At 38.1% G+C, this 72,089-nt stretch overlaps 3 protein-coding genes across 3 annotated transcripts in view; 2 read left to right on the top strand and 1 right to left on the bottom strand.

Annotated features, from left to right (window-relative positions):
* LOC128223567 (DBH-like monooxygenase protein 1) overlaps positions 1-15,462 on the top strand; it is a 17,687-nt gene extending 2,225 nt beyond the window's left edge. The window contains exons 4-14 of the mRNA XM_052932843.1: positions 459-608; positions 1,254-1,433; positions 2,008-2,088; positions 3,104-3,286; positions 5,839-5,959; positions 9,824-9,972; positions 10,367-10,558; positions 11,574-11,633; positions 13,214-13,333; positions 13,633-13,743; positions 15,334-15,462. Coding sequence (XP_052788803.1) covers positions 459-608; positions 1,254-1,433; positions 2,008-2,088; positions 3,104-3,286; positions 5,839-5,959; positions 9,824-9,972; positions 10,367-10,558; positions 11,574-11,633; positions 13,214-13,333; positions 13,633-13,743; positions 15,334-15,432 — 1,446 coding nt within the window. The 3' untranslated portion in view covers positions 15,433-15,462. The remainder of the gene's footprint in view (positions 1-458; positions 609-1,253; positions 1,434-2,007; positions 2,089-3,103; positions 3,287-5,838; positions 5,960-9,823; positions 9,973-10,366; positions 10,559-11,573; positions 11,634-13,213; positions 13,334-13,632; positions 13,744-15,333) is intronic.
* Positions 15,463-26,786: 11,324 nt separating this feature from the next.
* Positions 26,787-55,053, top strand: LOC128223566 (uncharacterized). The gene is made up of 26 exons (XM_052932842.1): positions 26,787-27,021; positions 28,195-28,289; positions 28,688-28,837; positions 29,264-29,443; positions 30,177-30,257; positions 30,869-31,042; positions 32,504-32,624; positions 33,105-33,253; positions 33,874-34,065; positions 34,849-34,908; positions 35,333-35,452; positions 35,899-36,012; positions 39,023-39,090; positions 43,242-43,438; positions 44,568-44,662; positions 45,146-45,295; positions 45,736-45,915; positions 46,279-46,359; positions 46,958-47,131; positions 47,436-47,556; positions 47,892-48,040; positions 49,332-49,523; positions 50,464-50,523; positions 51,636-51,755; positions 52,380-52,493; positions 54,916-55,053. The coding sequence occupies exons 1-26, from the start codon at positions 26,790-26,792 to the stop codon at positions 54,994-54,996; spliced, it is 3,450 nt and encodes a 1,149-aa protein (XP_052788802.1). The 5' UTR covers positions 26,787-26,789; the 3' UTR covers positions 54,997-55,053.
* A 3,482-nt stretch (positions 55,054-58,535) lies between these two features.
* The window catches only part of LOC128224182 (NPC intracellular cholesterol transporter 1 homolog 1b-like), a 23,592-nt gene continuing 10,038 nt past the window's right edge, over positions 58,536-72,089 (bottom strand). Inside the window, exons 7-22 of the mRNA XM_052933933.1 lie at positions 72,018-72,089; positions 71,430-71,527; positions 70,879-70,999; positions 70,571-70,694; positions 70,261-70,433; positions 69,688-69,939; positions 69,053-69,230; positions 67,907-68,062; positions 67,019-67,140; positions 65,711-65,872; positions 65,365-65,490; positions 64,634-64,778; positions 63,928-64,043; positions 63,456-63,599; positions 61,872-61,922; positions 58,536-60,429 (exon numbers count right to left, since the gene is read on the bottom strand). The exon at positions 72,018-72,089 is cut by the window's right edge and continues 52 nt beyond it. Of these exons, the coding sequence (XP_052789893.1) occupies positions 60,250-60,429; positions 61,872-61,922; positions 63,456-63,599; positions 63,928-64,043; positions 64,634-64,778; positions 65,365-65,490; positions 65,711-65,872; positions 67,019-67,140; positions 67,907-68,062; positions 69,053-69,230; positions 69,688-69,939; positions 70,261-70,433; positions 70,571-70,694; positions 70,879-70,999; positions 71,430-71,527; positions 72,018-72,089 (2,220 nt within the window). The 3' untranslated portion in view covers positions 58,536-60,249. The remainder of the gene's footprint in view (positions 60,430-61,871; positions 61,923-63,455; positions 63,600-63,927; positions 64,044-64,633; positions 64,779-65,364; positions 65,491-65,710; positions 65,873-67,018; positions 67,141-67,906; positions 68,063-69,052; positions 69,231-69,687; positions 69,940-70,260; positions 70,434-70,570; positions 70,695-70,878; positions 71,000-71,429; positions 71,528-72,017) is intronic.

Here is a 72,089-nt window from a genome sequence, read left to right as displayed (position 1 = left end):
CCGAGTTTAGGCCGATTTCATAGGCGGGAAATGTAGGTCATATTCGACTTTTTGCTCATTCCGTCTACCAATCAAGTGTGACGAAATTATTAGTTGTATGTAATCTATGCCGTTCACCATTTTACTAAGTGAATGACAATGAAGTCCAGAGGTCCCGAAAAAATATTAGCAGGGTTGTTTTTTTTTTTATTAAAGACCGCTCGGAAAATATTTAAAACAATATGTAATTCGATTGTAAAGTTAAAAAAAACTCGGAAGAACTTTTCATATATTCTGTTGTAGTAATATCAAATTATTAAAACTAGAATAGTGATCGTTACATGTTTTCGTGACAGAAGTCGGGACTGTTTTAATAGAAGAATGAAGTTCCTTACACACCATTAAAAATGTTCTTTCTTTTATATGATTATCAATATAGTTCATCTATTTGTTCAAACGATGAACGTCCTCTTGTTTAGGATATGCACACGACAGGTCACCGGCCCCCGGTTCTAGACGCCTCTCAGGACTGGTTCCCGGTTCTTGGAATGGAGAACGACTTTGGAACTGTACTTAAGATAGTCCGCAAGATCAAGACGTGTGACAAGGCTGATGATAAGAATATCAATGTATGTAAATGCTATACGTGCTAAATATGTTTTGTTGGATTCACATTTCTGAAATAATTTTAAAACTATTTCAGAAATAAGCAATTTCATTGAATGTTCCGACGGTCTAAACCGTATAAGTATTAAAGTTTGATCTTAAACTCGTATTTGTATAACTTAGGATGAGACTGTTGTAGTGGTTTAGATGTCCGCCACACACCCAGGAGGTTGTGGGTTCAATCAAAACAAAGCGAACTTCTCTATGGCGTCTTAAAACACTCATTAGTACTGGTTCGAACCAAAAAACGGACTGCGATTCTGTATTATATCGGGTTTGATCACAATCAAGCTCAAATATATAGAAATTAAGCATAAGTTACGTATTAGCATGCTAATTAGGCTACCAGAGGTTGTAATATCAGTTAGGATGGGGAAAAGGGATATAATAATGTACATAAGTGGTATAGTTTAACCATCCATGGTACATAATCTCGCTACACGCACGAAACGCGATTTGGAAAGTGTGTTCAGCAATGTGTATCATTATCGAATGCTTTAAACTTAGAGGTGTGTGTAACCTTGCGCCAACGTTAGATGTCTAAGACCGCATTTTGATGGTTCTAACTGTCATCACATTCTTTTCCTTTTCTTTTCACTCGTCCATAGATAGGAACCAACAGAGTGATCTTTGCATACGGTGACTCGGACCCCCTCTCCCCACAAGAGCTGCATTACCATGGCAACCACAGGGGAACAAAGAGCATGTACTTTATCAACCCTGACAAGGGCGAGTCCAACATTTCCCCCACAGAGAAGGTCAAGCATCTGGACTTCCTTAATGACAACGTATGTACAAACACATATGAAAACAAATAGTCTCTTTATCATTTTTCATGAAAACAAAGGAATTAACGATGTCTTATTTTTAGGACATACCACCCCTAATCAGGACATCTCACTTAAAATTATATACATTATATACAATGTATATATATATGTCGTTTTATGAGAGATTGGAGAAATATAAGTTAAAGTCTTTGTGACCAAAACCTACCAGAAACAAGAATAGAGATCTTAAAAATATCCGTACGGGGTATATATGTTTCTTCCGATTACTTATCCGTCGTTACAAAGCTCTGCCTTAAACATTTCGAAACAAAGTATGTAATCGAAAAAATGAATATGCATGACCTTTTACTCAAGAAAATAGTATTAATCGTTAACTGGCCTGCTTTTTGTCAAGAAGAAATTGTCCATATTGTGTACGACTTCCAGTGACGGTCCGATTAATCGATTCAATGTTTATCGATTAATCAATGTTTTTTTTCCCGATGATCGAATAGTAACGAATATCCGATTAATCAGAATTTTAAGGTCACCGGTAACCGTCTTTTAGTTTAATTGAATGCATACCTTATAGTTTAAGCTGCCGAACAAAACAACGACGTACTTGTGCAAGGCGTTCTCTATTCCTCCCATTGGCAAGCATCATATGATCAAGGTAAGAAGCAAAGAGGGGAAAACAGTCCCGGGTGTAGAATGTGGGATCAATATTAATAAAGATTTGTTATGGGAGGGACATTGGAAGAATATCTCTCCTCCTCCATCCACCCCTCCCTCCATCTCCCCCTCTCTATTTCCCTCTCTTTCTTTTGGGGATAACTAGGGGATAGGGAGAAGATACAATGGAAAAAAATGTTGGATTGAGGACGAGGAACTTGCGGCTTAGGTGAAGGAAAATTGGGCGAATAATCGGGGTGGGTTGTAGGAGGGCCAATTTGGGCGGGTTGTAGGAGGGCCAATCGGGGCGGGTTGTAGGAGAGCCAATCGGGGTGGGTTGTAGGAGGGCCAATTGGGGCGGGATGTAGGAGAGCCAATCGGGGTGGGTTGTAGGAGGGCCAATCGGGGCGGGTTGTAGGAGAGCCAATCGGGGTGGGTTGTAGGAGGGCCAATCGGGGCGGGTTGTAGGAGAGCCAATCGGGGTGGGTTGTAGGAGGGCCAATTGGGGTGGGATGTAGGAGGGCCAATGGGGTGAATGATTTGAGGGATTTATAGAAAAAAGTGGGCAATTAATATGAGCGGTCGATTGAGTGAAGGGGAATTTGTAGAATATATTGTTTGTGTATTGGGGGGGGGGGAGTGAGTGAGATTATTTTTTTGTTTATTTATATTTACGAAATACGGACGGGGTCGCATGATGTAGGGGGATTTGGGCGGACTCGACAAAGAAAGAGGAATTGTGTTACTGAGGGAAAACAAGTGAGAGGGAGGTATTCTGACTTCATTGTCATAGGCTTTACATGCGTACTGATTTGGTTTGCTTTACCCGTGAGGTTAAAATGTTGTACATACTATATTAAAGTTGTATTGTTATGTTTTTGATAACGTTAACTGTTGTATTGCCTTATTTGAAATGTACAATTACAAGGCCCCTTTCTTAACATCTCCAGCCCCTTAACACTAATTATGAAATCTACATAATACATGTATATTCTTGTTGTATCGTATTCCCTAAGTACGAACCAGTTATCACCCCTGGCAACGAGAAGCACGTGCACCACATCCAGTTATCCCGGTGTCGGGAGCCCAACCCGGAACAGTACAACGGCTTATCAGAACACTGCGATGATCCCCTTAAGGTCAATAAGACCATTCCGAATTGCAGCAACTACATCATAGCTTGGGCCATCGGAGGACAGGTATGTCATGTAACAATTGTCTGCTATATTGTGAGTACATCTTGGCTTGGCCCATCGTAGAACAGGAATGTCATGTAACAATTGTCTGCTATATTGTGAGTACATCTTGGCTCGGACCGTAGGGGAAAGGTATGTTTTGTAGCACTAGTCCGTCATATAAGAACTACATTGTGGCTTGAGTCATAGGGGTAAAAGTATGAATTGTAGCACTAGTCAGTAAAATAACAACAACATCGTGGCTCGGACCGTAGGGGAAAGGTATGTATTGTAGCACTAGTCCTTCATATAACGACTACATCGTGGCTTTGGACGCAGGGGGAAAGGTATGTATTGTAGCACTAGTCCGTCATATAACGACTACATTGTGGCTTGGACCGTAGGGGGAAAGGTATGTATTGTAGCACTAGTCCGTCATATAACGACTACATTGTGGCTTGGACCGTAGGGGGAAAGGTATGTATTGTAGCACTAGTCCGTCATATAACGACTACATTGTGGCTTGGACCGTAGGGGGAAAGGTATGTATTGTAGCACTAGTCCTTCATATAGCGACTACATTGTGGCTTGGACCGTAGGGGGAAAGGTATGTATTGTAGCACTAGTCCTTCATATAGCGACTACATCGTGGCTTGGACCGTAGGGGGAAAGGTATGTATTGTAGCACTAGTCCGTCATATAACGACTACATTGTGGCTTGGACCGTAGGGGGAAAGGTGTGTATTGTAGCACTAGTCCGTCATATAACGACTACATTGTGGCTTGGACCGTAGGGGGAAAGGTGTGTATTGTAGCACTAGTCCGTCATATAACGACTACATTGTGGCTTGGACCGTAGGGGGAAAGGTATGTATTGTAGCACTAGTCCGTCATATAACGACTACATTGTGGCTTGGACCGTAGGGGGAAAGGTATGTATTGTAGCACTAGTCCGTCATATAACGACTACATTGTGGCTTGGACCATAGGGGGAAAGGTATGTATTGTAGCACTAGTCCGTCATATAACGACTACATTGTGGCTTGGACCGTAGGGGGAAAGGTATGTATTGTAGCACTAGTCCGTCATATAACGACTACATTGTGGCTTGGACCGTAGGGGGAAAGGTATGTATTGTAGCACTAGTCCGTCATATAACGACTACATTGTGGCTTGGACCGTAGGGGGAAAGGTATGTATTGTAGCACTAGTCCGTCATATAACGACTACATCGTGGCTTGGACCGTAGGGGGAAAGGTATGTATTGTAGCACTAGTCCTTCATATAGCGACTACATCGTGGCTTGGACCGTAGGGGGAAAGGTATGCATTGTAGCACTAGTCCGTCATATAACGACTACATCGTGGCTTGGACCGTAGGGGGAAAGGTGTGTATTGTAGCACTAGTCCGTCATATAACGACTACATCGTGGCTTGGACCGTAGGGGGAAAGGTATGTATTGTAGCACTAGTCCTTCATATAACGACTACATTGTGGCTTGGACCGTAGGGGGAAAGGTATGTATTGTAGGACTAGTCCTTCATATAGCGACTACATCGTGGCTTGGACCGTAGGGGGAAAGGTATGTATTGTAGCACTAGTCCGTCATATAACGACTACATTGTGGCTTGGACCATAGGGGGAAAGGTATGTATTGTAGCACTAGTCCGTCATATAACGACTACATTGTGGCTTGGACCATAGGGGGAAAGGTATGTATTGTAGCACTAGTCCGTCATATAACGACTACATTGTGGCTTGGACCGTAGGGGGAAAGGTATGTATTGTAGCACTAGTCCGTCATATAACGACTACATCGTGGCTTGGACACTAGGGGAACGGTGTACAGTGTCGCACTCGTCCAGAGGGCTGGTTTGTGATACTATGATAGTTGCGAAATGGAAAACTGTACATACGTTTTGATACTGTTGAAGAAAACCACATTTCAGTCGTAACAACATTATAGTTGTTCCGAAGGCAGATTGTAATCGAAATCAATCATAATCGGCGAGATAACCTTTCAGTTAAGATAATTATTTTGGATAAAAAAATTGCTATGGGGGAAAAACACTTTTATACTGATACATAATCACGTGTAATGTGTAAGTCTTTTAAGTCTCGTTTACTTGTACTGCAACTCTTAAATATAAGCTGTGACCCGTATTCCCTCTAGTCTCTAGTCAAATCTCAAAATCTAAAATCTTATTGTCATTGTCAAGATCCTTGACGTAAGCATTGATGGTGAAACTCGTTCAGTATGTTGTCAGAATGATCTAACATAAATCAAAGATACATTCTGTCATATCTAAACTATTGATTCTCCGTATCTTTGTAATTCAGACTCAAGTCATGTACAACCTAATACAAACTGCATATATCGCAAATGAAGAGTGACAACTTTCAGTAGACATACAACAGTATGTATGTTTTGTCATTCTATTTCATTAATTTTTTTTTAGATAAATTAGTGAACGAATACTTACATCTTTGACGTATTTTTGAATTAACCGTTTTGTAACAGAAACTACCTGCACAGAAGAGGCAACACACATTGCTTTAACGAAGTTTTGTTTCAGGCGTTCTATTATCCCGATAATGTTGGAATGTCTGTCGGTGCCGCCGACGACGGTAATTACTTCCGAATGCAAATTCACTATGACAACCCCGAAGCTCGGTCGGATATTCTAGATAGTTCAGGTTAGATCACTGATAATATGCATCGTTTATTTTAAAAGTAAATGGCCTTTTAGAGTAAATAGCAGTCTTCTAGTAAAGGACATGTGTTCTGACACCATCGGAGTGAGAGCGAGAGCGGTAAAGGTGTCCGCAACTCACCCGTGAGGTTATGGGTTTGGGAATCACCAGAGTGAGAGTGGTCTAGTGGTAAAGGTGTCCGGCTCTCACCCTAGAGGTTGTGGGTTTGGGAAATACCACGGTGAGAGTGGTCTAGTGATAAAGGTGTCTGCCTCTCACCCTAGAGGTTGTGGGTTTAGGAATAACCTGGGTGAGAGTGGTCTAGTGGTAAAGGTGTCCGCCTCTCACCCTCGGTTGTGGGTTTGGGAATAACCTGGGTGAGAGTGGTCTAGTGATAAAGGTGTCTGCCTCTCACCCTCGGTTGTGGGCTTGGGAATAACCTGGGTGAGAGTGCTCTAGTGATAAAGATGTCTGCCTCTCACCCTCGGTTGTGGGTTTGGGAATAACCTGGGTGAGAGTGGTCTTGTGGTAAAGGTGTCCGCCTCTCACCCTCGGTTGTGGGTTTGGGAATAACCTGGGTGAGAGTGGTCTAGTGATAAAGGTGTCTGCCTCTCACCCGAGAGGTTGTGGGTTTGGGAATAACCTGGGTGAGAGTGGTCTAGTGGTAAAGGTGTCTGCCTCTCACCCTAGAGGTTGCGGGTTTGGGAATAACCAGAGTGAAAGTGGTCTAGTGGTAAAGGTGTCCGCCTCTCACCCTAGAGGTTGTGGGTTTGGGAATCACCAGAGTGAAAGTGGTCTAGTGGTAAAGGTGTCCGCCTCTCACCCTAGAGGTTATGGGTTTGGGAATCACCAGAGTGAAAGTGGTCCAGTGGTAAAGGTGTCCGCCTCTCACCCTAGAGGTTATGGGTTTGGGAATCACCAGAGTGAAAGTGGTCTAGTGGTAAAGGTGTCCGCCTCTCACCCTAGAGGTTGTGGGTTTGGGAATCACCAGAGTGAAAGTGGTCTAGTGGTAAAGGTGTCCGCCTCTCACCCTCGGTTGTGGGTTTGGGAATAACCTGGGTGAGAGTGGTCTAGTGATAAAGGTGTCTGCCTCTCACCCTCGGTTGTGGGTTTGGGAATCACCAGAGTGAGAGTGGTCTAGTGGTAAAGGTGTCTGCCTCTCACCCGAGAGGTTGTGGGTTTGGGAATCACCAGAGTGAGAGTGGTCTAGTGGTAAAGGTGTCCGCCTCTCACCCTAGAGGTTATGGGTTTGGGAGTCACCAGAGTGAAAGTGGTCTAGTGGTAAAGGTGTCCGCCTCTCACCCTAGAGGTTGTGGGTTTGGGAATCACCAGAGTGAAAGTGGTCTAGTGGTAAAGGTGTCCGCCTCTCACCCTAGAGGTTGTGGGTTTGGGAATCATCAGAGTGAAAGTGGTCTAGTGGTAAAGGTGTCCGCCTCTCACCCTAGAGGTTGTGGGTTTGGGAATCACCAGAGTGAAAGTGGTCTAGTGGTAAAGGTGTCCGCCTCTCACCCTAGAGGTTGTGGGTTTGGGAATCACCAGGGTGAGAGTGATCTAGTGATAAAGGTGTCCGGCTCTCACCCTAGAGGTTGTGGGTTTGGGAACCACCAGGGCGAGAGTGATTTAGTGGTAAAGGTGTCCGCCTCTCACCCGAGAGGTTGTGGGTTTGGGAATCACCAGAGTGAGAGTGCTCTAGTGGTAAAGGTGTCCGCCTCTCACCCGAGAGGTTGTGTGTTTGGGAATCACAAGAGTGAGAGTGGTCTAGTGGTAAAGGTGTCCGGCTCTCACCCGAGAGGTTGTTAGTTTGGGAATCACCAGAGTGAGAGTGGTCTAGTGATAAAGATGTCAGCCTTTCACCCTAGAGGTTGTGGGTTTGGGAATCACCAGTGTGAGAGTGGTATAGTGGTAAAGGTGTCCGCCTCTCACCCGAGAGGTTGTGGGTTTGGGAACCACCAGGGTGAGAGTGGTCCAGTGGTAAAGGTGTCCGCCTCTCACCCTAGAGGTTGTGGGTTTGGGAACCACAAGGGTGAGAGAGGTCCAGTGGTAAAGGTGTCCGCCTCTCACCCGAGAGGTTGTGGGTTTGGGAACCACCAGGGTGAGAGTGGTCTAGTGGTAAACGTGTCCGGCTCTCACCCTAGAGGTTGTGGGTTTGGGAATCATCAGAGTGAAAGTGGTCTAGTGGTAAAGGTGTCCGCCTCTCACCCTAGAGGTTGTGGGTTTGGGAATCACCAGAGTGAAAGTGGTCTAGTGGTAAAGGTGTCCGCCTCTCACCCTAGAGGTTGTGGGTTTGGGAATCACCAGGGTGAGAGTGATCTAGTGATAAAGGTGTCCGGCTCTCACCCTAGAGGTTGTGGGTTTGGGAACCACCAGGGTGAGAGTGATTCAGTGGTAAAGGTGTTCGCCTCTCACCCGAGAGGTTGTGGGTTTGGGAATCACCAGAGTGAGAGTGCTCTAGTGGTAAAGGTGTCCGCCTCTCACCCTAGAGGTTGTGTGTTTGGGACTCACCAGAGTGAGAGTGGTCTAGTGGTAAAGGTGTCCGCCTCTCATCCTAGAGGTTGTGGGTTTGGGAACCACCAGGGTGAGAGTGGTCCAGTGGTAAAGGTGTCCGCCTCTCACCCGAGAGGTTGTGGGTTTGGGAACCACCAGGGTGAGAGAGGTATAGTGGTAAAGGTGTCCGCCTCTCACCCGAGAGGTTGTGGGTTTGGGAACCACCAGGGTGAGAGTGGTCCAGTGGTAAAGGTGTCCGCCTCTCACCCGAGAGGGTGTGGGTTTGGGAATCACCAGGGTGAGTGTGGTCTAGTGGTAAAGGTGTCCGGCTCTCACCCGAGAGGTTGTGGGATTGGGAATCACCAGAGTGAGAGTGGTCTAGTGGTAAAGGTGTCCACCTCTCACCCTAGAGGTTGTGGGTTTGGGAATCACCTGGGTGACAGTGGTCTAGTGGTAAAGGTGTCCGGCTCTCACCCTAGAGGTTGTGGGTTTGGGAATCACCTGGGTGAGAGTGGTCTAGTGGTAAAGGTGTCCGGCTCTCACCCTAGAGGTTGTGGGTTTGGGAACCACCAGGGTGAGAGTGGTCTAGTGGTAAAGGTGTCCGGCTCTCACCCTAGAGGTTGTGGGTTTGGGAATCACCACGGTGAGAGTGGTCTAGTGGTAAAGGTGTCCGGCTCTCACCCTAGAGGTTGTGGGTTTGGGAATCACCAGGGTGAGAGTGGTCTAGTGGTAAAGGTGTCCGGCTCTTGCCCGAGAGGTTGTGGGTTTGGGAACCACCAGGGTGAGAGTGGTCTAGTGGTAAAGGTGTCCGCCTCTCACCCGAGAGGTAGTGGGTTTGGGAATCACCAGGGTGAGAGTGGTCTAGTGGTAAAGGTGTCCGGCTCTTGCCCGAGAGGTTGTGGGTTTGGGAATCACCACGGTGAGGGTGAACTAGTGGTAAAGGTGTCCGGCTCTCACCCGAGAGGTTGTGGGTTTGGGAATCACCAGGGTGAGAGTGAACTAGTGGTAAAAGAGTCCGGCTCTCACCCGAGAGGTTGTGGGTTTGGGAATCACCACGGTGAGAGTGAACTAGTGGTAAAGGTTTCCGGCTCTCACCCGAGAGGTTGTGGGTTTGGGAATCACCAGAGTGAGAGTGATCTAGTGGTAAAGGTGTCCTCCTCTCACCCTAGAGGTTGTGGGTTTGGGAATCACCAGGGTGAGAGTGGTCTAGTGGTAAAGGTGTCCGGCTCTCACCCTAAAGGTTGTGGGTTTGGGAATCACCAGCGTGAGAGAGGTCTAGTGGTAAAGATGTCCCCCTCTAATCAGAGAGATTCGAGAATCACCTGGGTGCAAGTGGTCTTTTATCAATACAAATGAGTATAAACAAAATGGTCCTTTCCATAGGGCTACGGATCACGATAACACCCGACCTTCGATCCCAGGAAGCTGGAATGTTGGAGATTGGAATGATTGCGAATATCCGCCAGGTGATACCTCCAGGGGAGAAGGACTTTGTCTCGAGCGGACACTGTCACAGCGGCTGCACTTCCATGGTGAGTTTATAGGTTGTTGAGGCTGGGATTGACGGACTGAGTTCGTTTTACCACGGGAGTGGACGGACTTTGTATTGTATGATAACTGTCAAAACAGCCTTTATATCATGGAATATGTTCAAGAGAGAGGGGCTTGATAAACTAATGTTTTGTACGTCACCCCCGAGGTAGTCATGGCGAGTTTGTGCGTGCCAGTGTTGTTAAAGTTATATCGAAGCGTTGACTTCTTATAGGAGGGGCCGGTCACCGGCATGCACACTTACACAATCACAGTACACTAATCTAAGTTTGAGTTATCATAGGTATGACAGTCACTTTGTCTATATCTGTTATGTACAAAATCGAAAGTGCTGCGCATGTATCATTATTATTCTAAATCATTCTACTATTTAAGGCCATGAACCAGGCAGATGTTCCGGAATTTAAGATCTTCGGCGCCCTTCAACACTCGCACTTGCATGGCGTTGCCATGAAAACACATCACTATCGCAATGGGACGGAACTTCCGCCTCTCATCGACGATCCCAACTACGACTTCAACTTCCAGGACCTGAGAAAGCTCCCTCAGGAAGTTAGCGTTTATCCGGTATGTGCTGTATTAATGTTATCCGATGCTCAAATATGTCTGTTTTTGATGCCAGATGAACGCATACTATTACTTTATGATTTAAAAGGGTAGATTTTCTTTAAAAGATTGCCAGATAGGCCATAGGCATCAGCATCCGCACCAGAAGCAGCATCAGAAGAAGAAAAAGGAAGAATAAAAAGGCAGAAGAAGAAGCATCAGAAAAAGGAAGAAGAAGAAAAAGAAGAAGAAGAAGAAGAAGAAGAAGAAGAAGAAGAAGAAGAAGAAGAAGAAGAAGACTCAATACTAATTTTTGTTTTTGAATTACTTTTCTAAAAATTTCTTTCATATATTTTTATCAACACGGTCTATAAAAGAGTCCACATTCAAAATTAGAAAAAAACCTGGGACAAATGAACCTTCTCCCAGGTAAAACATATTAGAACGTCATCACGGACTTTCAATTCAAAAACTCATTTGACCTCGGATGAAATAACGACTCTTTCACTAAGCAACCGAAGGTGCCCCGAGTACCATCCGGAACTCCTCGGCAATTTCCCATTGCCAGCAAACCCGGATGTATACCGGTACATAAGTAGAAGTAGTTCGTAAAAAGTAAGATCATAGGTTCAAATTAATTGTAATGTTATAACGTGCATGTTGTATATCCTACTTTAAATTAATTGCCAGTGAATGTATTATTGCATAAATATTATGATCATTAATTATAACTGCTGAATTGAAATTACTACGCGATCTACTTGCAGTGTAGTTAAATGTATGGTATGAGAGTTCTGACATTGTAACCATCCATATACATCCGAGGTTGTTTCCGCTGGAAAATGGCCGAGGTGTTCCGAATGCCCGATTGTTGCATAAAAAAAAACACTCGTTGACCTCGGAACTGTGAATCATGTAAGGCGGTTATGAGGTTCAATTATTTGAGATTGCACATTTGATCTTATCAATCTTCCAAGCAACTTTAAATTACTATAATATAATGACTTAAACTATATGATACTGGTTTTGTTTCTAGGGCGACAGTTTTCGGGTCGACTGCCACTACAATACGATGGACAAGACAAAACCAGTGCTGGTGAGTTCCAACCTTGACAAAAACGTACTAACCTCGACAATAATGAACACCAAGGGAGATCACTGTGTAGGGAATATAATTTTATCGAAAAATATAACCGATCGCCTTCATTTGACATGTTATGTCGTTGTGATTTACCTTGTCGCCTCAAAAACCTGTTAAAATTATTTCTTGATAATTTCTTCTTTCCGCGTAAATTTGAAGTAACTTTTAGATGACAGATCGATATGTAATGCTTGTTTTTCCATCAAAATTACAGCAGAAAGATTTTATTTTTTATGTTTTATTATTTTATTTTTCTACCGGATAGGCATTTCCGGTGAATTCAGCAGTGCTGGAAAACTATATTAATTTTGTCCCTCCCCCAGCTACTTGATGCTAGATGAGTCACGCACTGCGACACAATACATTTTATTTCTTTTAATATGCACTTTATGTAAGCATATTTATGATATTTCAATGAATGAGTTCCATAAACATTAAGTTTACAAAAATATAGCTTCAAAACAAAACGAAATAACCCGTTAGATTAAGGGAACCTCTTGACGTAAGCAGTAAATAAAATTTACTGCATGTCATGACTTCAATAAACATCATCGCACGCGCATTTTGATGAAATGAATAAAAGTGCATTTTTCTACTCTTTCTTTCGCAAAAAAAGTGATTTAAGGTATGCTAGATAAAATATATAGTATGTAAGTCGGGCCACATTACAGAAGCATCTTAAGTTAAAATTTTATCTTTTCCTTAAATTCAACAATTTCCTTAACTGATTAATTTCATTTAAAGAAAGTATTATGCTAATTGTACATTCTTCAATAAAAATTTTTGGACACTTAGGTTTTTAAAAATGAAAACTTCATTTAAGAGAACTAGTTTTTTAAAGAAATATATCAAGTCCAAATTTTACACTTAAGTTAAAATATGTTTAAAAATTCTTAAGATGCTTCTGTAATACGGACCCAGGTATAACATAAAAACAAATGCATTCGTATTGGCGGATTTTCAGCTTAAAACGTCACTATTTTTTGTAACATTTGCACTAAATCAATGTAAAAACTAAACGCCTGATTTCTTATTTAAAGGCGTGTGTATCTTCGCCTTACATATTCATGAACTGTCAGGTTTTTTTTTAGCAATAAATGATTATTGAAACTGAAACATGTTTCAGTTTTATCGATTATAGTCTGCAATCAAAAATATATATCTGTCACTATATAATGCAATGAAGATTTCAATGTATTTTTCGTTAATTAGTTAGAATGATTATTTTTTGTACTTAAACAACAGTGCAGATATAAATTGGTATCCTGTCCTGTATAAAACCATGGTATAGGTGGCCCGCCTCTCACCAAAGAGGTTGTGTGTTCGATCTTCACCAGAGATACTTTCTCATTGCCTCCCAAAAGGGTCATCATTACTGGTTTTCACCCAGGAACCGCACTCGAAAATGATTTATATTAGCTTATAAGACGTTGCGCAATCGGGCATTACGACAATGCACTATTGCAAAGGTTGGTACAATCCAGAACTTAGGAATACATTCAGTATTGTTGTATGTATTTCATGTATTTTTTTAGGGCGGTTTGTCCACTCAGGAAGAGATGTGTCTGACCATCGCCTACTACTATCCCAAAATACCCCTCACTGGCTGCATGTCCACCGCATCGTATGGTCCAAAAGGCATTTTTGTGAAATGGGTATGGCTTTACAGATTACGTAAAAACAGTGATCTTTCATTAATTGAATAAAAACTCTCCTAATTACCTTTCGTTGCTAGACTAGCTCTCAAGATATTAAAAAAAACACACCTTGAAACCGATTCTTAATTTCAAACAGACGGATTATTGCGATATAATTTCGTCACTGTGAATGTCTCGGCGCTAATTTACATAAATCAGTCGTTATTTAGCGAATACTGTATAAAGACTATTCATACAAATTTTAAAAACAGTTAGTTTAACAATTTGACCATTGCGGCAAGTGATGTCATTCGCAGGTCCAGCAGCAAATCGAAACGGCAGATTGGTCCAACGAAACTGTCGTAGACTGGTTTAAGACACAGCAGACAACAGCTGAACAGTGGAAGTTTTGTAACGGGAACCTTACGGTAAGACATCCGTGGGGTTGTTTCATTATCTTCTCTTTTTCTGACGCAGGGCTCAGCGCCCCACAACTCTTTGTAAGGGCAAGTGTTAGTGAAACTAAAGTTTTATTAAAAACGTTCATTGAGGGCGGCTCCTCACTAAAGGGACTCGCTCATGTTTTGGCCCCATTTTTTATCCGGTAATGCATCTGAAGACACTTATGTTATGACTATATTACTCTTTTATACCGAAATTGCAGAAAAATGAAGTATAAAGTATAAAACATATTGTGGTTTTAATGGGGTGCGAACTCACACCGGTATAGTCAAGGAAAAAATAAAATTCTGATGACAAAACCAGATGCCCACAAAGACTGATATACAACGAAACGGATAACTAAATATTAATACCTTTTGCTAAACTGCGTTACTAACGGTAATCAAAATTGCGGATTTCAAATAGGGAATATTATGTATGTGGGTTGATTCTTGGTGTTGTATCACTTGGAGTTGCTTGTGGGAGAATCCGTATCGCACTAAAAATAGAGTCGCAATGGCGGATATTACCGATTATGTACGATCGAAAAAAGTAACCCCGGTCTAGTGTGTACTACTGAAACAGAAAGCTCCAGTGTGTAATACGGGATTTTTGTCCGATCATTTGAATTTTTCAGTTAAAAAGTGCAGTATTTGACAGAGTAGGTATATAATAAGGTTATATACTTATCACATCTGTTAAAGGATTCCAGCCGTCAGTATCTTAGTAACTTACACTCCTTGTGGAATGCATCACTTTATTTCGTCATGCATAAAAGTGCATTTTACATGAGCGAGTCCACTTAAGCATTATGTAACTAATAATTTAGTGTGTATTGTAACCACGCCCCCCCCCCCCCCGGTCCGGGGAATAGCGGGGACTTTGACTTTCGATCCAGCCAAGCCCGGGTAAAATCTCCGCCCTGCGGGGACAATCTGCTGGTAAAATCCCCCGCTACCCAGAGACCCTAGGTACCGCCAATTCCCTGCTATTTTGGCGCGTTATACAAAACCACCGCATTCACCCGCTTACAATTGACTGGTACACAATGTGAATATAGCTTTAAGTACGATCTCATGTTAGAAATAGGAATCGATGTTTCGTTCGGTTGATGCAAGAAAAATGTGCCTATGCTAATGTTTTTTAACTATTCTCAAATATTCTCCAATGTTTGTATATACTTTCGATTCGAATGTTAAATAATATTCAACATGTGATTTTTTATTTACCTTTTTACTCTTGTTAGATTACAACCTACACTTACAGACAATGAAATTGCAGATAGGCAATCATTAAGTTCTAGACTTAATCATTGGAATTTCAACTTCGCGGGTGTTTTAAGGTCCGCTTACTACCACTCATCTGATACAAACTCCCTGCGTCAGATTTTGCATTGACAATGTGTCAGCCAATGAAGTTGAATTTAAGTCAGTTAGATGACCTGAATTTAATCTTAATGCTTCAGAAGGGCTCGTTCGCTATGCCCACTCTGCCCATCCTTAATCATTAAGATTTTAATACATGTCATCGATCTATTACAAAGAACACAATCTTATTGATCTAATTTTCAAATCTAGTTTCCAGCTGATTTCGAGTACAGATGGATACCAAACTACCCAAGTCAGAGCTACACTCCTCCCCAGCCGGAATGCTCATTATCCCAAGTCAGCGCATAGGATATGTTCGTCTAATAGTTGTAAATAAACCCCCAGAATCTTGCTCGTGTGTTTTTTTACCATACGCCACATTAAAAACAAAACATAACATATACCACTCTATAACCACCTTTAGAAAACAACAAAATCAATACCTTTCAATGGTATTATTTTTGAAGTCTCACCCAGAGAAGCACTTGGGAAGCCGATACACAACATGAACTAGCAACATGAGAAAGGTATGTCTAGAAAACAACACGACAAAAAATGCAGCTTACAGACATGGTCGACTGGCCGAGGAAAAACTGAGATAAAACCCTCCTTCTGGGGAAAACTCAGAAACCTCTGCCCGTTTGTCATCCAGATTTTGTCTCGTACCACTAGATGTCGGGCCTCACCACCCATAAGCTCCTTAACAAAGATGTATAGAAACATATCATTTCATGATTTATGTATATATGTACGTACTATATAAAGATATGCAAAATTATATTACACTGCTATGTCTTTGGAGAAAAATGAAAACAAATTGATCATCCATATGATGAAATTGCAAAGTAAGAGAAAACTTACGCAATAAAAAGAAAATTCCGTAAAATTTAACACTTAATTGAATCGATGTGAACGTATCGGCTCCCCAAAGTTGAATACCTTTTCATTCATATTCGCACGAATCACTCGTGCTTATAATTTGCGGTTATTTCATTTGAAACAAGGGAAAAAAATCCTTCTTATTCGTTTTACTCAAACGTAGGAAATTATATGTTCCACTATTTTCTGTCGTCATAATTCTGCAACAGTGTTGTACTTATACCACTAATAACGTTTCAACGTTTAATTGTCATAGGCTTTCATTTGAATATGCTCAACATCAATATTTCTGAAGCCAACTGTATAAAACCGGTTAATTCTTTGGTTTGGTTGAAGTTAGTCGAAGTGTTCTTGATTGGTCAATATTTATCAAATAATGACTGTTGACCAATCAAATTGCTTGCATGTGCAAACTAACCAAAAGATAATATTGCAAATGTAACTGATAGTGATAGTGTTTAAAAGTTTTAAACCAAATAATGATATTTGATCCCACATTTTTTTTTTTGTTAATAGAAAAATCAGATCAGATTGTCGCTTTAATGTGACGGCATTTTCTTTGTTCTAACCCTTGATTCTGGACGCCGATACTGATTATATGGCCAATCTTTTAAATAGCTTTAATTGTAAATCAATTTTCTAGTGCATAATATGACTTCAGTACTCAATCTTACTGGTTTTATACTGACGTACTGTGAGAATTGAACATAATATTTGTAATCAAGTACGTAACTGTCTAAGATATACCGACTTGTGAGCAACGATGGGGGGAAATGTTAAACATTAAATCTCCGGAATAGGTTTGGAATTACTTGTAAATTTAACTCCATTCCGATTATCGAATAAGCGTAAGAATGTCTCTGGTACCATTTCAATAATGATCGTAGGGCTCAAGATAGTACATTTCAAGGCGTAACCCTGTTTTGGGCGTAACTGCAATATATCGCAAGATCATTTATCCAATATATTATGCCCATAATTTTATGGGTGTCCCCGACTACTCATTAGCAGCGTAATGTTAACGACGTAAACAATTTATTTTAATGGTGCCTCTCCTCTGATTGGCTGACGGAAAGGTCACAAGAAGTATGACATTCGACTGAACCTCAGATCTGAAAACGGAGTGTATATTTAGAATGTGATTTTAATTAAAATATATAATTACATAGATCTCATTACACCGAACTATTGAATATTTTACAGCATAACACTTCCCCTTCCCTCATTTAACTTCATTCGTATAAAGTAAGATTTATGTATTTTTACGGTAGACAAGGTTGTGTATGAGTTACAGTCTGGAATGTATTTTTGTCTCCCTGGTATATAATGCGTTTTTCTATATTCCATACTTTTTTGACTATTTGAACCACTGTTATTCTAACGTACATTTTTTATTTTGTTTTGATAACGGTAGCATTTTGTCTTTCAACACACCAACTTGCTTTAGAATTATACCTAGCAGTATAGTGGCGAGAAATCTCACAAATTGCATTGTGACTATTGAAGCACTATACCGACAGAAAATCGCATCATGTAACACACCAGCAATTTCTGAAGCAGACTGTGCTCTGATAGGAATCCCCTATTCCCAACGTGTGAAAATACAAACACAAACCAAAATATGCGAATGCCCTTCTGAACTTTTTGTGGTCGGACCTATGAGATCAATATGAAACCTCTAAAAGACACAGGCAATAGGAAGCGGATTCAAGGGGGGAAGTGGGGGCAGAGGGATACCTTTTGGCTCTTTGACACCTATCACATAACCTGATAATCTGAAATCTGCTGATTCATACGGGGTCAAAAGTACTTTGCCTGGGTAGCAGCAATTCTTCCTCATGACCAAGTTGACCATTATTGTAATGATACTGTTAGATAGTTAACCTAAGTTACTGTGGTAAGGCAATTTGATGTATAAAACGTTCATTTGTAGGCTTTTCCTTTGCTCTGTTTTGGTACAAATGAAGCAAAACTCAAAATGTGGTAATATTTGTTTTCAATCTGTACAACTTTCCTAATTTTCTCATCTTCCGGAACTACATTGTCAGCCAAATATTCATAAATATACTTGAAATCAGGACATCGTTTTTGCATTTCAATGCGATCAGTATCATCTTTATTGTGTTTAGGGGGTCCGGCTTCCGAAGAACATATAATTTTATTTACATAATATTCAATGGTTGCCTCAAGTCAATCCTGTTCGTATGTCTTAACAATGCATGATTGTGGAATCAAAAACAGTTGCCTGACTACTTTGTTTGGCTTTGTTTGTTTCTAGATTTGAACATGTATCCTCGTCAATAGAGCGGCAATGGGGTCAAATTGTGACTGAATTGTTTTCACACGGTTCTAAAATGTGCCATTGTTCAATCACCTTATTTTCCGTGTATATGTTTTCTGACTAGTCTGTATCCAGACTGACATGTATAACTGTGAGGGACTTGTTAAAGCAATGTTCTGGCCCATACATTCAACCCGCTCAGTGCTGTTTGGGGCTTCCTTTGTATATCTGTATAGAGAATCCGCATTGTTTATTGCTCCTTTTCTATATACTTCCTCAATATAACAAAACTTGCAGGAAAAATTGTCACCTAGCCAGTCTATCGCTTGGTGATGTAGTAGTTAAATTCAGGCACTTGAGTGTCTTATGATATGAGACAATAATAAACTTTCTGCCATTGGACTAATATGACATGAATGTTTGTACACCCTCGACAATAGCAAGACACTCCAATTTAGACATGGAGTAATTCATCTCTGCAACATGCAAAGCTCTACCATTATACTCAATGACACTTCCTCGACCTTGACGCATCGCATCAATGATGTATCCATTGCGGGAAAGGCAAGCACTTGGGCAGTTGTAAGAGCATATTTCAAAATGTCTAAAGCTTTTTGACAATCTTCGGACCAAACAAAAGGTTTTGCCTGTTTCAAGAGCTAAAAAACGGGGTTCAAACTTTACTACATGTATATCCCGAAATATACTTGTTTGTGATAGTTTGTAAGTCCCAGTTAACTTGACCCCTGTCTGATCTTTTGGCGCTCTCAGATTGCGTACCTTGTTCAACTTTACTCCGATCTGCATCAATGCCTGACTTGCTTATAATATGACCCAAATACGTAAACCTTTTCAGAGCAAAACTACATTTCTAGGGCGAGAGTTTTAGATCTGCTTGTTTCAATCGAGAGAAAACCTCATTTATATGCTCAAAATGTGTCTCAAAAGTGATAGAGAAGATTATCACATCATCTACATGCCAAAGAGCAGATTTACAAGTCAAACCGTTTAGCACTTCAATCATCAACGACTGAAATGTTGCCGGTGCTCAGGGAAAACCAAAAAGCATACATTGAAACTCGTAAATTCCATCATATGTTATGAAAGCAGCCAATTATTTGCTTGATTCACTGTGGGGAACGTGCCAGAAAGCTATGCCTAAGTCAAAACTGGTAAAGTACTGTGCATGAGATTCACTGATTGAATGAAGCAAGTCTGAGAAACATTGGAGAGAAAACGCTTTAGGCTTAATAACCTTATTCAACTTCCGGTAGTTCACAGCAAACCCATATTCACCAGAGTTAGCTTTCTCGACAACGGGCGAATACCATAAATCTTAATTGCTCTCTTTTACAATAACCTCTCTCAACATATCAGTCACATTTTCAAGAGTTTTCCTGCGCATGTCACGACTTTGCTTATGATATCATGTTCGGACTGTCAAAGCACCCTCCGTATCAATGTCATGAGTTTGCAATTATGTCTTACCATAATCATGTAAACCTTCAGAAAATGAATATGAAATTTTATTCAAAGGACTGAGCTATTGTTCTTACTGTTCAACACTAAACTCTGAGTTTTCTAGATTAAACTAGATTTGACTTTTGCTGTGGGTCCTGAAAGACACGAGAACTATTCGAATTTTCACCCGAAATATTTTCAACGTTAGCATCATCTTGAGAACAGACACTGTCAATTCTGACTTGACTTACTATTTCCACAATTGTGTTACCTTGCAAATATATAGCTTTTTCAGTAGGATTTATGATTCAGAGTTCTGCTTTACCCTTTTTGACCTTAACCAGACATTTAGCACTCATGATTTCATGGCTAGCGAGAAAGCCAAAGGCTCCAAAAGGACCTCATTTCTAGACATTATCCGAGCAATCTTAACAAGTATGCCCACTTCTACCATCGCTTCAATAATAGTAGGCTTTACTGTTTTTGCATAACAAGTATCGATCCTTACAACAAACCGTGGCATCCTGAAGACTAATCTGTTTTGCCCTAATATCAAGTTATGAGATAGTAATGTAAATCGTTAACAATTAGAAATGGATAAGAAACTGTAAGTGAGCCAAAGCATATAAAAACATATATCAAATTTTACTTTACCAGCAACAGAATGATGTGTTTCACCAACGCAAATTATTGACTGAACATTATTGAACACATAGCTTGGTTTCTCCTCGAGAAATGATCTTTCAAAGAATGCTTTGCTAATTCAGATACGAAAGCATCTGTGTGACATAAACCATGTGTTTTCTTTTAATTTCCAGAAACTGAGACAGTATTTCTTATCATTGCTGCAGAAAAATTGGCATTAACATACGCTTGTTTTGCGTCAGACAGTGACATGTCAGACGCACCACTTTCAACTGAATATGACTTTTCAGCACCATTCTTCAATCTTGGATTGTGTTTGCCAGTACTATTTGATTTAATATTTGTACAGTCATTGATATGCCTAGAAGCACTATTTTCAACAGAAACCTTAGCACCATTTTTGCCTAAAATCTTTGGTAACCTATCGTTATGCCCATCTACTGGATTGAGTTATTCTCCCCTGCAGACAGGAATAATTTCTTCCTGATTGGCATTTAGAACTTAAATGATCTTTACCGACTCAAGTATCACACATTCGACCCTTTGCTCTCCAATAATTATATGAATGCACCTACCCCAAAAACCTTCAGAATGCGTTGTCACTGGGCCTCCGTCTGTTGTAGAATGAGTGTTGGAATAACTGCTGGACTTGTCGCTGGATTTGTTGTCTTGGTGTTGTAGTGCGGTGGACAACTGTGTAAAGCGGCGGTTAGAACGTTCAGTGTTGTCCCCCGCTGGCTTGGATTGGCAGCGGCGATGGGTACTTCATGGCACTTCATGGCGTCGAACATTGGCAACACGACTTGCTAAAATCAACTAGAGTCTTAGGTGCATGAGTAGAGCTAAACTCACAGATGGATTTATACCATTTAATGCTATCTGAACCTGTAGTGCTTCCGTTTTGTAAGCTTCTGTCTTCCAGTTTCTTCAGGTGTCTGTTTCATCGCAAAGATGTCGAAATTTATGGTATTCTCCCTCTTAAATTTGTCTTTCAGTAGCTGTTTTAGATTATCTACTGAGTCTGGGGTTGGTGACAGATTTTCAAATAGACTCTGGCAATACCATCAAGGTCCCACCCAAAAGTAGCAAGGACTTGGCCTTTGCGCATATTCAGACAAGCTGAAAATTACACATATGTTGGTATTGTTTTAGGTTAAGCCAGGTTAATCCTTGAAGGTAGTATACCACTTGATAAATTTCCTGTATATATATATTATAGTGAACTGACCGATTTGGCGGGCAGAGTAGCACTCAATTCTAGTGTTTCATGGCCCCAAACACTATATTACGGAAGTGAACCAAAGATTACACAGCGTTAAAAGAAATTTTATATTGGGTAAACGTAGCTGCAATGCAATCGATAAAGTAATCCGGTGTATGGTGGCAAATGAAAACAAAGAAAAGGTAGATTAAGTAGATCCAGCATGTTCAGCAAGGTTTTGAAATCACAAACCGTTTAGCTTGACAACTTATTACAATAGAAATTAGGCAAGGATCGGAGATGGAATAACCATGCTTTGTTTCACTGTCATGTGTTGAAAAATAAACACACGTAACACTGGTAAGTCACTGCCGAATTGGCGTTGAAAACTTTCCATAAAAATAACCCTTTATTGTTTTTCTTTATGATGTTTACTTATCAATATGTGTAATAATTTCCAAGTTAAAGAAAGTTTTTTTTATTTTACAAATTAATGATTTAAGAACTGTTTGTAATAACCATCCCCACGATTGATATCGTGTTTTAGCCGAAAAATGCTATTTTCACATATTTTACACTCGAAAACCTTTTTTTAACACAATTTGAAGTTGAGGTTTACCACCAGAAAAGCGCGCTAAAAAAACGTTAAAAAACCCTGACCTGTATACGACATTTTTGCGGTTGAGGTTTCCTGGCAAAAGAGTCCGCAAATAATACGTTCAATCCCATTTAAAATGTATTTTGCAATGTCATTGTGAACTTTGAGTAGCAAACTCACTTATCTGATAAGTTCCTTGATCTAACGCGTGACCTCGATTTAATATAGATTAACAATCTCTTCTGCGGGCTTTTCGTAATGCATTGTTTGATACGATTATAATAATAATGCTTAAGTTTTATCATGTTTTTTTTAATATGCCTTCTGTAATAATGCCAACATATACCTTACTAATAAAAGAGGAAAGCGCGCCAAAAATAATTATGATGAGCAAACATCCATGCCCTAACAAGGGAAACAAGTGTTGTTTCCTGACGCAGAATGCGGAGAGGAGTTTTCAGCCTACATATAACAAACCCTGACTGTTCAATACATATTTTTTCTTAAATATAGCGCAAGATAAACAGCGGCAGATTATCGTCCACTGTATTAAACAACGGTTACCTATCACACCCTGTTATAATCCAACGAGGAGTAAGACAGGACTGTCCTTTGTCCTCATATCTTTTCATAATATGCATACAAATATTTAAAAAATATATTGATAACAATCCAGACATAAAGGGACTTACAATCAACGGCAAAGAGGTAAAGCAAACACTTTTCGCCGATGACACAGCATACATACCGAATGGGCCAAAGGAATTCTTTACATATCTAGTCAACTGTTTAATAAGTTTTTCAGAAATATCAGGTCTAAATCTTAATATTGCTAAATCCATTGTTCTAAGGGTTGGCAGTCTTAAATGCACAACTTGACACATTGCGATAAACTGCGTTTCCAATGGACACCTGCAAATGCAAAAACTTTCGGAACAGTATTTTCTAACTACATTACACAGTGTGTGTATACCACGTGATAAATTACGTCATATATGCTACGTCGGAAGGCAACATTTTGCTTAAAATAAAGACTAAAATCAAAGATCACTTTTCTTTTAGAAATCCATTTTAAATGAAACCAAGGGCAGTCTATGACGCTTAAAAAGCCCCTCGTTTGGTGTATTACCAAAAATTGATAAAGTCATTAGTTTCATCAAACACTTCGACAAACCTGTTTCCTAAATAATGTTTTGACAGTGCTCCGTCAGACGGCCGTATTGTGAAAAGGTTTGTCGAAGTGTTTAAAGAAACTAAACTCTCAATCAAACTCAGGTAAAAGACCGAAGGATGGGCTCCGTAAGCTGCGTAGACTGCGCTTTGTTTAATTTAAAATGGTGAAGAAAAAGTGAAGTTATCTTTGTTTAAAGTATTTTTCAAATCAAAATATTGCCTTCCGACGTAGCATTTATGACGCAATTTATCACGTGGTATACACACACTGTTACAGATATGTTTAACCTCAATTTCCTACCAAAGTTACAATCATTTAATAACTGTATAAAACAATAGGAAAAGTGACTGTAATAAAAACATCTGCACTACCAAAACTCATTATGCCTGTATCTGTTCTGCCAAATCCACCGAACGAAATATAACAAGAAATTAAAAAGAAAATATTTAACTTCATATGGGTTAAAAAAACAGACAAAATCAAAAGAATCAATAAAATCAATAAATACTTCAACCTATAATAAAAGGCGGTATAAAAGTTCCGAACATAGAGAGTTTGTCCTACTCACTAACAGCTTGCTGGATAAGGCGTTATATTGACAAATCAAGCACATGTCAGTGGGTGAAATTCTATAGAAAAGTCCTTATTACAAATGGAGAGGGTTTAATTTTTTAATTTTGCATTTTGGGATAATTGCTTTAATAAAAAGAATTTCAAAAAATAACTTTTTTATACGATATATTAAATGCATGGAAGGAAATTATAAAAACTGATCAGGAGTCTATAGAAGGAAATGTAATGGTCTGGAATAACGAGTCCATTAAATATGATAACGAAAGTCTATTTTATAAAGCTTGGTTTGAGAGAGGGATCAAATTTATACGGCGTCTATTTGATTTTCGGTCAAAAACATGGTATTACTTTGAAACATTTCAATCAATATATCAAGTAAATCAACAAGACTATTTAAAGTCATAAATGGTAAAATGAAGCAGCATGATAATAAATGGTTTTAAATCCGTTCTTATCTAAAAAAATCTTAATCATCACTTGCCCAAATCCTTTTTTTGTGTTCATAATTCTCTTTTTTTTACAATTAAAAAACTATGATAAACTATGTTCTACATTTTTCATTTTTTTAGTTATCCAATGATTATGAAAAAATTGTGAAATGAAAAATGCCTTTTTTTGTTAAATGTATAGCTCAAACTAGTTTCGAATTTCCATCTAATCAATTATCGTTTTCTTCAAGAAATGTACATATTGAAGTTCGTCTGCACGACTTATTTTTGTATTATAAATTTGAATAAAGAATAGAAAGATTATCGTCCACTGACGGCGGACTACACCGAAACCTTCTCAGGAAACCTTAACCTCAAGAACGGCGTCAATTTAAGGAAAAATAGTGGTTACGTTCAACCATAATTTATATCGTTGTTTAATGTTAAGTACACAAGTGGAACTTTTTTCTCGTGTATAGAAATGGGGGGTCATGAAATCAGTGTTGCAAATTGGTCAGCTGACTTTAGAATATATAGGAAATTTCTTAAGTGGTCTTTAACCTACATCAAAATGAAACATTAAAACAAACTGTTATTTATGATTGTATTGTAACGTTTCTTCCCTAGCTAGCTCGGACACGCTACCTTAAATTAAACTATAAACCTATTCTCGGACTGCATTGTCCCAAAAATTAAGTATGAAATTAATATTATATACACGTGATTGACAATGATTGCTTACAAAACCGAATGATTAGAAATAATTGGTATGGTTCAAGAATCAACGTTCAATTATCCCAAAAGCAAGAACGAACAAACAGAAACACTACAACAACTATGCTATAACTTCAAACAGGACCAGCATACAAAACGCTTATAAACCAATCACAATATATCAGCGAAACCCACAGTCCTAAATGTATAGCTTTTACGGGGAATCAAACCATTGACCCTGTTCCGTCTGTATCGCAATGATCCAGGCTTACTAAGAGGCCAAAAAGAAACCCCACGGATGTCCGAACCTGGAAACTAGAAGCTGTAGCGCAATGCTTCACTTTAATTCTCCTAGCCTCCAATAGTTCAGAACCCGCCCTAAACAGTACAAAAAGATACTTCAAAGCTTCACTATATATTATTAACTTGATGTTCTTACATCGGCGTCGAGACACGAACTAAATATTTCTATGATTTTCGCTTCTTATATACCCTAACATCACGTGACCAAAATGGAATGGTCCATTTTAACAAACACGATGGACAAAACCATTATATATAACTAACGTTACAGAGTAGGGGTGTCAAGTTTATCAAACTTACGAAAACGTAGAAAACTATTAAGAATACAACTTATTCGTATTAATTAATCATTTACTAGCTAAATTTAGACATTTAATACTAAAACCATAACATTAGTATTAAATACACGAAATCATCATAAAGAAGTAATAGCGATAATGGCGAAAACCGTTTTTACGGTAAATAGTCAAATTCTTTATAACTTTCACTGAGACAGAAGAAGTTGATTTGTTTCATTCTTGAAATATGAAAAAAAGACGTTTACTTGATTATGCTTTTATTTAAAGCTCAAACGAAGTGTAAAATCTCAACTTACTTTTCAGACGATAATACTATTTACTTTGTACGTATAACATAAAAACCTACGCCCAACTGTACTATCCGGAAATGTTTACTTTCCGGGCTCCGGCCTTTATGACTCCAAGAACATTACAGTATGACTATTATACGAATTATTTACCTAACATTATCGAATGCTTATTCTACTTAACTCAGCGTTTGGTCGAACAGAAACAACCGGTTTCGTTGCCACGTCTACGCTTCGTCTATATTTAAGGTGTATATTTTTTTTTAAAGGCATCTTTATAGCAGTACCTTTTTTGTAAATGAAAAAGGTCGTTTATTAGATGAAGGCTATACCACCAAATAGGTTATCATAAAATTGTGATAATTTCATATTTCAAAAAGCGACAATATACATTTATTTGCTGTTTCCTGCAAAACAGAACGACCATGTACACATTTTTGAATCCAGTTGTAAACTGTATGATCATTTAAAGTTTAATTCATGTACTAAACTTTTTTGGTTGATTCCGTAGTTTAACTTTAAAAACTACCATCTCTTAATCAGCAGAAATATGGATGATAACAGGAGTGAGGTGATGGTGTTACTTTTTAACTCCATGTAAGATATCAATGTTTTATGTACTTCAAGCGAAGAGTATGACTATGAGTGTGTGAGATAAGGCATGTTTCAATGTTCTCTCACGTGAGTATTGAGGCCCTTCAAATCTAACTCAAAAATGAGCGTTAAATACGATATGGTACAATATGGATATATTTCGATTTCTGACCAACCACTTTTCTTTATGAAGGGCCGCCAATAAAGAAATCTCACAAGTATAAATAGCATGAAGACAAACAGAATGAACATACATTTGAGCAAAGTCGAAGCGATGTGGTCTCTAAACATTTGTGTTTTAGTTGGAGTTTTGTCCGCTACCCAGTCAGTGACTGTCCCGGGGGTAACGACGACGGAGAAGTACCAGCAGTCCATCATTATGGACGAAGATGCAAGTTATATCTTGTTCTGGAATTTCAACGACACTCACATCACGTTCGAGGCTCATGTGAAGACGAGAGGTAAATGTTGAAATATTGCTTTAAAGGGACTCTCAAACGTTTGTAGGAGTCATGGGACATGCTCACCAACAGTCTCAACTCTAAGTTCAGACTCAAATCTTCACTTGATTGTAATTTGAGCATTGGTGATGAACTTTGCTGAATGATACGATTTGCAAACTTCACTATTATACACATGCATTTTCTAAAAGGAATGTAAAAGACATTTTGTCAATTTACTAAACTATTGTTCCAGGTCTAGGTCTAGACTGTTCTCGTAATTATGTGCCCACACATCGCTCATGTTAATTTAGTGTGAAAGGTGAACAAAATGAGTGTACCCATTACTTTTCTGTGTATGGAGTCCATACTGATATATACCATTGCTCAGTTTGAAATCATTGTCGCCAGTATGCAATTTGTGAGAAAACACATAACGGACATACAGTCGAACCCCGTTGGCTCGAACTTCAAGGGACCGGCGAAAATATCTCGAGCCTCGGGGAGTTCGAGCCAAACGGAAATTCTTTCATTCATTTTAAAGAAATCGGTCCTTTAGATCAAGTTCGAGCCAAAGAGAAAATCGAGCCAAGCGAGTTCGAGCCAACGGGGTTCGGCTGTAATAGCAAAAATATAGAGTTTATGAACATAAGAATCAAGAAGTATCTTTAAAAAACAGGATGGCTAGTGTCCGAATGGTTTGAATGTTCGATATGTAATAGAGATTGTTTTCGGTCTTACTGCTGGTGGGTTACTCCTGGGTCAGTGCAGCTTATAGAAGTAATGCCATAACCATCCACAGAATTACACTCTATTGCAATGTTTGTCTTAACACCTGCTATATTTATATAGAAATGTTTTCAACCCTAAAGATGTAACGAAGAGCCATGTGCTGTATTATTAGATTTGTTATAGGGCTTCAATACATATGACAAACAGGAACTAAGCTCTTGAGAACATTGCTTAGACTATAATGATTGCCATTGAAGGTAGTAAGCCAGTTTGCTTGTGGCTTGCAACTAAACACTCTTATAAAATATAACAATATCAATTTTAATATATCATTGTAAAACTAATATTTAACAAACTGATAGTACAAAATGAAACACAACATACTTCTTCATTATCCATAAGACGGAATAACGGCCGATAAACGCCAAAACAACTCTTAATCTTTGTGTTTTCGCTTTTCAGGTTGGGTCGGTCTGGGTCTGTCGGAGAACGGCAACATGTTTCCCGCCGACGTGGCTGTTGGCTGGGTTAACGCCGATGGAAGTGTAGAACTACATGTAAGTATGTGTAATTATCATCGCCGGATCAGACGGTGACCATGTGCTGCATTCTATGAGTTTTATGCAGTACTTTGGACTAAAGAGGGTGGCATTTGTCGGTACTCAGGCTCATAGGCGGGCGTTGGAGGTTGGGGGGGGGGGGCATTTTGTTCATTGGCGTTGGTTTTTGTAGCTTTATCCAAGGATCTACATGTAACTAGATCAGAAAAGTATTGAACTACGCTACGACCTCACCCATGCTGCAGGCTAATCTGAAATATAGATTATAGTCTGAATTAAGCTAGCACTACCACCACTTCCTCTTTATGAGTTTAAATACTCTTAACATATATAGTTTTTTTTTCATTCAGGTGCATAAACGAAATTCATTGTATACTGCTTCTCCATTAATCCAGGATATGCACACGACCGGTCACCGGCCCCCGGTCCTAGACGCCTCTCAGGACTGGTTCCCGGTTCTTGGAATGGAGAACGACTTTGGAACCGTACTTAAGATAGTCCGCAAGATCAAGACGTGTGACAGGGCCGATGATAAGGATATCAATGTATGTAACATATGTGATCAGTAAAGATCAGTAAATGTAATATTACGGAAACAACTTTTTGTAACACTACTCAAAACCGAGCACCGGTTTTCTTCAATGGCTACTGAATTTCCAGAAAGAGCAGTCAGTAGCCATGTATAAAGTATTTGAAAAGGACATATTCGTTAAATGCTCGGACTTTACCAAATTTCGTTTTGTTAAACAGGTGTCAAAATACAAAATCATTTGCGAGCGGATGATGCTTTACAACATAAACCGGTTTTTGAAAGTGGATGCAGCAAGTTATAGTTGTATGAATTGAATTTAATACTTGAAAGTATGTGTGTTCATGCGCCGACCATCCTACAACTCTATTTTAATGAGGTTACAGCCTTCCCCAGATTTTTTATTTTAATTATTATTTTTCACTCTTCACTCTTCCAATAGTTTGGAACCAACAGAGTGATCTTCGCATACGGTGACTCGGACCCCCATTCACCACAAGATCTACATTACCATGGCACCCACAGGGGAACAAAGAGCATGTTCTTTCTCAACCCTGACAAGGGCGAGTCCAACATTGCCCCCACAGAGAAGGTCAAGCATCTGGACTTCCTTAATGGCAACGTATGTACATGTGTGTATTGGAACACTTATTGTATATCAGAATGGTAGACAACCAGTTGTATTTACGTGTTTTACAAGATCTACACTTTATAAATGCAGAACTCTCAAATGCATTTTCCACATATGGAAACATGTATGCTGCCTCTAATGAGTGGTCAAAACATGTATCGAGCTCAGGATAAGTCCGGAAACACTTTGTTTAATCGGAAACGACAACCAAGGCCGAATCTTCATTTAATGTGTCACTCAATCTGTCGCGACCTTTATCTGAGTGGGTTCAGGGTTAACACGTTATGTAGAAATTATATACAGAGTATGCATTCTATTAAAGCTGCACTCTCTTAGATATACCATTTTTACAACTTTTTTATTTTTTTGTTTTGGAAAGAGCAACTTTTGGCGAAGATATATGTAAACTAATGATATAAGATTGCTGACAAAAGATCAGATCGTAGATTTTCATATTTTCGTTCGAAAATTAATGTTTTATGGCTAACGGTTTAAGAAAAATGCATAAAACATCATTTTTTTAACTTAGACATAAAAATCTGCGATCTATTTTTTTGTCAGCAGTTTTATATAATTGGTTCCCATGGATTTTCGCAAAAACTGGCTCGTTCCAAGACAAAAAATATAAAAGTTGTCAAAACGTTCAATCTGTGAGAGTGCAGCTTAAAAGAGAATAATAAGAGGTATGCCGTTTTCATAGTTTTTTGTGTTGTTTTTTCTTCAGTTCATGGTCCCTAACAGGACAACCACTTACTGGTGCAAGGCGTTTACACTTCCACCTATTGGTAAACACCACATGATCAAGGTAAGGTAAAAATATGTGCAGGGATGGATAGAACAAGTATTGAGATAGGAATTTGGGGAAGGTTAGGATGAACTGAGTACTTCAGAAGAATAATAAAAAAGGATTTATATAGTGGTGTGGCTGAAAGGAGTTTAACGTAGCTTTAAACATTTGAGGGAGGAGTTGACGCAAATGAGCAAGAGGGTGATTTGGGGAAAATGTGTTGGTAGTTTTAGAGAAGAAATAACGAGAAATTTGTAGTAAATTGGCTTGGGGTAGACGTAACGAGGACATTGGAAACTGAAGTGTCTGGGATTGACGTAAAGAAGAAAATGGAAAAGGCGGATTTGGGGGAAGTAACTTAAAACCTGGTAGTAGAGATAACTTATATTCAAAGGCGCAAGAGCAACCCCAGTGTGATGTTCTTGGTTCGGATTTTGGTATCTTAACTTAAACTGATACAACTACTGGTGACACGAATTATTTTTATTCAATTGGTATTTTGGTTTGCACTGTTCAAAGCGTGTTATATTCAAATTACGTTCATGCATTTATCATACATTCTGGAATGCTATAAAATACGTACCGAAAAAAGCTATATTTTCTTTTACAATTGTTTTTTCACCCCTTAGTACGAGCCAGTAATCTCCCCTGGCAACGAGAAGCACGTGCACCACATTCTGTTATCCCGGTGCCGGAAGCCCAATCCGGAACAGTACCACGGCATGTCCGAGAACTGTTACACCGGCAATATGACTCTTCCACAATGCAATGATTACATTGTGGCTTGGGCCATAGGCGGAACGGTACGTGTTATATATTACTTTGCAAAAAATAGTTCGTTCTTACAAGGGTATGAACTACTTTATAATATTTCACTTATAATCATGGAATTATATGAAAGCACAAAGGAAATATATATCGCTTTGTTGTTGATCTGTTCTGTCTCTTTTAAATCAAACTCAAATCAAAAAATGTATATAGGTATAGACTCGTTCATTGTTGCCCTGATACGCGTTTACGCAGCGGTACTAATGGTGTGAATAAAAATATTGAGAATGTTTATACAGATATATTTACACCTCAATTTCCATTCCTTAAATGAACTGCCTTTCGGCAATTGCGGTTATCATCCGATGAACGCAACATCTTTTCGGATCGCAATTCGAACATCGCATAACAATCAATATACTTGAAAATTGTTCATCTTGTTATTGTTTGTATTGTCTCAGCAAGTCCCATAAAATATAGATCAACATTTTAGAAAGTGTTAATGTATGATATGTTTAATGTATTTTATCACACTTAAGTGTTTCAATTTTACGTTTAAAAGTGATTTCAAGTGGTTCATCTTTTCCCGCGTTATTGTGACGGCATTTGATAAAATGTTTCCGGTTACTGTCGGGTCGTTCTATTTACAGAATGGGTGAGAAAGGATTACTGAAAGGTTTTCTTAAATGATATGAAGTATTGTTTTAACAATTCTTGAACGCAATAATAAACTATTGGTGTAAATATAAGTAATGAATTGCTGGGTTGATGTCATTATCGGGGATATGAACGCAATTGGGCTAGTCAAAGTACGCGTGGAGTCTTTCGGACTCCACACACTTTGACCAGCCCAATTGCGTTCATACCCCGATAATGACATCAACCCCACAATTCATTCCTTAAATGAGTTGGCTCATTGATGTTGTAGGGTAAAGTCAACAATAAAAGCTCGTTACCAATGCGAAAGCGGCTGAGCGTAACGGTACACGTGGAAATAATTATTTTGCAAACGTTTTTAAGGCAAATTGCGAGTTTAAATTAAACGAATAGTATCACGTGAAGTACTTGACCAGATAGTGATTATCTGTTCGTCAATTGCCTCGTCTATTTTCACATTTTTAAGAAGATACACACCTAAATACACGTACGAAAACTGTTCATCAATCTGTCTTTGCTTGGCTACTACTAGTATATAATGTCTATGAAGATACACGCTCAAATAAACGTACATATGTGATTATCAGGCTGTCTTTGCTCGGCTTCTATGGCATTTGAAACAAAAAAGCTCACAAAATAAGCTCAAGTACACGGTAAACGTAGTGTTCATCAGTATGTCTTTAATCGGCTACATGTATGAGAAGATACGCGTACAAGCTACATGTATGAGAAGATACGCGTACAAGCTACATGTGTGAGAAGATACGCGTACAAGCTACATGTATGAGAAGATACGCGTACAAGCTACATGTTACGTAACATACAATAACGATTTTCAGGAATTTTATTTCCCCGACGGCGTCGGATACTCGATGGGTGCCGCCGACGACGGCAACTACTACCGTATGGAGACTCATTACGACAACCCTGATGCCCGGGCTGATATTCTTGATGACTCGGGTACGGTGACTGGAAAGATTTACAGTTGTTGATGATGAAAGAGGCTTTGGTTTTTGTTAGGTTTGATGTTTAGACACTGTCTCAAATTTGTCAATATGAACTCGCACATCTGCTCCACGTCCCCTTTCTTTCATGTATTCTTCATAAATAGTAAAACATGCCATTTCAATATAGTGCGATTGCATAAATTATATGCAAAAAGAAGCAATTTTGCTTGTTTCTCAACTCTTTGGTATTCTTTTCTTTTATCTGAGAGCAATTAACTGTTAAAGTGTTTTAATTTTCATTGACATATTGTATGTGTAGATGTAATTGTAATGATAAAATAAAATAAGTTACCTTTACACAAGGCATCGATTGAGACGAAGTATTAGATGTCAGAAGTGAGGGTATAACAACGTTATACGTCTACAATATCATAATACAACATAAATCGAGTTTAATAAAATTAGGATTAACTAAAAGGATATTTTGCAACAGGTATTCGGATCACCATCACTCCCGACCTGAGGGCCCTGGAGGCTGGGATGTTTGCGATGGGGTTGGGAACGAACATCCGTCAGGTCATCCCCCCGGGAGAGACGGACTTCGTCTCGTACGGTCACTGTCACGGGAACTGTACAACCTTGGTGAGTAGTTTTGTGGCGGATCTGGTGAAAAAGGTCACTCTGTTTTGGAAAATCTCAGATAAAATTAAACGAAATAAATCTTGTAGGATGTTTATGTTGTGGCTTCCTACCGATTAGGTTAATTATGCACACAATGGCAAGTGCAACGCGTACGTCATGATAATTTAACCCGGTTTCACAGGGGGATTTCCAGGTTCTATTTTAGCCCGGTTAGGGCAGTGGATTTCCAAGTTCTATTTCAGCCCGGTTAGGACAGTGGGTTTCCAAGTTCTATTTTAGCCCAGTTAAGACAGTAGTGTTCACGTTCTATTTTAGTCCGGTTATCACATTTGGATTTACTAGTTCTATTTTGGCCCGATTAAGCCAGAGGGGTTCACGTTCTAGTTTGGTCCGGCTAGCTCTTCGGGATATCCAAGTTCTATTTTAGCACGGTTAAGACAGTTGGGTTTCCTGGTTCTATTTGTATCTGGTTATCACAGCGGGGTTTCCAGTGTCTATCGTCAGTCTGTTTGTATGAGTGTATAGTTTATGGTCACCAACCCGGACAAGTGATTTTTCCCCATGTTTTTATAACTAGTGTCACAATCGTTTTGATATCCATAGGTTTATATCCATTTTAGGCCATGAACCAGGTAGGTGTTCCAGAAATCAAGATTTTTGGCGCCCTGCAGCACTCGCACCTGGTAGGTGTTGCCATAACGACCCATCACTATCGCAACGGGATGGAACTTCCGCACTTAATCGATGACCCCAACTACGACTTCAATTTCCAGGATCTACGGAAGCTGCCACAGGAAGTGTCTGTATATCCGGTATGAATCGTGCTTAATGCATTTGAAAGACGTTTCCCACGTGAACATATACATTTTCTTCTGTAAAATAGATTTTTTTGTCAACTTTAACTTTATATTTGATGTCAACTTTCACTAGATATTTATTATCAAATTTCACTGAATATCTGTTGTAAATTTCACTAGATTTTTATCGTCAAAATTCACTAGATTTTTTTGTCATTTATCAATGTGTATTTATTTTCAATGACCTCTAGGTATGTACGTATTATCAAATTTTTATTGTCAATTTTCACCTAATATTTATTGACAATTTTTGCTAGATTCTGATGTCAAATTTCACTGAGTAATTATTGGCTATTTTCAATTGATATATATCCATTTATCTATATATCTATATATATATATTGTAAACTTGCATTGCATATTTTACTTTGTCAAGAAATTAAAATTGATTGAGTCATCCTTACCTTAAGGAATAAGTCTGAGAAATGGGCAACGGTCTCAAAATTGTTATGCAGGGTAGGGACATAGTTTTTTCAAGGGTTGAAACACTTTGTTTAGAGGGGTTTTGCCAGATAGGGTCGGGATGCCCAAAACACAGTTATTTGTTTTGGGCTTTACTTGAAACAACATAATTATGCAACAGCTCTAGTCACAAATGTCCAGCATTTACAGGTGAAAATAAACAATTACTCCGATTGATTTTCAAATACAATGTATGCATATATCATTATCAAACTTTCGAACATCCTGTAAACGATGCAATGACCTTACACCTGTTATTGACGTTGTTGTTTCCAGGGTGATAGTTTCCGGGTGGACTGCCACTATAACACGATGGGCAAGACCCAGCCAGTGCTGGTGAGTTACAACATTGACATTAATGTAAATTATTGAAATACCAACCATTTCATGAAAAATTAAAACATCAACATTATTGTGAATTTAACCTCGACATATATGTTAATCATTGAAATAAAAACCATTTGATGGTAAGGTCCAACCTTGACATTAAATATATCGAGAAGAGTTCGCATTGAAGGAAAAGTCGGTAACACAATTATGTTTGCTGTTAACAAGACTATGGTCCCGATTTCACCTCATATTTGTAATAAAACAGTGTTTGTCGTATTGGGTCTCGTATGTTTGTCGTTCTGTCCCGAATGAAATATACACTCAAACCCCATTGGTACGTAATAAGTCTGGCATGTGAGCGTGCTGGCATATTCCTAAGGCTCAAGTACATAGACTTCATTCATTCAGGTTGTATGCCATGTATTTCTAGGGTGGCCTCACCACTCAGGAAGAGATGTGTCTGACCTTCGCCTACTACTATCCCAAAACACCTCTATCAAACTGTATGTCCATCAGTATCTACCGCCCACAAGGAGTTTCTAAGGATTGGGTAAAAAATTCTTATGTAAAACAGCCGATTAAAAGAAAAGCCGCGGTGTATGACTATTTATTACACCAATAACAATGACATATTTTATTGATATTTTAAAGAGCTTTACTGGACAAGGACTTGGAAGTAATTACAACTTGAAAATAATTCGATATATAACTGTAAATGTCAGTGCCAATATTTATGAATATTTTTCAAGTGCTAGTTAATCAAATATTAAAATACATTTATGTTACTTTCTCATTTACATCATTTGTTTGAAAACATTTTTCACCTTCCGTTTGAAAGAAAGGTACGTAATTATGCGCCCAGATGTTACAAATGATATTTAAAAATATGACAACGATTTGTAACACGAACCAGTCCTTATTTGGAAAATACTGATTAATGGCGTACTGAACCCGTATAAAATATAGGTTATTGCGGCAATTCCGTGTTGATTACAGATCCTGCAGCAAATCGCAACAGCAGACTGGTCCAACAAAACAGTTGTCGACTGGTTTAGGACACAGCAGACATCAGGTCTACAATGGAAGTTCTGTGGCGGGGAATATCTCAATGTAAGAAGTACTCGGTTTTTAATATAATATGCACCATTATTGTAATCCATGATATGGAAAGGTCAGTAATGCCGTTAAATATCAAGTACAGATAAATCAGTGTGCTGTGGCCGACATTTTGCGAAGGCATGGAGTAAGCAACTGTTATGTGGTAGGGAAGTTTGGGGTACTTGTGACGCTCTCTTCATGCAAGGAATTTTTGCCGTATTAAAATTCTAATTCATTTGGACATAGAACAAACCAGCCTCACTGTCAAAAAGTACCGACGTGAAATAAACATTGGCAAGGAAGATGTGACTTCTCATTTACTACATTATATACACATATACAAGGTTTTAAGAAGTAAAACTATATAACTATTTATATATGGCTGATGGAATAATAGTAATTGGTCCGCCCGGATGTACAGTAATTCCGAAAGTTTACAAATTTTATCATTATCTCATCAGTCATTTATTATTTTATTATACTGAAACAAGTTTTAGTAAAAACTTACCTTTTTCCAAAGAAATCTCAATATTGATTTTTTTTTAATCAACGAAAGAATATCGATGAGCGATTTATAACATAAGCCCAGGTGCACGATACATGATAACGGTTTTAAACAAAATGGCAACATAAGCCTCTACTGACAGTACAGATGACCAGCAGCAGTCAATTGTAGAAAACCGGGATACGTTTACAACATATTATCTTTTTGCCAGTGTACTGATATAAATGAGTTAATTGGTTAAAAGCTAGTATTGGAGAACAAGGGACCAATCAATAAACTTTCGGCTAACTTTGACCAATCAAAATAATTAACCAGTTTTAAACAATCAGCTGTTCGTTTTATCCAAAATAGTTATGTTTGCCAGTATTTGACAATAAAATCCTAATAATAATTTGACAATATCCAGTCAGACACTTATGCGTTACCTTTGCTTTTTTAAGTTGCTTTTCTTGTTGAAAATACATTTTCAAATAGGTGATATATAAAAAAATGAACAATATTTGCACTCACAAATTATGAAAATAAGGAAGAAAAATATCTAAATAATAAATGCATGTGAACAAATATGATGAGCGTCAGTGTGTATATTTAATAATCGTTGTCAATTATGAGGAATGTTGCTTTAATGTGAACAATTTTAGTAAGATGCTTTATGAATATTGCCCGAGGACTGCTTACATATATATGTTGCCAGTGTATTGACGAAATAATTTGAAGCCCGGTTTTAACACATACGCTTTGTAATTTTACAAGCTGTTCAGTTTTTCAATCGAGAGAAACTAAATCATAATCAATTTTTCAAAACCGGTTGCTTACAAATGTTGCCATTTTAAGTATGTTTACATCGGAAACAAATAGATGTATGCGCATGCGTCGACACTCTGTAATTTCTGTATATTTCCATAACGGTATGTGCCATTATTAGCTGAACTGATATCAACTGACGACACCGTATGGGATTTGTTGGCATTGGTAATACAATTGATGTGTTATAATGAAACATATGTGACCTACTGTTCAAAGTTTTATAATTTACTTACAGTTGCCGGCTGATTTTGCAAAGTTCTGGACACCAAACTACCCGAGCAAGAGCTACACTCCTCCCCAGCCGGACTGCTCATAATTCAGGATATAAACTGTTAGTGTTGGCGTATCGTTGACACGAGGTGTTATGTATGAAAAGCCAGTTTGGGACTGCATCTGGAATTCCGCGTTTTTAATGAAAATAGTTTTATTAATCGTACCCATTTCTTGTCAAAGTTGAATGATGGATTGTTTTGAAACACAGCAAATACAATGTGAAAAAGTGAAGATTTGTTTGTGTAATTTCTTACCACGTAACACGAAAACACATTGATCAACATGTTTGACATCTTGCCCACTTGTTGTGAAAAGCAAAGCAGACAACAATGAATCCTTTAACGTAAAGTCAGGCAGTTTCTCCATTTTGAAAATTTGTTTTAAAGCTTTAACGTTACAAACATTTGCTATCTGAATTAAATGTTACTTGTTAATTTTAATAGCTGATGCAATTTGTTATATTTCAATACATTCATGTGATCACAATTTCCACAACGTAAAAATCTGGTAAGTGAATCTAGTAGTCTAGATGTGATTCATTTTATAAACGAACCTGAATGTTTCAGTCTGGAAAAGCAATATTTCCAACAGGGGTAGTAATTTCCCTGTCTCTTATCCATTGTATGTGCACGCTGTGTCCGACCTGTGTCCCGGCCGTGTCTCAATATCTATTGTAAATTTTCTGGTCTAACCCGCTTTTTTTAGTAAACTTCTTTCAATACAAATATTTGAAGAATATCGATCGTATCGATTATGCCGTAGCTCTTAAGCAATATATATACTTTACGGGTTTGGCTTGAACATATAACAGTGAACTTACATTTTTCATGAATCTTAACCAAAATTTAGCAGAACGTTCCTTGCAGTAAATGGATAAAGGAAATCTGCCAAGCACACCATATACTGCAGAGTAAAGGGTTTGTTGCTTTACACCTTCAACATATGTCAGAAATCTAATGTGTAGCTTGTCATTAAAGTTATAGTCCCCATACCTCTGTACAGTTAAATACAAGTTTAACAACCATGACGACACACAAAGATAATTTAGTTTCAACATCACTATGCACTTTGTCAAACAAAGACAAGAGACTATGGAGAGCATTCGGGGCCTTATCATTTAGCATTTTTACTTTATGTGCCATATTGCCTGTATAATAAACGATAACATCAAGATAGTTGTCTACTGTAATTCGTTGTTAATATAGAATTGTACAATTCTAGCTTGCTTGCATGTTTAAAAAAACCCAGATGTAAGTCTGATTTACATTAATTTTTAATCCCCATTTAACAGAATAATGGTAAGTATCGTCCATTTCGGCTTGTGAACTCGCTTGACCTGTGGTAAATAATGCAATATCATCAGCGAAATCATATATAAATTGATAAAAGGTTTAAATCCTGTTTGAAAATTATTTATAAACAACATAAATGATAAAGGAGAAAGCGGTTCTCCTTGTTAAAGACCGACAGTTACATCGACAAATTGAGGAAGATCCTATTCCCAAGTAGAGCGTAGTTTAGCAAATGCCTGTATGTCATTATATATGTATTGATAATATTAGTCATTTTACAGCTTATACCTGTTTGAATAAACATAATTCATAACGCATATCTATTTACCGTATCAAAAGCTCGCTTTTAAGTAATCAATAAATACACACCAAAGCTTTCCCTTGTTGTTTAATATACATTTTAGATAATAGTATATAGAAGAAAATGGCATCAGCTGTGGAATGTTTAACACGAAAATTAAACTGGCACCCAATGAACTTATAATTCATTCCACACCAACTATTTATTATTTTTCTCAAAATCTGAGAATTTCCTTTAGAAGTAACATATATCTCCGGGTAGGCGTATTTATATTGCGAGAAAGGTGATATAACTTACTTACCAGGTGAAAATACATCCTCGAAACACCGAAATTCCTTTCAACGCCGCCATTTTATTCGGCTTCACACAATTTCCCTCACTTAAAATTCGGCGAACACATTTCACGTTGGACCCCCTGATTAGGCTCGCTTCACAGAACGAGCCTTTTTTAGTGATTGGTTTATGAGATCGTACTGGAGACGGAAATAATTGATTTTAGCCTTTTGATTATAAGTGTATGCACAGAAAAGTGTTGTTGAATATTTAGAATTAGAGAATAATACTATTTTGATTACTGTTACAGTGATTTGGATTTATCTTTTGTGAAAATGTTTTTCTTTAACCTAATTGGCAAAAAGTGTAACGAAATAATGTTATTTGTCGATTTCGAGGCGTATAAACAAAGGCCCGGAGGTCAATAACTCCTTTCAATTTTTGAGCATGCGCAAAGCATTTCTACGCATGCGTTGCGGGGTGATACAGGAATCCAGTGGATTTCACTCGAAATCCACTAAAAACGTTAAGTCCACTCAAAACACATTCATTTTAATTAATAGATAAAACTTATTATATACATATTGGAATATGCCTCATAAAAGGTTCATATTTAAATTTTTATTGAAATTGGTAAAAAAAAGTGAAGAAATTTTCAAAAAAATACGGAAATCGAAGTGAAAACCAGTTTTCGAGAAGTGAAATCCACTCATAACTCATATATTTTAACAATATTGAACAATTATCTGTCATCACTTTGCATTCACAATTTTTGTCAATCGCTGCATGTACACATTCTTTATATGCAACCTAAAAAAATGTGCACATCTGTCTTTTCTTCATTCCTGTTATTGATTAAAACAATGTCAAATACTTAAAAAAGCATATACATATTCACACAATTATTAACATTTCAGATTGTTCAGCTCATATTTGTTACTTTGGATAAAAAATCACTTGCTATTTATCATTCCTGACAGAACATTAATTATGTGAACTACATCAGTTAAAACAATTTTCTTCCATTATGAAACAACATTAGTATTTGCACTTTTGATTTTAAAAAAAGAAAGATCTTTAACAGTTGCAATTCACTTCTTACGGCTTTTGACATTGCAACTTTTGCAAACCTTAGTATTTGAGCTTTCGCTTTTTGTTTAAATATGCTTCCCACAGGTGCAAATCACTTCTTACGGCTATTGATATTGCAACTTTTGCAAACCTTAGTATTTGAACTTTTGCTTTTTGTTTACAAATGCTTCCCACAGGGCAAATCACTTCTTACGGCTATTGACATTGCAACTTTACCAAAGCTTAGTATTTGAGCTTTCGCTTTTTGTTAACAAATACTTCCCACAGGTACAAATCATTCCTTACGGCTATTGACATTGCAACTTTTGCAAACCTTAGTATTTGAACTTTTGCTTTTTGTTTACAAATGCTTCCCACAGGTGCAAATCACTTCTTATGGCTATTGACATTGCAACTTTACAAAAGCTTAGTATTTGAGCTTTCGCTTTTTGTTTACAAATACTTCCCACAGGTGCAAATCACTTCTTACGGCTATTGACATTGCAACTTTTGCAAAACTTAGTATTTGAGCTTTCGCTTTCTGTTTACAAATGCTTCCCACAGGTGCAAATCACTTCTTACGCCTATTGACATTGCAACTTTTGCAAAGCTTAGTATTTATGCTTTCGCATTCTGTTTACAAATGCTTCCCACAGGTGAAAATCACTTCTTACGCCTATTGACATTGCAACTTCTGCAAACCTTAGTATTTGAGCTTTTGCTTTCTGTTTACAAATGCTTCCCACAGGTGCAAATCACTTCTTGGGGCTATTGACATTGCAACTTTTGCAAAGCTTAGTATTTGAACGTTTGCTTTTTGTTTACAAATACTTCCCACAGGTGCAATTCACTTCTTACGGCTATTGATATTGCAACTTTTGCAAACCTTAGTATTTGAACGTTTGCTTTTTGTTTACAAATACTTCCCACAGGTGAAAATCACTTCTTACGGCTATTGACATTGCAACATTTGCAAAGCTTAGTATTTGAACGTTTGCTTTTTGTTTACAAATGCTTCCCACAGGTGCAAATCACTTCTTGCGGCTATTGACATTGCAACTTTTGCAAAGCTTAGTATTTGAACGTTTGCTTTTTGTTTACAAATACTTCACACAGGTGCAAATCACTTCTTACGGCTATTGACATTGCAACTTTTGCAAAGCATAGTATTTGAACGTTTGCTTTTTGTTTACAAATGCTTCCTACAGGTGCAAATCGCTTCTAACGCCTATTGACATTGCAACTTTTGCAAAGCTTAGTATTTGAACGTTTGCTTTTTGTTTACAAATGCTTCCCACAGGTGCAAATCACTTCTTACGGCTATTGACATTGCAACTTTTGCAAAGCTTAGTATTTGAGCTTTCGCTTTCTGTTTACAAATGCTTCCCACAGGTGCAATTCATTCCTTACGGCTATTGATATTGCAACTTTTGCAAACCCTATTAGTATTTGAAATTTCGCTTTTTGTTTACAAATACTTCCCACAGGTGCAATTCACTCCTTACGGCTATTGATATTGCAACTTTTGCAAACCCTATTAGTATTTGAAATTTCGCCTTTTGTTTACAAATGCTGCCCACAGGTGCAATTCACTCCTTACGGCTATTGATATTGCAACTTTTGCAAACCCTATTAGTATTTGAAATTTCGCTTTTTGTTGACAAATGCTTCCCACAGGTGCAATTCACTCCTTACGGCTATTGATATTGCAACTTTTGCAAACCCTATAAGTATTTAAAATTCCGCTTTTTGTTTACAAATACTTCCAACAGGTGCAATTCACTCCTTACGGCTATTGATATTGCAACTTTTGCAAACCTTATTAGTATTTGAACTTTTGCTTTTTGTTTACAAATACTTCCCACAGGTGAAAATCACTTCTTACGGCTATTGACATTGCAACTTTTGCAAACCTTAGTATTTAAACTTTTTGCTTTTTATTTACAAATGCTTCCCACAGGTGCAAATCACCCCTTTCGGCTATTGATATTGCAACTTTTTCAAACCTTTGTATTTGAACTTTCGACTTTTGTTATCAAATACTTCCCACAGGTGCAATTCACTCTTCCTCACAAAACACTAACTGTACATTGCTATGGATCGATTTAGAGTGAGCCTTTTTTGCTGTCTCCTACAACAATTTTGTACTCGTAGACAGTATACTCATTCTAAAAAGTAATTCATATAAACAGTAAAAACAACAGATATGTCACTTAAGTTGTGTCAGTTTTTGAACTTTTAAAGCTAACATTGGTTAATGAACGGAAATGTCACAAATACTGGTGATAACGGGACTGAAATGATGGCATTTCTTTTGAACCGTTGTAAGATACCAATGTCTCTATGTACTTTAAGCGAAATGTAAGCTATGACTATGACTGTATACATTGAGATTATGAATATTTCAAAATTTACTCACGTGAGTTTCATTATTGAGGCCCGTCAAATCAAACTATAAATTAACTTTTAACTATTTTTTTCTTTGAAACCGCTAGACTGATTTCGTCGAAATTTAGCGGGATTTCATTGCACCTTTTCAACGTCTTGAATTTTTTAATCCAGAAGATCCTATGAATTTTGATGAAAAAAAGATATATTTCACACTATTTTTTTCGATGTCTGGCCAACACCCTTTTTGAGGAAGGGCCTCCAAAATATGAACACTAACCAAGTATAAATAACTTAAAGACAGGCAAAAATAACATACATTTAAACAAAGTGGGAAAGCGATGTGGTCTCTTAACATTTGTGTTTTAGTGGGAATTTTTTCCGCTACCCAGTCAGTGACGGTCCCAGGGGTAACGACGACGGAGGAGTACCAACAGTCCGCCATTTTGGACGAAGATGCGAGTTATATCTTGTTCTGGAATTTCAACGACACTCACATCACGTTCGAGGCTCATGTGAAGACGAGAGGTAATTGCTGAATAGTTGCTTATAGTCGTATAGTACCTTGGTACCATGATAACGGACAGTCTCAAGTCAGTTCAGGCTTTAGGCTCATGAACTTTGCTGAGTTAAATGTCAATTTGAAATTTGTATTATTATACAGATTCATTTTCTAAAATGAATTGTATAAATAAAACATTTCAGAAAAGAGACTTAGATAAAACATTTCTGCTTACTTCTCAATTCTGTAAATGTGTACTTTAATTGCTAGTAGAACTAACTCTTGATATCTCATAGTGAAAAATATTGACTACCATGATACCTTTGTGAGTATCTGTCTTCTTGTTATGATGTGCGGGACATTTAGTAAATCTACTTAACTTCTTTCTGAGTCTGAGTCGAGACTCAGGCTAGGGACTGTTTAATCATAGGCCCAGACTTTAAACATGATTGTTTAAACGGAAATTCTAATAATGACACAAATACAAAGTTTATGAACATAAGAAAACCACGCAGAACAAGTATTGATCTATCAATACCGACATTTGAAGACCGATGAAATGTGCAATTTTAAAGCAACTGACTGTAAGGTTTTTAGCAGATAATGTCTGATACAGCCATTAAAAAATTTAAATCTGAGCACGAAAGTTTTTCGCACAAATAAGTATAATACATATATAGGTGCTTACAGCGCCTGAGAAATATTGGTTGGTATCTGCATGTACATATCCTGGTCGGATCGTAAAACTATTAGTTTCAAAATAGCTATTTTCCTTTGCTCTATATTTTGTGGTTGAGTCAACTACATGTAGGAACATTTTTTGTCAGATAATGTTAATAAACGGACCGAATAGCTAGTTTCGAAATTATATAAGTTGTCTCCACTTCATTCCTTCAAATACGACAATGAAACTGAGACGATGACGACGACGACGATGACGATGACGACGACGACGATGACGATGACGATGACGACGACGACGAAACCGATGATGACGACGATGACGACGACGACGATGATGACGACGACGACGATGACTACGAGGGCGATGACGATGATGATGATGATGGTGATGATGATGATGATGATGATGATGATGATGATGATGATGATGATGATGATGATGATGATTATTATTATTATTTTTCACCGTAGGATGGGTCGGACTGGGTCTGTCGGAGAATGGCAATATGTTTCCCGCCGACGTGGCAGTTGGCTGGGTCAACGCCGACGGAAGTGTAGAACTACATGTAAGTATGTTTTATTATTATCGCCAGATCTGAGAGAGACCATGCTCTGCATTCAATGACACGGTGGTATTTTTTGGTACTTAGACTCACGCAATTGTTTATTATTTGCCACGCAGTATAATGAGAATCGGTACGGAAGGAGGATCTGATTGTTACTAGATCAGAAAAGTATGCGCCCTAACTATTATATTCTAAATTAAGCTTGCTTTCCGTTAACGTTTTCATTAATGTTTTACATAATCTTTACCTAAATGGTGATTTCATTGGAGTATCGGTACGGAAGGAGGCGGGTTTTGAGAGGCGGGGTCGGGGTCGATTGAGCCCTAGGATATGCATGTATTTTACATGTATTCTAAATTAAGCTTGCTTTCCTTTCGCTTTTTCATTACGTTTTTACAAAATAATATAATATTTATATGGTTATTTCATTAAGGTGCATATACGAACCTCATATCATACTAGACTGTATCTCCATTAATCCAGGATATGCACACGACCGGTCACCGGCCCCCGGTTCTAGACGCCTCTCAGGACTGGTTCCCGGTTCTTGGAATGGAGAACGACTTTGGAACCGTACTTAAGATGGTCCGCAAGATCAAGACGTGTGACAAGGCCGATGATAAGGATATCAATGTAAGTTATCGTATATCATAAGTAAAGAAAAAAACACACCATCATATTATGGAAATAACTTTGGCAACATTTTTATAGAACTGACCACCGTTTTTCCTACCATGTTCACTGAATTAAAACAGAACTTTCCGGAAAGGAATTTCATTTACAATGGTTATTCTATTTACAAAAAAAAACATTTTCGTTAAATGCTTGGACTTGACCGAAGGATAAATCGCTAAACAGGCTTCATAGATACAGAGTTATTTGCATGCGAGTGATCCTAAACAACTTAAAAAAAGTATTTAGTAAATTGATGAAGCAAGTTATAGATTTATGGACTGTATGTTTGTGTTTGTATACCCATGCCCTAACTATTCTGCAATCTAATCTTAATTAGTCTACTGCCTTTAACTCATTTTTGTTTTAACTCTTATTTTTCACTTTTCACATATCCATAGTTAGGAACCAACAGAGTGATCTTCGCATACGGTGACTCGGACCCCCATTCACCACAAGATCTGCATTACCATGGCAACCACAGGGGCACAAAGAGCATGTTCTTTCTCAACCCTGACAAGGGCGAGTCCAACATTTCCCCCACAGAGAAGGTCAAGCATCTGGACTTCCTTAATGACAACGTATGTACACATGTATACATGGGTATGATGAAAAAACACTCGACCATATCAGTATATAACAGACAAATGTTTAAATGTTTGAATTTAAAGTTTACCATTAAAGGGCAGAACACTATGGAAATCATCTTTTCTAAATGATTAATTATAGATGTGGACGTTTTGGAGGGAGGGGGATGGGAGGGGGGGGTCAATATTTATTCAGATAGCTCTTGTTTGAAGACATCAGCCAATACCTAACCCAGTCTTCAATCAAGTTATTACGAAATTGTGTCTAAACAGGACCAATTATGATGCAACACATTAAATAGTACCGCAATATGACATTTGCCGTTTTCATAGTTTTTTGTGTTGTTTTTTCTTTAGTACATGGTGCCTAACACGACAACCACTTACTGGTGCAAGGCGTTTACACTTCCACCTATTGGTAAACACCACATGATCAAGGTAAGGTGAACATGTTCGTTCGTTCGTTCGTTAGTCCGTCCGTCCGTCCGTCCGTCCGTCCGTCCATCCATCCATCCATCCATCCATCCATCCATCTATTTATTTATTTATATCGGGGGTGGGGGCTGTATAGAAGAAGTATAATAATTTATTTTATAAGGAATTTGGGGAGTAGGATGAATAGATTTCTTCAGGATAATAATTGAAAAGGATTAAAAAGGTTGGATGGAAGAACGGAGTTTTTAGAAACTTAATCCTTCTTAAGGAGGAGTTGAAGGTAAAAAAGTTTTGGGTTATTTCAGATTAAAAGTATCGAGAAAATTGGGAAAAAAGGGTTATGGTTTAAAGTAGTTTTGGAGGTTTATTACTAATAGTCATTGATGTCTAATGACACAAGAGCAACCCATGCCGTCTAACGTTCCGCGTTCGTGTTTGGTTTACTTAACTTATACTTTTACGACTTCTGGTGGCAACAAGTATACTTATTCAATTGTTTTATTGTTAACTGTTCAAGAAAGTGTTATATTAGAATTACAATCATGCATCTATACTGTCTGTTATGCTATATTTCATTTACAATTGTTCTTTCACCCCTTAGTACGAGCCGGTGATCGCCCCTGGCAACGAGAAGCACGTGCACCACATCCTGTTATCCCGGTGCCGGCAACCCAACCCGGAACAGTACCACGGTATGTCCGAGGACTGTTACAATGGCAATAAGATTATTCCAGAATGCAGTGATTACATTGTGGCTTGGGCCATAGGCGGTAAGGTATGTATTGTATTACATAACTTTGCTATAGTTTGTTCTTACGTTTTCAATAACTTAATGATTTCACTGATGATGTAATGATATGAAAGAAGGTTTGCGAATTTTACCTATACGAGCATTTGGAATAGCTACACCCTTAAGTCCACCTAAAATTAATATTTGTCAGTCTGTCTTTGATAGGCTATAATTACATGTATGAGAAGATACACGCCCAAGTACGTTTACACGTACACGTATTGTTTAGTAGCATCTCATGTTTCTGTACACCTACCTTTACATTAACCCATACAATAACTGTTTTCAGGAATTTTATTTCCCCGACGGCGTTGGATACTCGGTCGGTGCCGCCGACGACGGCAACTACTACCGTATGGAGACTCATTACGACAACCCTGATGCCCGTGCTGATATTCTTGATAATTCTGGTACGATGACTCGAAAGATTTACTGTTGTTAGTTAATTAAGAAATGATGATATTCATTTAGAATCAAATTGCAACTATTTACGTGAACATGTTGCATGTTTAGATGTATTTACATAATTAAATAAAAAAAGTTAATTCAGTTACATAATTAAATAAGTGACAAAATGCGAAAAGTTAGCCGAAATAACTGAATAACTTGAATGTCATAACTGAACTCATAATTGTGCGCGTCTTGACGTTGTTATACAGGGTCACACACGCTATACTCGTATAACACAAATACAACTTAAATTAATCAGTATCAGGAGCATTACTAAAGTGATATTTGTCAACAGGTCTGCGGATCACAATTACGCCCGACCTGCGGGCCCAGGAGGCTGCGATGTTGGAGCTGGGGCTGGGAGTGAACGTCCGTCAGGTCATCCCCCCGGGAGAGACGGACTTTGTCTCGTACGGTCACTGCCACGAGAGCTGTACAACCTTGGTGAGTAACTGTGCAGGGGGTCTGGTGAAAAAGGTGGCTAGTGCAAAACGTCATAATAGAAACTAATCCCCTTTTTCTATTTTTGTCCGGTTGGCACAGTGACGTTTCCATGTTCTATATCAGACCGGTTAGTATAGCGAGGTTTCCATGTTACATATCAGAACAGTTCTGCACAACGAGGTTTCCATGTTCTATATCAGTTCGATTATGCACAGAGGGGTTTCCATGTTACATATCAGAACAGTTCTGCACAACGAGGTTTCCATGTTCTATATCAGTTCGATTATGCACAGAGGGGTTTCCATGTTACATATCAGAACAGTTCTGCACAACGAGGTTTCCATGTTCTATATCAGTTCGATTATGCACAGAGGGGTTTCCATGTTACATATCAGAACAGTTCTGCACAACGAGGTTTCCATGTTCTATATCAGTTCGATTATGCACAGTGGGGTTTTCATGTTCTACATCAGTTCGATTCTGCACAACGGGGTTTCCATGTTCTATATCAGTTCGATTATGCACATTGGGGTTTCCATGTTCTACATCAGTTCGATTCTGCACAACGGGGTTTCCATGTTCTATATCAGTTCGATTATGCACAGTAGGGTTTCCATGTTCTATATCAGTTCGGTTAGCACAGCGGGGTTTCCATGTTCTATATCAGTTCGATTATGCACATCGGGGTTTCCATGTTCTACATCAGTTCGATTCTGCACAACGAGGTTTCCATGTTCTATATCAGTTCGATTATGCACATTGGGGTTTCCATGTTCTACATCAGTTCGATTCTGCACAACGGGGTTTCCATGTTCTATATCAGTTCGATTATGCACAGTAGGGTTTCCATGTTCTATATCAGTTCGGTTAGCACAGCGGGGTTTCCATGTTCTATATCAGTTCGATTATGCACAGTAGGGTTTCCATGTTCTATATCAGTTCGGTTAGCACAGCGGGGTTTCCATGTTATATGTCAGTTCGGTTAGCATAACGACGTTTCCATGTTTTATATCAGTTCGGTTATCACAGCGGGATTTCCATGTTTTATATCAGTTCGGTTAGCATAACCACGTTTCCATGTTTTATATCAGTTCGGTTATTACAGCGGGATTTCCATGTTTTATATCAGTTCGGTTAGCACATCGGGATTTCCATGTTATATGTTTGTCTGGTTAGCGCAGTGGCTTTCGACCTTCGGTCTTTATGGTATGTGTGTACCGTTTGTGCTCACCCAGCCGAGTTGAAATTTAAGTGGTTTCACAACCGTAAAATAGGTTTATATTCATTTTAGGCCATGAACCAGGCAGGTGTCTCTGAAATCAAGATTTTTGGCGCCCTGCAGCACTCGCATCTCCTCGGTGCTGCCATGACAACCCATCACTATCGCAACGGCACGGAACTTCCGCATATAGTCGATGACCCCAACTACGACTTCAATTTCCAGGATCTACGGAAGCTGCCACAGGAAGTGTCTGTTTATCCGGTATGAATTGTGCTTAATGCATTTTAAATACGTTTCCCGCGTGTAGTTATATCTGCAAAATTCTAATGCGTCACAAATATATACAACATGTGCCCAATTAGGGTGATTAGTCTACCATATGTACTCTTCATTGAGTCACATATGTGTCACATTCAACTTAAACTCTTTGAACACATTTGGAGATGTACTGAAATGATATCAGTAAGAATGTCGTGTTCACGTCATCTTCAAGTCACAGCTGTATCGGAGCGTCCATGAGCCTTAACGCAAACATAGTTTGGCTCAAGTTCAAAAACCATGAGCTAAACTATGTTAGCGTTAAGGCTCATGGACTTAACTTTGTCGAGTTTATTGAAACAGGTGCCTTGAGTCAGGCTTGTTTAATTAATTAGGCCAAAAAATAATATGTTTGTTTAGGGTAACCTTTCCAAAAATTTCTAAGTAGGGTAGGTAGGGATTTTTTTTTTTTTTTTTTTTTTTCAAAATCTGTCGTACATTCATACTGCACGACCATTCAAAACACGTATAACAAAAAATACCGATCTTAATTGTCTGAGCGCTTTACAATATCTTGGCAAGCGTCCAATTCGCATTTATCTGCCATGCATAACTCTCTTTTCGCTAACGCATATTTTTTTTCTCAGAAACGGTAAAAAATAGTTAGGGTCGGCGCATTTTTATAGGTAGGGTCGGGTTACCCGAAACGGACATATCGTTTTTTTAGGCCTTACTTGAAATAGCATAATGGACATACACGTTGACACGGTTACATGCAACAGCTTCAGGTACAAATGTACAGCATTTACAGGCGAAAAACACTATTCAAACCGCGAATACAAACTACAATGTATTCGTATACTATGATTTATTATTAAACTTCCAAAAAACCTGTATACAAACCAATGGCCTATAATATGATATTGATGTTTTTTGTTTCTAGGGCGACAGTTTCAGAGTTGACTGCCACTATAACACGATGGGCAAGACCAAGCCAGTGCTGGTAAGTTCCAACATCGACGTTATTGAAATAATGTCTTACAACAGTACTTGTCGTATTGGGGCTCCATAGTTGTACAAGTACAGTAATTATCACTTTTTGCTCTATGTTTGATAGAGTACATTACTACGGTAGTAATGCATTTTGTCTCTATATTTATAATAGTACAGTATTCATCGCATTTGGGCTCCATAACTGTGTGGGAACATTACTACAGAATATATCGCACTGGGACTCGTTATTTGAATAAGTATTTGTCGTATCGGGTCCAATATTTGTTTAAGTACAGTAAATTTCGTATTGGGTCCAATATTTTTATTTGTACAGTATCTGTCGTATTGGGTCCAATATTTTTATTTGTACAGTATCTGTTTATTTGTACAGTATCTGTTTATTTGTACAGTATCTGTCGTATTGGGTCCAATATTTGTATTAGTACAGTTTTTGTCGTATCGGGTCAAATAGTTGTATAAGTACAGTATTTGTCGTCTTCTGTCCAATATTTGATTAAGTAAGGTATTAGTCACATTGGGGCTCTACATTAGTATCAGTACAGTATTTGATGTATTTGGTCTAATATTTGTATAAGTACAGTTCTTCTCGTATTGGATCAGATATTTGATTAAGGAATGTATTTGTCGTATGAGGCCCAATACTTGTTTAATAACAGTGTTCGTCGTATTGGTACTTTACATTCGTTGTTTTGGTGCGAATGAATATATCGTTTAGTTTATTGGTCAGAACCGGTGTTCATAAAACATCTTAAGTCATCAATTCCTATCTTAACTCATTTTCCTATGTTAAGTAGCTCACTGATCATATGATATACTTACTCAATACATATCTGAATTACTTTACTGTCATTTATTTTATTAAATGTACGAACTTTTTATCAAAAACACCTATACTTTTCGTTCAATTGAAAAAAAATAAGAAATCAACTCAGATAAGAAATAACTTAAGAAGCTTAGTGAATACCGACATTGGCGTGTGAGTGTTTTGGCGGACACGACCACACGGCAGAAAAAACAGCATAATTGTTAATGTCGCCAAGATGACAAATGCAGAAAGCTAATGGACGTCATTGATTCAGGTTGTATGCCATGTATTTCTAGGGTGGCCTCTCCACTCAAGAAGAGATGTGTCTGACCTTCGCCTACTACTATCCCAAAACACCTCTATCAAACTGCATGTCCAGCGCCGTGTTCGCTCCGCAGGGTAATGATGAGAAATGGGTACGATTAATTTTAATCATGTAAAATAATAACTAGAATAGCCAAAATTAATGACTATTATTTATTACATTTATCACAACAATGAATATAATATATTAATATGTATGTATAAGAAAGAGCAAGATTGGGCAATGACATGAAACATAATTCGATGAATTACTATGAATACCAGAGCCTATGTTTACGAACGTTCTCAGTTCTAAATTCAGAATCAAACTAGGAGAAACATTGATTTTAGATTACAAAAAACACACATTTATATAGCGTTCTTTTTGCATTTTTTTGTATACTAATAGTGAACATTTTGAATGGTGATAAAAAGTATTTTTATCAAAAAAAGAACTCTACTAGAAAATAAATAACAATAATATCATGTCCCTGTATATTTCATTGTATTATTGAGAATGTTCGCAATTATTGGCCCAGATGTTACAAATGTTAAAAATGATATTTAAAAAATAGCATGCCGTAATGTGACACAACCCTGGGCTGATATTATCTTAACGTCTCGAACTCAGGCTCAAGGCGTTAGTGAACACGGTCCTGATGTTTAGAATACTGATTAATGGCGTACCAAACGAGCATACCATGTAGATAATGGCGGTAAATCCGTGTTGATTACAGGTCCGGCAGCAAATCGCAACAGCAGACTGGTCCAACAAAACAGTTGTCGACTGGTTTAGGACACAGCAGACATCAGGTCAACAATGGAAATGGTGTGGCGGGGACTTTCTCAATGTAAGAAGCACTCTGTTTTAAATATAATACTCACCCTTTTTCTAAGGCAGGGTTAAAAGTATTGTCCTCGTAAAGGTCAGCTGGGAGTAGGATTAGAGGGAGGAGAAACCAATCGATAAAGCATGAGTCAGTCTGAAACATTCCATAAAGTAGAGGTTTGATAATGATAAATCTGACCTCTGATTCAATCGATGCAAAATCGAGTGCAAAACTATAAATACACATGTAGATTATTTTCCTGATATCATCAACTCAACTCAACTCAACTAACCGTCGATACGCAGTTTTGCCGCTAATTTATTTTATATCAATTTTGTAAAGTTTATTACTCTTTTTGTGATACACATAGCATCATCACTCAGGTGTACACGAATGGTTTGAAAATGTTGTCGTCGGTTGGTTGGATCACTGATAACAATGATTTGATCGATATCGACGCGCGTTTAATGATTTACAGCGGTGCGGTTTCGAGCGAATACAGATATACCTTCACGAAAATCGTCAAATTAAACTGTATAAATAATCAAAACACTGATAGTGTTGAACAGCTGGGGGGGGATGATTCCTTCTTTGTGATAATCAAAAATATTCTTATGAATGATAGCATGGCACTCGCTCACTCGCTCTTACGCCTGCCGGTCTACACCCAACCTGCCGAAACATCCGCCCGCCCACACACTCACTCGCCACTCAAAACCCACTCACAACCCAACCCATCCACCATACTGATTCGGTGTATTCCATGAGCAGCAGAATAAAACGGGCATCATAGCAAAAGATGGAATTCAAATTCAACTAAACTTTTATACTAGTGTATTACTCAAGTATGCCTACCAACTTCAATTTTAAGAAAATGTCAGCACAATATTGTAGTATAGAAAATATTGATTCAAATCAGATCATAGCTTAAACAAAGAGAGTCTAACAACTTATTTACAAATGTACCTATTTAAACCAATCCGTTACAGCACTATATGGAAATAAGAGTCATTAGAATGTTCATAAGCATATAATTTACACACGCAGGGGTTGGCAAAATCTGAGGTATATATTAATGGATAATGATATAGGATATATGTGCTTCCATCTTATATACAATGCTACTGGGTGTATTTCGTCAATTTAACTAATTTCACTGCTAGAGCAGTGAATGGAGAACCGCACTGAATTAATTATGGACTGAACATCTGAATTCCCTGCCTTGTTATGTCTTATTTATAGAATTATTATGCAATGTAGTTACAATTAGGTCAAAACCAGACCTTCACGGTTTTGACTTAATAGGAGTTTTCTCTTTCATATCCGTGTTTTATATGCCTGTTTTACTGACAATATACGCAAAATATTACATAGTCTTACATGAGGTTATTTTCTAAATCAAACATTATTTCGGGTATGTTTCAGAGCATTATTTCGGGTATGTTTCAGAGCATTATTTTCATTGAAATCGGGACAACTCCGCATGAACAGTTGAATTTGTGTGGTCTATTACAAAAGTGAAAGTCTAAAAATGGCATTTTTACATTTCATACATCGACATAAAGCTGAAGAAATTACCTTTCATTTGGTATAAAATACAATCATAACAAACAAATAATTGGGAAAAAACGACTAGTTAAAAGGGCCGTTAAACGAAGTTCAATATTTGACCGCCAGTGCAGGAGTGGTCTTCCGAAACAAAGCTAGGAACCTTATCTTCCATAAAAAATATATGATATGAATTATATCGTTACAAAAAATGATAGGCAGTGAAACAGCGAGTAAAAAACGAAACGTTCGTTGTTAATCGGGAACAATGGACCGATTACAGTGACAGTGCAGGTTAATAAAAGAGCAAAATTATCAACATCTTTTAAATTGGTAATTGGTCTCAGGGGTCGGTAATGCCGTTGAATATTACCTACAGTGCGCTAAGTCAATCGGAACACCTCGCCCATTTTCGATCGAAAACAAGGCAAGACACCACTAAATAAAGTTCCTTTCCATCCTATAGTTAATTGACCAATTTGCATGCCATAACAGTGAATTCTTTATAAATATTGCACGGCGACTGCATACATCAGTCCACATGCTCACTAAACAACTTCTTTTTTTCGAGTAAATGTAGTTACTAAATGATTTAAAACCCAGTTTAAGCATGTATGCTTTGTATACTTACCGTCTGTTTCTTCATTGAGAGAATGTAATCTTCATTTATTTTATAAAATCGTTTGCTAACGTAAAAAAATAGACGAATGCGCATGCGCAGACACTCTTGGTAATCTCCGTAAATTTCCGTACCCGTCGAAAGTACTTTTGGCGGGAATGGTATAGCAAATTTTGCATTTGATATAATAATAATAAAACATATCTGATGATCACATATCTGACCAGGGTTTTTTGATGACTCGCAAACATTATAACTACATCATTTTTCTTTTAGGTGCCTGCCGATTTCGACTACGTCTGGACACCAACCTACCCAAGCCAGAGCTACACCCCTCCCCCACCGGACTGCTCTTGATTTAAAATTTGAGATTTTTATTGTGTTTTTTTTTTATAATAAAAGCACAAATATGCATCCGGTTGTCTTGCAATTTGACCATACTTTTATACACTCAGTAGGGCACTTAGTTATAGGCAGGCGATGTAGTGACAGTCAATCAGTCACGCCTATCAAATAAAGGTAAACTGATATACATTTGTGTTCGGTAAACACTCGTGTTTTGATAGTATTTTTTGTAACCAAATAAAGATGTGCGTTTTGATCGATTGTTTATTTCTTGATAAGCTAAGCAGAAATACAAGCCTGACCATTCGACCTGCTCATTACCAAAGATGTTCACTTCCAATGGCAGTTAATTTCATGATAAACAAAGCAGAATTACGAGCCTCCCGAGTTGGCCTGCTCTTAACCCAAGATGTACACTTAAAATGGCAGTTAATTTCAGCATGAACAAAGCAGAATTACAGGCCACCCAACTCGGACCGCTCATATCCCAAGTATCTAGTCATTTTACGGTCACAAGGCTATGTTTTTTATTTTTTAACTGCCATTGACTGGATGGTCAACTGCAAGCCACACCTTGTTATTTGTTTACGTTTTAACGAATGATTGTGCTAATACTCAGTAACAAATAATATATAATTTATTCATTACAAAAATTAGTGATTAAATAAGTAATAAAGTTGTGAAATGAAACGAACAACCCATGCACAAGCAGAGTTAGCCCATGCACAATCAGAGTTAACCCATGTACAATCAGGTTCAACCCATGTACAATCAGGGTTAACCCATGTACAATCAGGGTTAACCCATGTACAATCAGGGCTAACCCATGTACAATCAGAGTTAACCCATGTACAATCAGAGTTAACCCATGTACAGTCAGAGTTAACCCATGTACAATCAGAGTTAACCCATGTACAATCAAACCCATGTACAATCAGGTTCAACCCATGTACAATCAGAGTTAACCCATGTACAATCAGGGTTAACCCATGTACAATCAGGGCTAACCCATGTACAATCAGAGTTAACCCATGTACAATCAGAGTTAACCCATGTACAATCAGAGTTAACCTATGTACAATCAGAGTTAACCCATGTACAATCAGGGTTAACCCATGTACAATCAGAGTTAACCCATGTAAAATCAGGGTTAACCCATGTACAATCAGAGTTAACCCATGTACAATCAGAGTTAACCCATGTACAATCAGGTTCAACCCATGTACAATCAGAGTTAACCCATGTACAATCAGAGTTAACCCATGTACAATCAGGGTTAACCCATGTACAATCAGGTTCAACCCATGTACAATCAGAGTTAACCCATGTACAATCAGAGTTAACCCATGTACAATCAGGGTTAACCCATGTACAATCAGAGTTAACCCATGTACAATCAGAGTTAACCCATGTGCAATCAGAGTTAACCCATGTACAATCAGAGTTAACCCATGTACAATCAGGGTTAACCCATGTACAATCAGAGTTAACCCATGTACAATCAGGGTTAACCCATGTACAATCAGAGTTAACCCATGTACAATCAGGGTTAACCCATGTACAATCAGGGTTAACCCATGTACAATCAGAGTTAACCCATGTACAATCAGGGTTAACCCATTCACAATCAGAGTTAACCCATGTACAATCAGGGTTAACCCATGTACAATCAGAGTTAACCCATGTACAATCAGGGTTAACCCATGTACAATCAGGTTCAACCCATGTACAATCAGAGTTAACCCATGTAAAATCAGAGTTGAACCATGTACAATCAGGGTTAACCCATGTACAATCAGAGTTGACCCATGTTCAATCAGAGTTAACCCATGTACAATCAGGGTTAACCTATGTACAATCAGAGTTAACCCATGTATATTCAGGGTTAACCCATGCACAATCAGAGTTAGCCCATGTACAATCAGAGTTAACCCATGTACAATCAGGTTCAACCCGTGTTCAATCAGGGTTAACCCTTGTACAATCAGGGTTAACCCATGTACAATCAGAGTTAACCCATGTACAATCAGAGTTAACCCATGTACAATCAGGGTTAACCCATGTAAATCAGAGTTAACCAATGTACAATCAGGTTCAACCCATGTAAATCAGAGTTAACCCATGTACAATCAGGTTCAACCCATGTTCAATCAGGGTTAACCCATGTACAATCAGGGTTAACCCATGTACAATCAGAGTTAAACCATGTACAATCAGAGTTAACCCATGTACAATCAGGGTTAACCCATGTACAATCAGAGTTAACCCATGTACAATCAGGGTCAATCCATGTACAATCAGGGTTAACCCATGTACAATCAGGGTCAATCCATGTACAATCAGAGTTAACCCATGTACAATCAGAGTTAACCCATGTACAATCAGGGTTAACCCATGTACAATCAGGGTCAATCCATGTACAATCAGAGTAAACCCATGTACAATCAGAGTTAACCCATGTACAATCAGGGTTAAACCATGTACAATCAGAGCTAACCCATGTACAATCAGGGTTAACCCTTGTACAATCAGGGTTAACCCATGTAAATCAGAGTTAACCCATGTACAATCAGGTTCAACCCATGTACAATCAGGGTTAACCCATGTACAATCAGAGTTAACCCATGTACAATCAGGGTTAACCCATGTACAATCAGGGTTAACCCATGAAAATCAGAGTTAACCCATGTACAATCAGGTTCAGCCCATGTTCAATCAGGGTTAACCCATGTACAATCAGAGTTAACCCATGCACAATCAGAGTTAACCCATGTACAATCAGAGTTAACCCATGTACAATCAGAGTTAACCCATGTACAATCAGAGTTAACCCATGTACAATCGATCAGGGTTAACCCATGTACAATCAGGGTTAACCCATGTACAATCAGAGTTAACCCATGCACAATCAGGGCTAACCCATGTACAATCAGGGTTAACCCATGTACAATCAGGGTTAACCCATGTAAATCAGAGTTAACCCATGTACAATCAGGTTCAACCCATGTACAATCAGGGTTAACCCATGTACAATCAGGGTTAACCCATGTAAATCAGAGTTAACCCATGTACAATCAGGGTTAACGTACAATCAGAGTAAATCCATGTACAATCAGGGTTAACCCATGTACAATCAGAGTTAACCCATGTACAATCAGGGCTAACCCATGTACAATCAGAGTTAACCCAAGTACAATCAGGGTTAACCCATGTACAATCAGGGTTAACCCATGTACAATCAGGGTTAACCCATGTACAATCAGGATTAACCCATGTACAATCAGGGTTAACGTACAATCAGAGTAAATCCATGTACAATCAGGGTTAACCCACGTACAATCAGGGTTAACCCATGAACAATCAGGGTTAACCCATGTACAATCAGGGTTAACCCAAGTACAATAAGGGTTAACCCATGTACAATCAGGGTTAAAGTAACTTCCGTTGTGTAGCTGTGATTATTTGAAGCAGTAGCCCGGCTGTGCACGCTGTATTCGCATTTACATTAACATCAACATAAACAAACTATGTACGTAAAGGCGAAACAAACACACGTTTCTAATTCTTTTATTTCAAAATACAATATTTGAATAATATTTTCTTAAAAACAAACAAGCATATAATACCACTATTCTTATTAATACATTAAATTTAAATAAACCGAGATTTCGTGTTCATTGAGAATATAACAGAATGAGATTCGTAGAAGAACGTATGAACACAAATAACAACAATAAAGTACATTTTGATTACAGCATGTTTGTGATGTATAAACATGAATGAAACTATACAACGGTTTTCGTAACCATTGGCTTTCATTCAAATTGCAAATGTCAACCAGATTTCGTTACGTAGAATGATTTGCACAAATAATTTGACCATTTATTTAAGGATTGCATGAAATGATTGGTTTGTAACCATTGCAAAACCGCGCCTCAACGCCCATACTGTATGAATGCTCGAACACTGCATATCAATCTTTATCCTGTCACTTGCAGATAATGTTTGGTGACTGATCCATGTTTGTTCACTTTGAAAAGCTTTTCTATGTTTTAAATTGATATTTACATATTAAAATGCAATGACTTTGACTATAAGCGTATTGATAAAGTTGAATATTTTTGAGAACTATTTTGTTGGGCGATTTAAACATGGTTACCTAGTATGCTGACGTCACCAGGGAAAAACAGTTGTCCCCCTTATTTTTAAATACGTAATAATTTTAAGGTTATTTATAGTGTTTGAATAACGAAGTAACAGGATAAATAGAATACTGGGTTAGTGCCGTGGATGGAGAAAGTTTATCTGGCTCGGCTGCGGAATTTATCCTCCATCTTGCCAGATAAACTTCCTCCATCCACAGCACCAACCTAGTATTCTCTATATACAGTTTTTCTCTGTTGGTTTGAACCGTTTTAAATCTAAGAAATAAGGTATTTCAGTTAAAACTTAACGGTGAAATAAGTATGGGCATTAAGGAACGTCGTTTATAATTGGTAAACGATGTCGCACTTGTCCAATCGGAGGGCGGAAATAAAACAACAATACCATTATAACGCTGAACGTCATTTTTCTCTATGAAAAGTCGAGAGCAATGGATACCTAACACAATGAAACACTTATGTAATATCATTACAAGTTAATATGGCGGCTTTTTTTCACACTTTTAACAATATTTTTTTATAGATTCGTATGTCTTTCAGGCACTATAGTCTTTATAGCTTTACCCTTGTGCAAAACATGTATAAGTGCTTATATAAAAACTAACATACATTGAATTATGTGGCGAAGATTAAGTACATTAAGATTTATTTATAAAACATCCGGAGATCTTGTCATTGGCGGCCTGATATTCGTGATTCTCCATTTGTGTGCATGCTATGCGAGACAGATTTTGAATGTGTATTTTCATGGTCATTGGGCCCCTACTGTCCATAAAAACACAAGTAACTGAATACAAATTAAATAATAAATGCAATAGATCTCGGAAGCTAGACTATCCTGCTCCTGCTTACAGAAAAGCCAATTAACAAATGCCGTTAATTGTGTATACAATAGGGATGCGTTCAACAAGTCCTATGATAAAGGCAGAATAATTGGCCCTTTAGTCAAAATGAACAGATTCGTTCATTTAAGTGTTGATGATTCAATATGAATGAAGTTAATACACTATGAACATAAACAGTGAGAGCTGTGAATCTAACGACGAATATGCTGTTTCAAAATTATACGCATCTGCAACAACAAGAATATGCATTAAACCCGTCATAAATCGGTATTCTGAACTTCTTTTGCAACGGAGGTGACGTCATTGTTAACTGCCGGTGCTTCTTCACTTCCGCCATCCATTGCGCCGTAACGAATGTTTGAACTGTCAAGACCGAATGAAGATTTAGTGGTAACTTGGCTGTCTTTTGACTCCACGTCTTCTGTTGGGGGTATTATCTGAAATTACATGTTTAAGGTATTGACAGGGGTAACTGTAAAAGGTTCGAGGGCTACTTTTAATAACGATGTATGTTTTAATACATAAAGATGAAAGGTTACAAACAAACAAACGGTTGATTTTACCAGTTATCAAGATCAGTCTAAGATATATACAGTCGAACCCCGTTAGCGACGGGCGAACATACCTCAAGCCTCGGCAAATTAGAGCCCAGTGGGAATGCTTACCCTCAATTTAAAGAAATCGGTCCTTTACATACAGTTCGAGCCAACTAGGAATTCGAGCCAAGCGAGTTCGAGCCAACTAGGAATTCGAGCCAAGCGAGTTCGAGCCAACAAGGAATTCGAGCCAAGCGAGTTCGAGCCAACTAGAAATTGGAGCCAAGCGAGTTCGAGCCAACAAGGAATTCGAGCCAAGCGAGTTCGAGCCAACTAGAAATTCGAGCCAAGCGAGTTCGAGCCAACTAGGAATTCGAGCCAAGCGAGTTCGAGCCAACGGGTTTCGACTGTATTCTTATTTGAACCGGTTAAACACGGCATCTGAAATAACTTCTCTTGGAAGTGCTTCAAGTTTAAACACGGCTTCTGAAATAACTTCTCTTGGAAGTGCTTCAAGTTTAAACACGGCATCTGAAATAACTTCTCTTGGAAGTGCTTCAAGTTTAAACACGGCTTCTGAAATGACATGTTAACTGTTGCTCTTGTTAGCAAAATTGCTGTAGTAAGCTTATGCAACTCGTGTTAACATTATAACAAACAGAGCCCCCACCACGATGCGTGCCAGAAAAACAGCAAAGCAGGACAATGAAGCTCGTTGAAGCTGTGTAAATGTGAAAAAGCAGGGCGCATTTGAAGAAAACAACAGCAATAGGCACTATGGAACTTTTATAACGCAATTTACGGCCATCTGAATAACTGAACAACTGTCAAATATACACATAGTGCTCAGTCAAGGGAAAATAAGAACGTTTTACAAACTTGATGTATTTAAATATAATTCTCTCCCTTGCACTGAAACATCAGCTATGGTGCAACATGCCTTTCAATATATACAGTACACAATTATCTAATACATCTTTCGCCAGTACTATTCATATGGCCATATATTTTGCATTTAGATGCTATAAATTCCTGTCTTGCCTGTGCTATTAAAGGCGCATAATTGAAGTTGATGCAAATAAAAAAAATCAATTTTTATGCATCTTCTTGTTTAAAGTTTTGTTTAATTAACAGCTACGTGGCCACAAATTCCACAGTTTAAAAAGCGCCAAAATATCGCTTATATGTTTTTATCTGTACCTGCCTTTTTATCATGGAAGTTAAATAAGTTAAACATGATTAAGCATTTAAATTAAATTTAAAATAGCATCAACCTAAATTGTGCGCCTCTTATATGTTTATTAGTACATCTATAGAACAGATGTGTGCCCGTGGCATATTACCGTCGGCTCGTCTATCCAAACTGAATCGTTATCGGACTTCTTCGGCATGTCCTACAAAAGTTCAGTTTAAAAAAAAAACAACTTCAAAATATATCAGTATTTCTCAAAGCTTGTCTGGTTCTATAATTGCTATAGTATAGGGTCAATTCTCAACACTTGCTATTTATATACATTTATATACAATGTATATTTAAGGAATGAATTGCGGGGTTGATGTCATTATCGGGGTATGAACGCAATTGGGTTGGTCAATGTGTGTGTAGTCCGAAGGACTCCACGCGTACTTTGACCAACCCAATTGCGTTCATATCCCCGATAATGACATCAACCCCGCAATTCATTCCTTATATTTACACCAATAGTTCATTATTTCATTCAAGAATTGTTAAAAAAAATACTTCATTTCATTTAAGAAAACCTTTCAATAATCCGTTCTTACCCATTCTGTAAATAGAACGACCCGACTATAACCGGAAACATTTTTTTCAAATGACGTCACAATAACGCGGGAAAAGATCAACCACTTGAAATCACTTTAAAACGTAAAATTAAAACAATTCTGGTACCAATATATTTAAAATAAAATAAACATACACTTTTAAAAATGTTGATCTATATTTTACGGGACCTGCAGACACAATACAACCAATAACAAGATCAATAGCTTTCATGTATATTGTTATGCTATGAATTACGATCCGAACATATCCGAAGATGTTGCGTTCATCGATTGATGAACGCAATTGCCGAAAGGCAGTTCATTTAAGGAACGGAAGTTGAGATGTAAATATATATTGATATATATGGGTAACAAGACTAGGGACAAATGACAGATACATCTTAAATTAAATTTGTACCTTTTCCTTAAATTCAATAATTTCCTTAACTCTTTTATTACATGTGTTAGGTTAAGTGTATATTCTGCAATAAAGATATAGAAACAAAAGTTTATGAAAATGAAAACTGCCATTTTAAAGATTTTTTTTTCAAGAAGTATAACCATTCAAAATTTTACACCTAAGTTAAAATATGTTAAAATTGAATTAAGATGTTTCTGTAATACCTGCCCTGGTTAGTCACATGCATAATTTACTGTGTCTTCGTTAACATTTACACCAAGTTTCATGCCAGTTATGGCCGACCATTAGACAATGCAAGATACCCTCGCGGACGTCGAAAACAATGACACGTGAAAACGTATCCGATTCACAAAAGTTAAAAAAAGGATTTCTTGTGATCCCAAAGCATTTTAGTATCATTTGGAATGTTTTGGTGTGCAGAGAAATATATAAATAAATATAATTATACTAAAACTTACTAAACAAACATGCTTTGTGGCCTTAGAAAGTTGCAAAATAGGTAAAGTTTACGTCCGATTTCAGTTGAAATCAAGAGCTAATATACACATTGTTATGATGTATTATAACAATTTTGGTAATTTATTTTACATATCAAATAAGAGCACGGAAAAAACATTTCAACTGAAACCAGAAACTATATGGGGCCAACAGGCATCAACATTTAACAGTATTATCAATGGCTTGATAGAATGACCTTCCGTTGAAAAACAAACGGACAGCATACCTGTTCTAAAGTTGGCGGGAAGGCGGAAGTCAACGTCCCTACTGGTCCGGCGTTATAGTAGGGCTCGGGTCCAAGCAAAGAGAGCACCACCGGGAGGAAACACAGCCCGTGCCATAAACCATACACTACCACCAGAATGAACACCTGGTATGGAGAAGAGAATGTCAGGATATTAAAATGAATTAAGGATAAAAGTCTGCTCGCCCATTCATTTACTCATATTGATATACAGATGTCCAACACGCAACACAAATAACAACCAATAATTTGCCACAATAGTTTGCTTTCACAGCAATTTAACAATTAGCTGCCTTCTTATCACTTGCTACCTATCCTGTACTCACTCTGTTCATGAACTAGTTAAGTCTCGGGCATCAACTTGAAAGCATGATTATATCAAATATATATCTTAATTGAATGCTTGTTCAACCATTAGTAATTATATTTCAAATTGTCTTTAGTAACAACTTACCGCGAAGAACTGGTTGAGCGACCTGCCAAAGATTAGAACGAAAAACACAAGAAAAGTAGTGACTGCTCCGTGCAAGATGGCCGGACCGATTTGCTCTATTGTATGGGTTGCACGTTCTGGGGAAAGAAACATATGCATCATGATATTTTTCACAAGGTATGCAATAATCACATTCGATAGCAATCATAGGTCAAGTAATTACGATAGCTGATATACGAGCAAAGTGTTGACAGTTCCATGCATAAAAGGTCGCACTAATGTAAGGTGTCACCCCAACCCCTCAGCCCCTTTTTTCGCCGGATACCGTCACGTTTGAGCGGTATTGCGGATGCTTAAACTCCGGATTCCACTATTATAGCAATCTGGATTCGGGTTTCATAATAAAAAACACAAGCAAACATACGTCACAGTATTACATTTTTTTTCATTGACGATAAATCGTTAATACATGTATGGCAACATTTTCGAAAAAAATGCATGCAAACATATTTTATCAATGGGAAGTGCCCGAGCCTCTTAAAACATTAAAATAATATTGTTTTGGTCATGGGAAGAGCACATATCAAGTTCTCTGACTCTTCGACATCCAGAGTCAAATTTACGAATCGTTGAATACCCCAAATATATCACAATATGATAGAATATAAGGAAGCGGAGCAGACAACACAAAAGTATTAGAAAGTGTAGCAAACAATACTTAAACTACCTTTTCGCGTTCCTGTGAGCGTCATGAATGTGTAGCCGATGTGTGCAGAGAAATCCACCGCCAGTCCTATAGATATGATCAATAGTACCACCATGTTGACATCCAGATAGAAGCCCCACAGTTCCAGGGTTCCCATGATATCAAGCTGAAACAGATATGAAATATTACATCATATATTAGTGTCAGGTATACTCAGTGTGGACATCTCACGTGGTTTGTGACGTCACATTTGGTTATTGCAGGAAGCAAAATACATCTCGATTCAGATAGGATTTTCGCTGTAAGTTCGTTATTTTCATATCGTTTTAACAAAACATAGCGAAAGTTAAGGGAAAAAATGTACAATATATTCGGTTACTGAGCAATATGCTGTTTTTAGTGGTACAATGGCCAACCTTTTCGAATTTCGCGAATTGGATGTTTCGCATGTCTGAATCATATTTTTCTACTAAAAGTAACAATGGGCTTGGCGTTAGACCCCAAAACAATTTACGTTTTTATGTTAACCATGATATATGGCTTACCAAGTTTGAAGACTCGTATGAACAACAAATTATCAGTCCACAAGCAAAAATTGCAAATACTAAAATAACAGAAAAGAAAATGTGACGCCGATGACGAGGACGCCGGGTAAAGTAGCCTCCTAGTGTCTGCCATGCATTACCATTGACACAAGAACGAAACTTCCCTAATATATTATTTTTTTCAGTTCGTACTCAGTTAGTACGTACCGTAGTGAGACAGACGCATACGAGTACGAATAGGCTGGTTACAATGTCAACAATCAGCAACAGTGTGACCAGAAAGATGGCCACGCCCGCAAGGAGAAAGTTCCTCATAATCTCCGTGTCCACGTACTAGAAAGAAAGAAAGCAATTGTCGATTACGTAAAACTTTTATAAAAAACCCTCATTCTTTGGCCCAGCTGTAAAAGTAATAATGACATCTAGTTTTCTTTGGTCAAAAGTGAGTAAGATTTATTTCAACATTCATATTTTGACATTATCACAAAAGAGAATCCTGCTGCTCATAAAGTTCATCGAATGCCAGCCTATTACTGGAATAAAATCAACATACCCGGATAACCTCGGTGAATATATGAAACACGGAGTAGCAGAAACATTTCCCGCCTCCAAGCTCCTTGGTCGTGTCGTCTGCTATTCTGCGGACTACTTCCATGATGTGTTCATTCTCCCACACGTCTGTCGAAACAATTTGCTGCATCGGGAAATACGACCACTGGAAAGTCGTCCGTTTAAAATTTAGAACACGTGAATAATGTATGTTTTCAGAAATATTTTCTAAATTACGTACTTTGTTTATTAAAGCTGCACTCTCACAAATATACCATTTTTACACCTTTTTTGTCTTGAAAAGGAGGATTTTTACGTAAATATCTGCAAACCAATGCTTAAAGATTGCTGCCAAAAGATCCGATCGCAGATTTTCATATTTCCGTTCGAAAATTAATGTTTTATGGCTTAAACCGTTACAAACGGTTTAAAAGAAATGGGTAAAACATCAATTTTTAAACTAAATATACAAAATTGCGATCTATTTTTTGTCAGCAGTCTTATATAACTGGTTTCCATGGATATTCGCAAAAATTGGCTCGTTCCAAGGCAACAAATATAAAAGTTGTCAAAACGTTCAGTCTGTGAGAGTGCAGCCTTAAAGAACAGCTTTAAAGAAGGGGCCACGATCTCTTAAACAAGCATGGTAAGTTCAAGTATCTTGTTTACGGAGTCATGACTATGTGGTCGGGCTATATGTTTAACTGTTTTATCTTAATGGCAGTTTCAAATTATTTTAAGTTTAAAATAATTAACGCAATCAATTTGGCAATGAATATATAACGTTCAAAAACGCTGAAATAAATTAAAGTTACTACATGTAAATACATATGTACATCAATGTGTATATACCACGTGATAAATTACGTCACAAATACTAAGTCGGCAGGCAAAATTTTGCTTTGAATGATGACTTAAAACAAAGGTAACTCTTTACCATTTCAAATGAAACAAGAGGTTGTCTATGTCGCTTAAAGAACTCCGCCTTCGTTTGATTACCGGTTTTTCCACAAACACTTCCACAAACCTGTTTCCAAAATAGTTCTTTGACAGTGCTACATCAGGCGGCGGTTTTGTGAAAAGGTTTGTGTAAGTGTTTTTAAGAAACTAAACTCACAATCAAACTCTGGTAAAAGACCGGAGGCAGGGCTATGTACACGATGTAAACTGTGTCATGTTTCATTTAATATGATTTATATATAGTAGAGTTAGCTTTGTTTAAATCTTATTGCCTTCCGACGTAGCATTTATGACGTAATTTATCACTTGGTATACACACACTGTACATTATCTAAAAGAGAAGGTAACCTACGCTAATCCTTGGCACTGTGTCGTCAGTAAACTCGATGTATTTGGAAAAAGGTATGCCAAGCGGGCTTTCAAAGAACTTTTTCACCGTGATATAGAACTCGTCTTCGTCTTCTGGTATACCGTCTGCAAATGACTACATGTTGTTATATTTCACTACACAGACGACGTTAGAACGGAGTAAATATTATCATAAAAGCTTAATTAGTACATTTTATATTCGTTTAGTGGTGGATCATATATTGGTAGGTGCTGTTGAGTGTTTCATCAAATCTTCGGCCTTTGGAGTAACCATGAGCCCGGGGGTCGTATTTATAAAGACTATTATTATAATATGATGGCATATGTGTGCTAATTTCAGATTAAACCTGCATAGCTTTGAAGGTATATGTGTGCTAATTTCAGATTAAACCTGTATAGCTCTGACGGCATATGTGCGCTTATTTCAGATACAACGGCATATGTGTGCTAATTTCAGTTAAACCTGTATAGCTCTGACGGCATGTGTGCTAATTTCAGATAAAACTTGTATAGCTCTGATGGCATAATTATGTGTGCTTATTTCAAATAAAACCTGCATAGCTCTGATGGTATATGTGTGCTTATTTCAGATAAAACCTGTATTATAGCTCTGATGACTTATGTGTGCTAATTTCAGATTAAACCTGTATGGCTCAGATGATAGATGTGTGCTAATTTCATATAGAATCTGTATAGCTGTGATTGTAAATATGTGCTGATTTCAGACCTGCATAGCACTGATGATATATGTGTGCTTGCTTATCAGTATAGCATTGATGCGATATGAGTGCTGCCTTTAAGATGAGCCTGTAAAGCTCCGATGCTAAATATATGTTAGTTCTGTGATCAATAATAATGTGGAATCCTTTACCTTCATTTTTGGGCTTAAAGGGGTGAAAGAGCCCCACATACATCTTGTACACCGGAATCCAGTTACCCACGAGCCCGTACATGACATAAGAGCTGTTCACGTAGGTATTGCACATCCTGTCTAGGATAGGCAGCTTCTGGTGGTAGTCCATAGGACCTGGGCAGAAAACGTGCAGACGTGTATTATAGTGATATCAATCAACCATATGGTTGTAAGCCCGAAGGTCATCTCAAAACCAGGGGCATGATTTTAACAAAAAACAACAACATATACATCCGATGACGTTTTCGATGGAAAACGGCCGAGGTGTTACGAATGTGTTTATAAGGAATATGTCTAAACACCGAAAAACACGTAAAGCAAACCCCGGCAAAAGCAGTCATACAAAACCAACACGGAAAATACTAAGATGCAGGGCAAAAGGCGCGGAAACAAGGGAAAAGCTCTCAAATTAAAAGAAAACATGGCAATTCTCACGGAAAACACCGAAAAGTAAAGGAAAACACCGAAAAGCAAGACAACATGCGCAAACACTTCATGTTTTCCTTGCTTGCCGGTGTTTGGTCATGCCGGTTCCTTGGCATCGACATAACCTTCAATTACGGGCTAACTTTGTTCTGCGATTGTAAACTAGGGAAAGAAAAATGGCTGCGTAACTTGGACTATGTTGTGTTGAATCTTTTATCAAGTACCACGTCAAATATTTTGAAAGTATAGATTCAAAATGGAATATGTCATACAAAGAAACAAATGTATTGCCTCCTGATGGCGTTTAGAGTAACTGTTTTGCTATACAGTAATTAATACCCAAAGCCATCTAATGATTTTAAATTGGTAGAAGAATTAACGTGTACAAATCCAGGACGATCATTTTCGAGATGGCCGGTTTATCTTGCGATCATCGGCAAGACAATGTTTGTCATCGGCGACAATGACTTACAACAAGTATTGATTTACAGAAAGAGCTGTAAATGTATTTTTATTATTATTATATTTTAATGTTGTACTTCAGAACCTCCGGACAAAGGACCTCCCACCGGAAAAGTACAACTGTTGTGACTCGAGGGAAGCTCAGATAAAGGGGTTTTATTGCAGGCTACGCTGGATCTCATTGTATATCTTGAGGCTGCTTAGTTAAATGCTTACCACAGAACGTCTGGATGCCTGGTCCCTCCGCAGAAAAGAACAGGCGTTGTGACTCGAGGAAAGCCCGGGTATAGGAGTCCGCCGGAAGACTCTTCTCCAGCTCGTACCCTTTCTTTAGACTGCTGACACTGAACCCCATCAACGCAGCAACACCAAGGGTCGCCAATAAAACGCACGCCTAAAGAAGAAGTAATATATTTATATGCAAGAACAGCCCGAGTGGGTAATATCAATTTTCTAAATTACAACTGTAGTTAAGACTAGAGAAATGAAGCCATATCCAATAGTCACAGCTGTGGGACCACTCTAGATGTCATTCATCGCATGTTTCACTGCGTTTTGGGTACAAAATTACCCCTTTGGCGAATATCCCATTAACCGATGGGAGTAAAACTCCCATTTTGTTCAAGTCACACTTGGGGATGTGACTGGGTCAAGCCATAATGCAGCCATTTTAGGGCGTGGACAGACCTTTATAAACTCAACAACAACGAGTGAGTTCTAAGTCGATCAAGGGGCATAACTATCAACCTGATCAAAACTGGCTGCACTTGATCCTTTTGTCATAGTCCATATGTTTACGTATAAAATAGTGTTTACACTACCAAGATATAATACATGCAAACACAACGTACCATTCCAACTTTTGATAATAGCAAAGGCGCAAAAAACTTTTTGATCCCGGCTTTGACAATGTTTTTCTGGCTACAAGCAATCGGCTCGTAGTCCGGAGAGTATTGTATACAGGGAACCAGCGCGTCCCGCCGCGCCTCAATACGGCGTTGATTAAGTGTGAGGCATGCCGGGAAGAGTGTTGACTGCATCAGGAACAGGAACAATATCCCGAACGAGCAGTAGATACAGAAGGATTTGAGCACGGGCATTTGCTGGAATATAAATAGAAACATTCTTTAGCTAACGCTGATCAATGCTGGTTCAATTTGAATATAACCATGTCTCCATGGTTTGTAGCATTAAAGTAAAGGTCAACGGTCTTTGAATTAGCTATAACTGAATAATAAATATATGGCATACGATCATCTCTTTCCTCGCATTTGATGAACAATGAAAAACCCGGCTTTCTAAGAATTGTAAAGGAATCAAACGTTACTGTTTACGAGATGACTCGCCTCGCTAGTGCTACTTTTTAATTGAAGGAAAAACAACACCTTCACAAAGATTACATGTCGCAAAAGAGTGCCTCATACCGTAGAAATCCCGCAAGCGAACGCTACGAGGTCTGAGAATGACGTGACAGTGACGGAGACACCCGCGTGCTGCATAGTTATGGCGACCCGCTCCTCGATAGGCCGCCTCATATGCGCCTTGTTGATGCGCGTCCACGTGGTGATGATCACAAACGCATCGTCCACTCCAACCGCTGGATAGATTATGAAACATATGTATTGGTAAAAGCGGCATGGACAACATTGGTGAGTTAAAACCTTGAATCCCAAAAGGTACACAGTGTTTAAAGCGTCATGTAAATATCTAATTGAGTTTAAATGCACATCTTACCAAGCAGCAGGAAGATGAGAGCCTGGTGTGGCGCCCCGAACAGGAAGCCGCATGCCAACCCGATCCCGAAGCACGCCCCAGCCGAGAGGATCACACCCACAATTGCTGCTAGAGTCAGGAAAACCTGTGAATGGTGATTTGCTTTTAAATAGCTTCGTACGGCTTCATTTACCGCTAGCTTTATTCAGTTGATTATGCACACAACATGGATAACACATGCAATTAATTCTTAATTTCCAGTGGAATATTGTGACCTTAATGAGATTAAACTGTATTTTTTGTGTGTGTTAAACGAAGTAAAAACTTACACCGTGTTCAGTGAGGTTCGGTTTGCCAAGCGCCATGATGATGTAAACCAGCACTACCGGGAACCCGTACACAATCAGAATGATGTCGCCGTACACGCCCCCAAAAAACTCCTCCGCGTACCTGTAAATACGGGATAAAGCATCCGTAGATGATCAGACTATATGTACTAACCGTTCCGACTCTCAGCACCATTTAGTGTTTACACCCATGCCTCCGTGATCGCCGGACAGATTCTAGTGTAATCATTTAGAGTCACAACAAACAAAACCGACAACTTTTTTTTAAGTCATTAATTTGTTAAATTCAATAAGCTTTTTATCAACTTGCGAACAAACGCATGCTAGTTTAGAGACGTTCGCGCCGAACACTAAGATGCCGTGTTTATTGTTTATTTAAAACAAAACAACAACACAATAACTTTTACTTAATCGCCGTACTGTACCTGCAAGAATATATCACTTAAGTATTAGACTAATTCCGTTCGGTGCAATGTTTGTCCTTATAGAAAGCATATATGAATAATACTGCGGTTAAAAAACGGTCAACTTACGAGTCCATCGTAAACACACTGATAAGACTGAAGGCCGGGTGGCCACCCAGTGCGAGGTCAATGGCCGCATATTCCAGCTCTTTGGCGATCGGCCGTAACTGTAACATTTAGTTTTTGTAGTGTTGAAGATGAACACAAAGATTAGATTGAAATAGTTCATTTTGTTTTGATTTGAATTCAGTTTTAAATTGATCTGCAGAAATAAATGCCCCTTTAAGCATCTCCCTGGATTCATACAAGCACTGGTGGCCATTAATAAGAGGTCCATAAGAGGAGTCGGTCAATCTGGCGAGGATCCGGTACTGGTGTCGTGGTATATGCCTATAGCTATAAATGAAATATGAACTGCCTGCTTAGAGATATAAATTTCAGCTATTGCAAGATTTTTTAGCCGCTGCAATTAACTCAGTGTGCAGAAACAGTTTTTCCTAATAGACGACCTCAAAACACTGGAACACTTCCATTAGGGCGGACGAAATGATACCCATTAGCCAACTAAGGCACTTTGTTGAGAAACCGTTTGATACTTTATATACAAAATTCGTTGATGTTTTTTAAAGGTGCCAAATTGTATTTAGTAGAGCTCACCTCAGTGCTTGATTGAATGAACCAATCAGCGTGCATGACTCCCGCCTTCATGATGTGTCCCGAAGAGTTCCG

Source organism: Mya arenaria, chromosome 17 (genome assembly GCF_026914265.1).
Source record: "Mya arenaria isolate MELC-2E11 chromosome 17, ASM2691426v1".
Taxonomy (NCBI): Eukaryota; Metazoa; Mollusca; class Bivalvia; order Myida; family Myidae; genus Mya; species Mya arenaria.
Note: the sequence above shows the minus strand (reverse complement) of the source record. Positions and strands in the feature narration are given on the sequence as shown.

Bases quoted from the DNA above. Each gene is read 5' to 3' on its own strand.
- LOC128223566 (XM_052932842.1), top strand. From the start codon at position 26,790: ATGAAGACAAACAGAATGAACATACATTTGAGCAAAGTCGAAGCGATG. The intron at 29,444-30,176 runs GTATGTACATGT...TTTTTTCTTCAG, and splicing joins TGGACTTCCTTAATGGCAAC to TTCATGGTCCCTAACAGGAC. The intron at 52,494-54,915 runs GTAAGAAGCACT...TTTTTCTTTTAG, and splicing joins GTGGCGGGGACTTTCTCAAT to GTGCCTGCCGATTTCGACTA.